The 62,792-nt window shown below is 46.2% G+C and overlaps 5 protein-coding genes, 2 long non-coding RNA genes and 2 other non-coding genes across 57 annotated transcripts; 3 read left to right on the top strand and 6 right to left on the bottom strand.

Moving 5' to 3' along the window:
- Positions 1-2,056: 2,056 nt before the first annotated feature.
- Positions 2,057-18,726, top strand: LOC118376920 (homogentisate 1,2-dioxygenase-like). Its single transcript, XM_035763731.2, has 14 exons — positions 2,057-2,343; positions 4,871-4,942; positions 5,100-5,188; positions 5,344-5,449; positions 5,528-5,587; positions 5,709-5,800; positions 5,896-5,930; positions 6,010-6,089; positions 6,957-7,056; positions 7,146-7,270; positions 17,555-17,659; positions 17,767-17,893; positions 18,085-18,266; positions 18,344-18,726. The coding sequence occupies exons 1-14, from the start codon at positions 2,329-2,331 to the stop codon at positions 18,485-18,487; spliced, it is 1,332 nt and encodes a 443-aa protein (XP_035619624.1). The 5' UTR covers positions 2,057-2,328; the 3' UTR covers positions 18,488-18,726.
- On the bottom strand, positions 8,431-16,689 carry LOC127917216 (uncharacterized). 33 transcript variants are annotated; one of them, XR_008097055.1, is made up of 7 exons: positions 16,491-16,613; positions 14,542-14,733; positions 14,336-14,511; positions 13,850-13,983; positions 12,617-13,144; positions 11,280-11,377; positions 8,431-9,495 (listed from the first exon to the last, which is right to left on the bottom strand). It is a non-coding gene; the product is annotated as an uncharacterized LOC127917216 (long non-coding RNA). The 33 variants fall into 33 exon arrangements; XR_008097059.1 differs by having other exon boundaries at positions 14,336-14,519; positions 14,594-14,733; XR_008097077.1 differs by having other exon boundaries at positions 14,336-14,519; positions 14,668-14,741; positions 16,455-16,542.
- Positions 18,727-18,795: 69 nt separating the features above from the next.
- Positions 18,796-20,795, bottom strand: LOC118376921 (NADH dehydrogenase [ubiquinone] 1 beta subcomplex subunit 4-like). The gene is made up of 3 exons (XM_035763732.2): positions 20,515-20,795; positions 20,048-20,191; positions 18,796-18,955 (listed from the first exon to the last, which is right to left on the bottom strand). The coding sequence occupies exons 1-3, from the start codon at positions 20,689-20,691 to the stop codon at positions 18,893-18,895; spliced, it is 384 nt and encodes a 127-aa protein (XP_035619625.1). The 5' UTR covers positions 20,692-20,795; the 3' UTR covers positions 18,796-18,892.
- A 2,860-nt stretch (positions 20,796-23,655) lies between these two features.
- On the bottom strand, positions 23,656-25,283 carry LOC118376924 (proteasome maturation protein-like). Its single transcript, XM_035763736.2, has 6 exons — positions 25,128-25,283; positions 24,580-24,680; positions 24,417-24,477; positions 24,167-24,268; positions 23,949-24,042; positions 23,656-23,859 (listed from the first exon to the last, which is right to left on the bottom strand). Exons 1-6 carry the CDS (start codon positions 25,128-25,130, stop codon positions 23,792-23,794), a joined length of 429 nt encoding a protein of 142 aa, XP_035619629.1. The 5' UTR covers positions 25,131-25,283; the 3' UTR covers positions 23,656-23,791.
- Positions 25,284-26,922: 1,639 nt separating this feature from the next.
- Positions 26,923-30,514, bottom strand: LOC127917106 (uncharacterized). Of its 13 annotated transcripts, none has more exons than XM_052500519.1 (3): positions 30,011-30,514; positions 29,580-29,957; positions 26,923-29,268 (listed from the first exon to the last, which is right to left on the bottom strand). In XM_052500519.1, exons 1-3 carry the CDS (start codon positions 30,155-30,157, stop codon positions 29,203-29,205), a joined length of 591 nt encoding a protein of 196 aa, XP_052356479.1. In that variant the 5' UTR covers positions 30,158-30,514; the 3' UTR covers positions 26,923-29,202. The 13 variants fall into 13 exon arrangements, with proteins under 13 accessions (XP_052356479.1, XP_052356477.1, XP_052356472.1 ...); XM_052500517.1 differs by having other exon boundaries at positions 29,553-29,957; positions 30,011-30,513; XM_052500512.1 differs by having other exon boundaries at positions 29,526-29,957; positions 30,011-30,512.
- Positions 29,354-29,429, bottom strand: trnat-ugu (transfer RNA threonine (anticodon UGU)). Its single transcript has one exon. It is a non-coding gene; the product is annotated as a tRNA-Thr (tRNA).
- Positions 30,515-30,591: 77 nt separating the features above from the next.
- On the top strand, positions 30,592-32,002 carry LOC127917164 (uncharacterized). 4 transcript variants are annotated; one of them, XR_008096982.1, is made up of 5 exons: positions 30,592-30,759; positions 30,944-31,403; positions 31,496-31,679; positions 31,772-31,863; positions 31,910-32,002. It is a non-coding gene; the product is annotated as an uncharacterized LOC127917164 (long non-coding RNA). The 4 variants fall into 4 exon arrangements; XR_008096981.1 differs by lacking the exon at positions 31,772-31,863 and having other exon boundaries at positions 31,496-31,633; XR_008096983.1 differs by having other exon boundaries at positions 30,944-31,311; positions 31,496-31,633; positions 31,818-31,910.
- A 73-nt stretch (positions 32,003-32,075) lies between these two features.
- Positions 32,076-59,851, bottom strand: c4h11orf65 (chromosome 4 C11orf65 homolog). 2 transcript variants are annotated; one of them, XR_008096946.1, is made up of 11 exons: positions 59,208-59,851; positions 58,922-58,971; positions 58,603-58,711; positions 58,439-58,531; positions 58,300-58,353; positions 57,650-57,859; positions 57,335-57,468; positions 34,645-34,815; positions 34,473-34,528; positions 34,098-34,339; positions 32,076-32,593 (listed from the first exon to the last, which is right to left on the bottom strand). XR_008096946.1 is itself a non-coding variant. In XM_052500469.1 (10 exons), the coding sequence occupies exons 1-9, from the start codon at positions 58,948-58,950 to the stop codon at positions 34,185-34,187; spliced, it is 1,011 nt and encodes a 336-aa protein (XP_052356429.1). In that variant the 5' UTR covers positions 58,951-59,164; the 3' UTR covers positions 32,076-32,593; positions 34,147-34,184. The 2 variants fall into 2 exon arrangements, 1 of the variants encoding a protein (XP_052356429.1); XM_052500469.1 differs by lacking the exon at positions 59,208-59,851 and having other exon boundaries at positions 34,147-34,339; positions 58,922-59,164.
- Positions 33,804-33,875, top strand: trnac-gca (transfer RNA cysteine (anticodon GCA)). The gene has a single exon. It is a non-coding gene; the product is annotated as a tRNA-Cys (tRNA).
- Positions 59,852-62,792: the final 2,941 nt, after the last annotated feature.

Raw genomic sequence — 62,792 nt, 5'->3', positions numbered from 1 at the left:
GTGAGTGTACTGTTCATTTTTATTGTTTATTTCACTTTTGTTTATTATCTACTTCACTTGCTTTGGCAATGTTAACATATGTTTCCCATGCCAATAAAGCCCCTTGAATTGAAATTGAATTTGAATTGAAATTTAGAGAGAGTGAGAGCTGCTGTGTGTGTGTGTGTGTGTGCGTGTGCGTGTGCGTGTGCGTGTGTGTGTGTGTGTGTGTGTGTGTGTGTGTGTGTGTGTGTGTGTGTGTGTGTGTGTGTGTGTGTGTGTGTGTGTGTGTGTGTGTGTGTGTGTTAGTGTGTGTGTGGACAATTCGTGTTGCTGGTTAATCAGTGGAGTTACCAATTATTTACCTTAGAAGATATGTGTGGATCGGTGTGTTGTGTGTGTATAGCTGTGGATGTTTTCAGCATACATATGAGGAGAGATCCTGTCTTTGGGATAGCCTACGCCAAGACCTTCTCAACACAAGTGTTTTGTTGTGATCACATTTTATATTTGACTTTGTAATTTACATTTACAGTTTCAGTTACATTTGAGTAATCTAGCATACACTTATCCAGAGCAACTTCGGCCATATAAAGGTGACGGGACAACAAGGAAATGTGTTTCATATTTTCAATGTTTCAACCGTTCAGGTTAAAACACAGACATGTCCAGACAAGCTGACACTGGGTGTGTGTTGGGTGGGTGCATTGGGGTTTGTAGCAGGTGAGTTAAGATATGCATGCCATTTCCCATTAGGCCATTGAGTCCAGTAGGCCCCTAATAACAGTCCATTTACTGCCCACTTACTCATGCATAGATACAACTGCGGATGCAATAGGCTACTTTCCTCCAATCTTCAGTCTTTCAGCCCCTCACAGAACACTACCCGGAGAGGAGACACATTTCTGCAGAATTCTATCATTAAACTCGGAGGTCATATTCAAATCTCTCATTTCTTTCTCAATCCAAGGAGCAGATCAATTTCCGTAGACCTGGTTGCGATATTTTCCGCCGTTGTGCTTTCTCGTATGCGACGCGGCACACGGCGGGGCACCCGCGGCAACTGCACGCCTCGCTGGAGAACAGTTACTTCTGTCGCGTCGAGTTTACTTGCGCCTCGCTATGAGAATTGCCATCATTTACCTTTGCCCGAACCCTCCCTAAAAGAAAATAAATACACAAGAGACGGGATTGGGATGAAGAATGAAAAAGGAAAATTCATTATCTTTGATACTGCTGGGACTTTAGCTGCGACCAGTTTGGTCCTCTCCTTTTGACAAAATGAAATGAATAAATTTGGCCTATAATGTAGATATTTTTCGTCCTGTTGTTCAGATGAAAATTCGATTGTTTAATATTAATGTATTATTCATTTAAATGATTCTGAATTTTAAAAAATAGATGTGGTTTAAAGCAGATAAAAAAAGTATCAATAATTTGTTATTCTATATCCCACAGATTGCTTGTCCCTTTTGATTCTATTGATAATGATACAGGCCTATACCTCTGATTCTTCAATTAGGTCCTATGCTAAACTTACATTGGTAACCAGTTTATAATTATCAATAAGGCACAAGGGTGTGTGGTATATGGCAAATATACCATGACCTAAGGGCTGTATCCAGGCACTCTGCATTGCATCGTGCATACTAACTGCCCTTAGTATGGTATATTGGCCATATACCACACCCCCTTGGGCCTTAATGCTTAAACATACCACATGCTCAGCAGGCCTGACTATATTGCCACTGTTGTCCTTTCCAACATGGAAATGGAGTCATCATCTCGTTGGTTTTAGTCATAGCATTAGAAAGTAGAATGGTAATTGAATAAGATCTCTATAATTCCAGTGCACTGTTGTGCATCACCATATAATTAATTATATTCATTATATTTCTACATGTATCACCATCAGCGCAGTCAGTGCATCCATACCCCGGATGTGGATGGAACGTAAAACTACACGTCTCATGGCCATTGGACCCATGTTGGATCTAAAAGGTGGTTTGGGGTTGTATTTGCTTTCCCTGTGACTTTGGTCCTTGTTTGCTCAGCCTCGCCACCCCTGTCTTTGTTTTTCTATGCATATCCACCCCTTTCTACCAGAGAGAACTCCCCATGCGTCACGGAACGTTCTGGTCTTAATTAAAGCCATATTGAGAAAAAGCATAAATCCAGCCCTCCTCTCCTGTTGTTTTCACTCTCTCCATCTCGGGACGTGGGGGTTGTGTGGCGTATTGGTTCGGTATCGTAGACTGAGGTACTGGAGAGAAATAGTTACGTTTTAACCAGCGTGTTGGACTTTAAACACGTATTTTCTTCAGGAGGACAGTTTCATTAGGAAGCGCAATGTCTGGGCTTAAGGTAAGGACTAAAGGAGGAACAACTTCCGTAAATATTACCTCCATTTATGATGAACATAAGTTCAGGTTATTTTTTTTGCAGAGGGCTGTTATTTCTCATAAATTGTTCTTAATTTAAAATAAGAAATGCTGACATATGGGAACGATAAGCATATATATCGTTTTTTTTAGCTTTCAATCGCATCAACAAATGTCCGAAATCTCATGATATGCAATGCAAGACTAAACTGTGTTTTGCATAAGTAAACTGTGTTTTATAAATCTGGAGCATACTGCCACCTTCAAGCTGTGCGCTGAAGGGGCGTCCCCTTATGTCCAATCAGCGCGCGGCGTTTAGCAGCTGCCCAGGTGCTCCGGAGCGGCTTGTGGAACTCAGAGTTCTGAGGTTGTGCCACCATTGTGCAACTCATGTTTCATTCAGCCACTGTCATTTATTGAGAATTTGAGCATCATTATTCCACACCAAGTGAACTACAATGCAAGGAATGTAATCACGTGAGCGCGCGCATAACTGCAAAAAGACGCTTGCGCTTTTGCAGACCCGCGATGACTCAGCACAATTTTTTTGTGCGTGCGCCAAGTTCCAAGCGTAGGCTACTGTGAGAGGAGAAAGAGAGAAAACGGGGTCGTGCTGCTGTGGCGTTGCATGGCTACATCAGAAAAGTCACGTAGTGTGCCAAGTATGTGCCAAAATGTACACCGTCCCCTCGCCCATACCCGGGCGCGAACCAGGGACCATCTGCACACATCAACAACAGTCACCCACGAAGCATCGTTACCCATTGCTCCACAAAAGGCACGGCCATTGGAGAGCAAGGGGAACTACTACTTCAAGGTCTCAGAGCAAGTGACGTCACCGATTGAAACGCTATTTAGCGTGAACACCGCTAACTCGCTAACCATTTCACACCCGTTACATATGCAAACAGATGACACAACTAATCTGAGCATAAAAGCTACATGTTAGGTAAAATATTGGTCCCATGTTTCATGTGCTGAAATACAAGATCCTATATAATTTCCATAAGTACAAAAAGCTTATTTCTCTCAAATTCTGTGCACAAATTTGTTTGGGTCTGTTAGTGAGCATTTCTCATTCGCCAAGATAATCCATTCACCTGACAGGTGTGGCATATCAATATGCTGATTAAACAGCAGGATCATTACACAGGTGCACTTTGTGCTGGGGACAATTAAAGGCCACTTTATAATGTGCAGTTTTGTCACAACACAATGCCACAGATGTATCAAGTTTTGAGGGAGCGTGCAATTGGCATGCTGACTGCAGGAATGTCCACCAGAGCAGTTGCCAGAGAATGTCATGTTAATTTCTCGACCATAAGCCACCTCCAACATCGTTTTAGAGAATTTGTCAGTACGTCCAACCGGCCTCACATCCGCAGACTACGTGTAACCACGCCAGCCCAAGACCTCCCATCCATCTATCTTTTTTACTTGCGGGATCATCTGAGACCAGCTACCCAGACAGCTGATGAGACTGTGGGTTTGCACAACCGAAGAATTTCTGCCCAAACTGTCAGAAACCATCTCAGGGAAGCTCATCTGCGTGCTCGTCGTCCTCGCCAGGGTCTTGACCTGACTGCAGTTCAGCGTCGTAACCCATTTCAGTGGGAAAATGTTCACCTTCGACGGCCACTGGCACGCTGGAGAAGTGAGCTCTTCATGGAGTAATCCTGGTTTTAACTGTACCAGGCAGCTGGTCGACGGCGTGTATGGCTTCGTGTGGGCGAGCGGTTTGCTTATGTCAATTTTGTGAACAGATTGCCTCATGGTGGTGGTGTGTTTATAATATGGGCAGGCATTAGCTACAGAAAACAAACACAATTGCATTTGATCCAGTTGAATGCACAGATACCATGATGAAATACCGTGACGAGGCCCATTGTCGTGCCATTAATTCACCGCCATCACATCATGTTTCAGCATGATAATGCACGGCCCCATGTCGCTAGGATCTGTACACAATTCCTGGAAGCTGAAAATGTCCCAGTTCTTCCATGGCCTGCATACTCACCAGACATGTCACCCATTGAGCATGTTTGGGATGCTCTGGATCGACCGGTATGACCGCGTGCTCCAGTTCCTGCCAATATCCAGGAACTTCACACAGCCATTGAAGAGTGGGACAACATTCAACAGGCTACAATCAACAGCCTGATCAACTCTATGCAAAGGACATGAGGCAAATGGTCACACCAGATACTGACTGGTTTTCTGAGCCACTCCCCTACTTTTTTTTTTAAAGGTATCTGTGAACAACAGATGCATATCTGTATTCCCAGATGTGCGATCCATAGATTAGAGCCTAATTATTTTATTTCAATTGACTGATTTCCTTATATGAACTGTAACTCAGTAAAATCTTTTAAATTGTTGCATTTATATTTTTGTACAGTGCATAAGGACTCAACAACATAGACATGATGATGTCATAATATAATGTAATACTGAAGGCAGATGTAAAGTATCACTGTCAACTGTAGCGTCTCTCTCTCAATCTCCTCCAGTACCTGAGTGGGTTTGGGAATGAGTTCTCCTCTGAAGACCCTCGCTGCCCAGGGTCCTTACCTGAGGGACAGGTAACATTCCACACTACACCTCACCTGTTATACAACACCACCCCTTAAAACACACCTGTATAGCCTACATTGTAGGTTCTGTAGCCCCTGCTAACACCCCTCACACCTCCGTTACCCCCTCTGGGATGTTGAACCCAGCTCTGCTGTGTCTCTCCAGAACAACCCTCAGGTGTGTCCCTATGGCCTCTATGCTGAACAACTCTCTGGCTCCGCCTTCACCTGCCCACGGCCAACCAATAAGAGGAGGTATCCAGTCATTTAATAGCGATTGGCAGGAATGTATCCTCCTTTCAATGGTCCTCAGATGATGTGTACAGCAAATACATTTTATGCACTTATTCATAGACATGCACACAGACGAACACACGGTCTTTGCTAACTTTCTTTCCTCGATTCTACAGCTGGTTGTACCGTATCCTGCCGTCCGTGCGCCACAAGCCCTACACCGCAATGCACTGTGGGAACCTAACAGAGAACTGGGACGAAGTGGAACCTGACCCTAACCAGGTACAGAGAGAAAGAGAGCGAGAGAAGATAAACAGGGGAAATTAAGACTCAACATTTAAAAATATTTCCTTTTCGTAGCTCCGATGGATGCCGTTCACCATCCCCAAATCCTCCGAGAAGAAAGTGGACTTTGTGACGGTAAAACATAATCCCTCCTTCACTCAGTCCTCTGGTTTTACTTGGTATCAAATAGCTGTTTCTGCTGAATAGCTTGCAATCTGTCCTGGGTCTGATTGGTTCTCCCATCTGTCAATCATAGGGTCTGCACACCCTATGTGGAGCAGGAGACACCAAGTCCCGCAATGGGATCGGCATCCACATGTTCACCTGCAACACCTCCATGGTTGACAGGTGTGTGGTGTGTGTGTGGTGATCATCTCTCCCATAATTGAGCTTTACAACTCTGAGCCTCATGTCAACAATTTTATGTGGTCTCTGCTTTTCAGGTGTTTCAACAATTCAGATGGAGATTTCCTTATTGGTCAGTCAAATATGCTGTTTTTTTAGTAAACATGTTGAGTTAATGAGCAATAAGTAAGTACCCCCATTCTCTCTCTCAGTGCCCCAGCAGGGGGAGATTCTGATCACTACAGAGTTTGGGAAGTTGATGGTGGAACCCAATGAGATCTGTGTCATCCAGGTGAGACTGCAGCACCAGAGAACTTAAGCCTGTCGATCTTGACAGCTCTCAACAACAAAACCATGCTTCACATGAATCCCGCCCACTGTCAACCTTCACCCTGTGATAATCACTGTCACCTGTAACTGCCAACCTTCACCTGTAACTGTCAACCTGTAACTGTCAACCTGTAACTGTCAACCTGTAATGTCAACCATCACCTGTAACTGTCAACCTGTAACTGTCAACTTGCAACGTTCAACCTGCCACTGTCAAACTTCACCTGAACTGTCAACCTGTAACTTTCAATCTTCACCTGTAACTTTCAACCCTCACCTGTAACTGCCAACCCTCACCTGTAACTGCCAACCCTCACCTGTAACTGTCAACCTACAACTGTCAACCTTCACCTGCAACCCTCACCTGTAACTGCCAACCCTCACCTGTAACTGCCAACCCTCACCTACAACTGTCAACCTACAACTGTCAACCTTCACCTGCAACCCTCACCTGTAACTGCCAACCCTCACCTGTAACTGCCAACCCTCACCTACAACTGTCAACCTTCACCTGCAACCTTCACCTGTAACTGCCAACCCTCACCTACAACTGTCAACCTACAACTGTCAACCTTCACCTGCAACCCTCACCTGTAACTGCCAACCCTCACCTGTAACTGCCAACCCTCACCTACAACTGTCAACCTTCACCTGCAACCTTCACCTGTAACTGCCAACCCTCACCTGCAACCCTCACCTGTAACTGTCAACCTGTAACTTTCAACCTGCAACTGTCAACCTTCACCTGCAACCTGTAACTTTCAACCTGTAACTGTCAAACCTTCACCTGTCCCCTCGCATATATCTGTATGTCCCTTGTGTACTGCAGCAAGGAATGCGTTTCAGTGTGAATGTGTTCGGGGAGACCAGAGGATATGTGTTGGAGGTGTACGGAGCCCACTTTGAGCTTCCCGACCTGGGACCCATAGGTGCGTGTGACACCATTCCTCCTCAACGTGACACCTTGACCCTCCCACCTTTCAACGCTATAACATTTGTGAACCTATCATCTTCCTAGGGGCCAATGGACTGGCCAATCCCAGGGACTTCCTGACTCCGGTAGCGTGGTATGAGGACCGTGAGGTGGCCACAGGCTACACCGTCATCAACAAGTATCAGGGCAAACTGTTCTCCAGCCAACAGGTGTGTACCTGTGCGTGACATGAGTATACGTGTGTCTTTGGGTTCATATATACATGTTCTGTCACAGACATTACAATACACAGCACTATAATTCATGATAGTAGCTTGTAAAATATACATGGGACACCACTAATGTTGGCGATTAGCTATCTAGCCGTCCCAACTCTGAGAATAGCTGCACGTTAACATTGAACTGCCCTCTCCGATTTATTTAATGTAAAATGCCTGACAGTTCTGATCAGCAGGCTCCCGTCTCGGCTCACTTACCAGCCTTAACCAATTATGACAGTTCTGATCAGCAGGCTCCCGTCTCGGCTCACTTACCAGCCTTAACCAATTATGACAGTTCTGATCAGCAGGCTCCCGTCTCGGCTCACTTACCTTAACTCGTCCTGGAGTTCCCGCCAGATACCTACCTGTCTTTTCAGAAGGGGAGAAAAACCTTGCCCGAGTTAACAATTAATTTCAGCATATTTTACAGTGGAATGATTTCCCACCCCGCTCTGAAAGCATCCTGTCGAGCAGGTAATTGGATCGACTCATTTTGTCTGACAGGAGGGGATTTTAAAGACTGGGAAGGGGAGGACGGAGGGTGTGTCTGCGTGTGTGTGTGTTTGTGTGTGTTAGGGAGGGAGGTAACTGTGGAAACACCTGTGTAAGAGGGGATACAGTGTATTGAGGAAGTATTCAGACCCTTTCACTTTTTCCACATTTTGTTAACTTACAGCCTTATTCTAAAATGGATTTTAAAAATGATTTTTATCAATGTACACACAATACCCCATAATGACAAAGCAAAAACAGGTTTTTGCATATGTATTATAAATAAAAAAACAAATCTAATTTACATAAATATTCAGACCCTACTTTATTGAAGCATCTTTGGCAGCGATCACATCCTCAAGTCTTCTTGGGTATGATGCTACAAGCTTTGCACACCTTTATTTGGGTATTTTCTCCCATTCTTCTCTGCAGATTCTCTCAAGGTCTGTCAGGTTGGATGGGGAGAGTCGCTGCAAAGCTACTTTCAGGTCTCTCCAGAGATGTTCGTCCTGGCTCTGGCTGGGCCACTCAAGGACATTCAGAGACTTGTCCCGAAGCCACTCCTACGTTGTCTTGGCTGTGTGCTTAATGTCATTTGTCCTGTTGGAAGGTGAACCTTCACCCCAATCTGAGGTCCAGAGTGCTCTGGAGTAGGTTTTCATCAATGATTTCTCTGTACTTTGCTCTGTTGATATTTCCCTCGATCCTGACTAGTCTCCCAGTCCCTGCCGCTGAAAATCATCCCCACAGCATGATGCTGCCACCACCATGCTTCACCGTAGGGATGGTGGCAGGCTTCCTGCAGACGGGATGCTTGGTATTCAGGCCAAAGAGTTCAATCTTGGTTTCATCAGATCAGAGAATCTTGTTTCTCATGATCTGCGAGTCCTTTAGGTGCCTTTTGGCAAACTCCAAGCGGGCTGTTTTACAGGTGGACTCCAGTCAAGTTGTAGAAACATCTCAATGATGATCAGTGTAAACGGGATGCACCCGAGTTCAATTTCGAGTCTCTAGGAAAAGGGTCTGAATTCTTATGTAAATTAGGTGTTTATTTTATATTTAATACATTTGCAAATATTTCTAAAAACAGTTTTTGCTTTGTCATTATGGGGTATTATGTGTAGATTGATGATGAAAAACATACATTTGTATCAATTTTAGAACAAGGCTGTAACAATAACAAAATGTGTAAAAAGTGATGAGATCTGAATACTTTCCGAATGCCATGTGGATGCATGGGATATACAGCGGTCCCCTCTTCCTTTCATTAACCTCTCTCTACCTCTCTCTACCTCTCTCCATCTACCTCTCTACCTCTCTCCATCTACCTCTCTACCTCTCTCTCTCTACCTCTCTCCATCTACCTCTCTACCTCTCTCCATCCACCTCTCTACCTCTCTCTCTCTACCTCTCTCCATCTACCTCTCTACCTCTCTCCATCTACCTCTCTACCTCTCTACCTCTCTCCATCTACCTCTCTACCTCTCTCCATCTACCTCTCTACCTCTCTACCTCTCTCCATCTACCTCTCTACCTCTCTCCATCTACCTCTCTACCTCTCTCCATCTACCTCTCTACCTCTCTCCATCTACCTCTCTACCTCTCTCTATCCACCTCTATACCTCTCTACCTCTCTACCTCTCTCCATATACCTCTCTACCTCTCTCTATCCACCTCTCTACCTCTCTACCTCTCTCCATCTACCTCTCTACCTCTCTACCTCTCTCCATCTACCTCTCTACCTCTCTCTATCCACCTCTCTACCTCTCTACCTCTCTACCTCTCTCCATCTACCTCTCTACCTCTCTCCATCTACCTCTATACCTCTCTCTATCCACCTCTATACCTCTCTACCTCTCTACCTCTCTCCATCTACCTCTCTACCTCTCTCCATCCACCTCTATACCTCTCTCCATCTACCTCTCTACCTCTCTCCATCCACCTCTATACCTCTCTCCATCTACCTCTCTACCTCTCTCCATCTACCTCTCTACCTCTCTCTATCCACCTCTCTACCTCTCTCCATCTACCTCTCTACCTCTCTCTATCCACCTCTCTACCTCTCTCCATCTACCTCTCTACCTCTCTACCTCTCTCCATCCACCTCTATACCTCTCTCCATCTACCTCTCTACCTCTCTCCATCTACCTCTCTACCTCTCTCCATCTACCTCTCTACCTCTCTCCATCTACCTCTCTACCTCTCTCCATCTACCTCTCTACCTCTCTCCATCTACCTCTATACCTCTCTCCATCTACCTCTCTACCTCTCTACCTCTCTACCTCTCTACCTCTCTACCTCTCTCTATCCACCTCTCTACCTCTCTCCATCTACCTCTCTACCTCTCTCTATCCACCTCTCTACCTCTCTACCTCTCTCCATCTACCTCTCTACCTCTCTCCATCTACCTCTCTACCTCTCTCCATCTACCTCTCTACCTCTCTCCATCTACCTCTCTACCTCTCTCCATCTACCTCTCTACCTCTCTCCATCTACCTCTCTACCTCTCTCCATCTACCTCTCTACCTCTCTCCATCTACCTCTCTACCTCTCTCCATCTACCTCTCTACCTCTCTCCATCTACCTCTCTACCTCTCTCCATCTACCTCTCTACCTCTCTCCATCTACCTCTCTACCTCTCTCCATCTACCTCTCTACCTCTCTCCATCTACCTCTCTACCTCTCTCTATCCACCTCTATACCTCTATACCTCTCTACCTCTCTCTATCCACCTCTCTACCTCTCTCTATCCACCTCTCTACCTCTCTCTATCTACCTCTCTACCTCTCTACCTCTCTCCATCTACCTCTCTACCTCTCTACCTCTCTCCATCTACCTCTACCTCTCTACCTCTCTCCATCTACCTCTCTACCTCTCTCCATCTACCTCTCTACCTCTCTACCTCTCTCTATCCACCTCTCTACCTCTCTCTATCCACCTCTATACCTCTCTACCTCTCTCTATCCACCTCTCTACCTCTCTCTATCCACCTCTCTACCTCTCTCTATCCACCTCTCTACCTCTCTCTATCTACCTCTCTACCTCTCTACCTCTCTACCTCTCTACCTCTCTACCTCTCTCCATCTACCTCTCTACCTCTCTCCATCTACCTCTCTACCTCTCTCCATCTACCTCTCTACCTCTCTCTATCCACCTCTATACCTCTCTACCTCTCTACCTCTCTCCATATACCTCTCTACCTCTCTCTATCCACCTCTCTACCTCTCTCTATCCACCTCTATACCTCTCTACCTCTCTCTATCCACCTCTCTACCTCTCTCTATCCACCTCTCTACCTCTCTCTATCCACCTCTCTCCATCTACCTCTCTACCTCTCTCCATCTACCTCTCTACCTCTCTACCTCTCTCCATCTACCTCTCTACCTCTCTCTATCCACCTCTATACCTCTCTACCTCTCTACCTCTCTCTATCCACCTCTCTACCTCTCTCTATCCACCTCTCTACCTCTCTCCATCCACCTCTCTACCTCTCTCCATCTACCTCTCTACCTCTCTCTATCCACCTCTATACCTCTCTACCTCTCTCCATCCACCTCTCTACCTCTCTCTATCCACCTCTATACCTCTCTACCTCTCTCCATCCACCTCTCTACCTCTCTCCATCTACCTCTCTACCTCTCTCCATCTACCTCTCTACCTCTCTCTATCCACCTCTATACCTCTCTACCTCTCTACCTCTCTCCATATACCTCTCTACCTCTCTCTATCCACCTCTCTACCTCTCTCCATCCACCTCTCTACCTCTCTCCATCTACCTCTCTACCTCTATACCTCTCTCCATCTACCTCTCTACCTCTCTACCTCTCTCCATCTACCTCTCTACCTCTCTACCTCTCTCTATCCACCTCTCTACCTCTCTCCATCTACCTCTCTACCTCTCTCTATCCACCTCTCTACCTCTCTACCTCTCTCCATCTACCTCTATACCTCTCTACCTCTCTCTATCCACCTCTATACCTCTCTACCTCTCTACCTCTCTCCATCTACCTCTCTCTATCCACCTCTATACCTCTCTACCTCTCTACCTCTCTCTATCCACCTCTATACCTCTCTACCTCTCTCCATCCACCTCTCTACCTCTCTCCATCTACCTCTCTACCTCTCTCTATCCACCTCTATACCTCTCTACCTCTCTCCATCCACCTCTCTACCTCTCTCCATCCACCTCTCTACCTCTCTCCATCCACCTCTATACCTCTCTCTATCCACCTCTATACCTCTCTCCATCCACCTCTATACCTCTCTACCTCTCTCCATCTACCTCTCTCTATCCACCTCTATACCTCTCTCTATCCACCTCTATACCTCTATACCTCTCTACCTCTCTCCATCCACCTCTCTACCTCTCTCCATCCACCTCTATACCTCTATACCTCTCTACCTCTCTCCATCCACCTCTATACCTCTCTCCATCCACCTCTATACCTCTCTCCATCCACCTCTATACCTCTCTCTATCCACCTCTCTACCTCTCTCCATCCACCTCTATACCTCTCTCTATCCACCTCTATACCTCTCTCTATCCACCTCTACCACTCTCTACCTCTCTCTATCCACCTCTATACCTCTCTCTATCCACCTCTCTACCTCTCTCCATCCACCTCTCTACCTCTCTCTATCCACCTCTATACCTCTCTCCATCCACCTCTATACCTCTACTCCATCCACCTCTATACCTCTCTCTATCCACCTCTCTACCTCTCCATCCACCTCTATACCTCTCTCTATCCACCTCTATACCTCTCTCCATCTACCTCTCTACCTCTCTATCCACCTCTATACCTCTCCATCCACCTCTCTACCTCTCTCCATCCACCTCTATACCTCTCTCTATCCACCTCTATACCTCTCTCCATCCACCTCTATACCTCTCTACCTCTCTCCATCCACCTCTCTACCTCTCTCCATCCACCTCTATACCTCTCTCCATCCACCTCTATACCTCTCTCTATCCACCTCTATACCTCTCTCTATCCACCTCTCTACCTCTCTCCATCTACCTCTCTACCTCTCTCTATCCACCTCTATACCTCTCTACCTCTCTCCATCCACCTCTCTACCTCTCTCCATCTACCTCTCTACCTCTCTCTATCCACCTCTATACCTCTCTCTATCCACCTCTATACCTCTCTACCTCTCTCCATCCACCTCTCTACCTCTCTCTATCCACCTCTATACCTCTCTACCTCTCTCCATCCACCTCTCTACCTCTCTCCATCCACCTCTATACCTCTCTCCATCCACCTCTATACCTCTCTCTATCCACCTCTATACCTCTCTCTATCCACCTCTATACCTCTCTCCATCCACCTCTCTACCTCTCTCCATCTACCTCTCTACCTCTCTCCATCCACCTCTATACCTCCTACCTCTCTCCATCCACCTCTATACCTCTCTCTATCCACCTCTATACCTCTCTCTATCCACCTCTATACCTCTCTCCATCCACCTCTATACCTCTCTCTATCCACCTCTATACCTCTCTCCATCCACCTCTCTACCTCTCTCCATCTACCTCTCTACCTCTCTCTATCCACCTCTCTACCTCTATACCTCTCTCCATCTACCTCTCTACCTCTCTACCTCTCTCCATCTACCTCTCTACCTCTCTACCTCTCTCTATCCACCTCTCTACCTCTCTCCATCTACCTCTCTACCTCTCTCTATCCACCTCTCTACCTCTCTACCTCTCTCCATCTACCTCTATACCTCTCTACCTCTCTCTATCCACCTCTATACCTCTCTACCTCTCTACCTCTCTCCATCTACCTCTCTCTATCCACCTCTATACCTCTCTACCTCTCTACCTCTCTCTATCCACCTCTATCCACCTCTCTACCTCTCTCCATCCACCTCTCTACCTCTCTCCATCTACCTCTCTACCTCTCTCTATCCACCTCTATACCTCTCTACCTCTCTCCATCCACCTCTCTACCTCTCTCCATCCACCTCTCTACCTCTCTCCATCCACCTCTATACCTCTCTCTATCCACCTCTATACCTCTCTCCATCCACCTCTATACCTCTCTACCTCTCTCCATCTACCTCTCTCTATCCACCTCTATACCTCTCTCTATCCACCTCTATACCTCTATACCTCTCTACCTCTCTCCATCCACCTCTCTACCTCTCTCCATCCACCTCTATACCTCTATACCTCTCTACCTCTCTCCATCCACCTCTATACCTCTCTCCATCCACCTCTATACCTCTCTCCATCCACCTCTATACCTCTCTCTATCCACCTCTCTACCTCTCTCCATCCACCTCTATACCTCTCTCTATCCACCTCTATACCTCTCTCCATCTACCTCTCTACCTCTCTCTATCCACCTCTATACCTCTCTCCATCCACCTCTCTACCTCTCTCCATCCACCTCTATACCTCTCTCTATCCACCTCTATACCTCTCTCCATCCACCTCTATACCTCTACCTCTCTCCATCCACCTCTCTACCTCTCTCCATCCACCTCTATACCTCTCTCCATCCACCTCTATACCTCTCTCTATCCACCTCTATACCTCTCTCTATCCACCTCTCTACCTCTCTCCATCTACCTCTCTACCTCTCTCTATCCACCTCTATACCTCTCTACCTCTCTCCATCCACCTCTCTACCTCTCTCCATCTACCTCTCTACCTCTCTCTATCCACCTCTATACCTCTCTCTATCCACCTCTATACCTCTCTCTATCCACCTCTATACCTCTCTACCTCTCTCCATCCACCTCTCTACCTCTCTCTATCCACCTCTATACCTCTCTACCTCTCTCCATCCACCTCTCTACCTCTCTCCATCTACCTCTCTACCTCTCTCTATCCACCTCTATACCTCTCTACCTCTCTCCATCCACCTCTCTACCTCTCTCCATCCACCTCTCTACCTCTCTCCATCCACCTCTATACCTCTCTCTATCCACCTCTATACCTCTCTCCATCTACCTCTCTACCTCTCTCCATCTACCTCTCTACCTCTCTCCATCTACCTCTCTACCTCTCTCTATCCACCTCTATACCTCTCTACCTCTCTACCTCTCTCCATATACCTCTCTACCTCTCTCTATCCACCTCTCTACCTCTCTACCTCTCTCCATCTACCTCTCTACCTCTCTACCTCTCTCCATCTACCTCTCTACCTCTCTCTATCCACCTCTCTACCTCTCTACCTCTCTCCATCTACCTCTCTACCTCTCTCCATCTACCTCTCTACCTCTCTCCATCTACCTCTCTACCTCTCTCCATCTACCTCTATACCTCTCTATCCACCTCTATACCTCTCTACCTCTCTACCTCTCTCCATCTACCTCTCTACCTCTCCATCCACCTCTATACCTCTCTCCATCTCCTCTCTACCTCTCTCCATCCACCTCTATACCTCTCTCCCATCTACCTCTCTACCTCTCTCCATCTACCTCTCTACCTCTCTCTATCCACCTCTCTACCTCTCTCCATCTACCTCTCTACCTCTCTCTATCCACCTCTCTACCTCTCTCCATCTACCTCTCTACCTCTACCTCTCTCATCCACCTCTATACCTCTCTCCATCTACCTCTCTCCACCTCTCTCCATCCACCTCTATACCTCTCTCCATCCACCTCTCTACCTCTCTCCATCTACCTCTCTACCTCTCTCCATCTACCTCTCTCCTCTCCATCTACCTCTATACCTCTCTCCATCTACCTCTCTCCATCCTCTCTACTCTCTCCATCTATCCACCTCTCTACCTCTCTCCACCTCTACCTCTCCATCTACCTCTCTCCATCCATCTATCCACTCTCTATCCACCCTCTACCTCTCTCCATCTACCTCTCTACCTCTCTCCATCTACCTCTCTACCTCTCTCCATCTACCTCTCTACCTCTCTCCATCTACCTCTCTACCTCTCTCCATCTACCTCTATACCTCTATCCATCTACCTCTCTACCTCTCTCCATCTACCTCTCTATCCCACTCTCTCCACCTCTCTCCATCTACCTCTCTACCTCTCTCCATCTACCTCCCTCTCTCTATCCACCTCTATACCTCTCTATCCACCTCTATACCTCCATCCACCTCTCTACCTCTCTCCATCTACCTCTCTACCTCTCTCTCTCTCTATACCTCTCCATCTACTCTATACCTCTCTCCTCTCTCCATCCACCTCTATACCTCTCTCCATCCACCTCTCTCCATCCACCTCTCTACCTCTCTCCATCTACCTCTCTACCTCTCTCCATCTACCTCTCCACCTCCTCTCTCTATCCACCTCTATACCTCTCTCTATCCACCTCTATACCTCTACTCCATCCACCTCTATACCTCTCTCCATCCACCTCTATACCTCTCTCCATCCACCTCTATACCTCTCTCCATCCACCTCTATACCTCCATCCACCTCTATACCTCTCTCCATCCACCTCTATACCTCTCTCCATCCACCTCTATACCTCTCTCCATCCACCTCTCTCCATCCACCTACTTCTCCTATCCACCTCTATACCTCTCCATCCACCTCTATACCTCCATCCACCTCTATACATCCACCTCTATACCTCTCTCCATCCACCTCTATACCTCTCTCCATCCACCTCTATACCTCTCTCCATCCACCTCTATACCTCTCTCCATCCACCTCTATACCTCTCTCCATCCACCTCTCTACCTCTCTCCATCCACCTCTCTACCTCTCTCCATCCACCTCTCTACCTCTCTCCATCCACCTCTCTACCTCTCTACCTCTCTCCATCCACCTCTCTACCTCTCTCCCTCTCTCCATCCACCTCTCTACCTCTCTCTATCCACCTCTCTTTCTCTTAGTCATCTCTGGGTTCGGACTGGGTGTTGGGGCTTGCACTTTCTCTCTCCCCCACCTAACGTGTGTGTGGAAGTGGGGGGCAGGTTCCGTCCCTGTCTCGTCCTGCTGTTTGGTCCCCCTGCAGAGAGATCAAATTGCCCAAATTAACGTATTATTTGCTTGACTGGGCCAATATGTTTGTGTTGTGTTTTTTTTTTCTCTCACTCCGTTTTTAATCGAGTCTTGCAGAGTTATCACAGGAACTGTAATGCCCAAGAGATGACCTGCCTTGGGGTACTCCGACCCCCTGGGTGCATGGTGACTGTGTGTGTTTGTACTGCATACGAGTGTGTTAGCAGTGCATTTACGGTGTATGTCTGTGGGAGAGTGCGTGTGTGCTTGCGCACGTTTGAGGGTACATGGGTCAGTCCTAAAGACGGCTTGAGCTGTAATGAATAATATTGATTTTAGAACTACCATTGAATGTCTCTTTCACAGTGACATTATCAGAACTGCTATATAAAATTGCTGTGGTTTTAACAATCAAGATGAAGAAATATCTCTACACCGTCTTCGTGTCTCTCTCTCCACCCCATCTCTCTCCGAGCCGAGGGCCCTGAAAGTTTGGGAAAGTTTGATTGCGAAACCAATTACTGCATAAATACCTGGAGCTGAAGATCACAGCGAATGGGGAGAATGAAAAGAATAGTAGAGAAGGAGAGGAGGCCCACCGTTCCAAATCAGCCCTTATCCTCAGCTTATTTTTTTCCCTTATGCTGGTCTACTTCTGTTTTTCAATTCTGAATATCAAGGTCCCTCTGTCCAGAAATGAAAATTGACTTGAGGTATGGCTATAACTCCAGGTCCAAGGTGCGGTAGGGATGCTGACGCCTGCCTCACCCCTACTGTACATTTGATTATTCTATTCCTTCTTGTGTGATTGCAGAGTTCCTCTCCCTTCAATGTGGTAGCGTGGCATGGAAACTACACTCCATACAAATACAACCTGGACAACTTCATGGTCATCAACTGTGTGGCCTTCGATCACGCGGTGAGAACCTCACACACACACACACACACACACACACACACACACACACACATAAGCATGCATAGACACACACCCCTAACCCTTCCTCTCCTCCATCTGTGCACCAGGATCCTTCCATCTTCACAGTGTTGACGGCCAAGTCCTCTCGTCCAGGAGTTGCCATGGCTGACTTTGTCATCTTCCCCCCGCGCTGGGGAGTGGCCGACCACACCTTCAGACCCCCGTACTACCACAGTACGACCACACACACACTTTAAGAACAAATAACTCAAGCACTCGCTCGTCTTCAGTTCTGATGTTACCGAGAACTTTGTCCTTTTCTGGTATAGCCATCTAGGGACTACCCCAACCTGTCCCTGGTCTCTCTGTAATGCATTTTGTAGTAGTGTGTGTCTGTGTTAGAGCTCCCCCTGTCTGTGTTCCAGGGAACTGTATGAGTGAGTTCATGGGGCTGATCAAGGGCCACTATGAGGCCAAGGAGGAGGGCTTCCAGCCAGGAGGGGGCACTCTCCACAGCACGATGACCCCTCATGGCCCTGACAGAGACTGCTTCGAGAAGAGCAGCACCGCTCTCCTCAAACCAGAGAGGGTGGCCGATGGGACCATGGTAACACACACGTGATGAAATTATAAAACTGTAAATATCAGTGAGCCATCAAGTAACATCCCCTCTCTCTCTCTCAGGCCTTCATGTTTGAGTCGTCGTTCAGCATGGCGGTTACTAAGTGGGGTCTGGAGACGTGTCAGAGGCTGGACAAGAGTTACTACCAGTGCTGGGAGCCGCTACGCAAACACTTCGACCCCAACTGGAGACCAAGCAAACAGTAGAGTAGAGAAGCAGAACAGTCATTGCTTCCCCTAGATCACTTAAGGCATGGAGCAAAGGCCCATAAAGTCAACATCCTGGTCCTCTTTAGCTTCATACCACTATACCGTGGCTCAATTCATTCTATCACTCACAGCCTAATAGTGTTTGGGTAATTGGTGTATGCTTGTTTGACTGACCAGTTCATTGATAAAACGTTATTGGACAAAAGTGAATGAATAAAGATTCCCTGGAAGATGTATTATCATGTTTTCACCACTCTGCTGCTCATGTCACTCACAGCCCATGTATGTTTAATGACAGGCAGTGATTTGCTTTTTCAACAAAAGGACATTTTATTCAGTCAACAGATACACACTGACATTAAATCTACAATACTTTACAATGGAGGTCTGCAATGAGCAAACTCAGTAGGCGAGCTTGAACTTGCGGTCGTAGGTCCCAGCTTTGATCTGCTCCTCCTTCTTGTCCTGCAGACGGGGGGTTAAATGAGGTTACGATGGCAACAGAGAGAAAGCATTGTCACCTAAGCCAGGGTTTCCCAGACTAATTTCTGCCCCTAGCACTACACAGCTGTTTTAAATAATCAAAGCTTGATAATAAGTTATTCGACTTAGCTGTGTCGTGCTTAGCTAAAACCAAAAAGACTGTTTGGGAAGCCCTGCTCTAAGCAACCTCTTGGTGGCGTGTTTATAATATGAACTAATGTCTCGTGAATAAATACAGGGTTGTTTTTCTTCCTCGCAGTGGAGAAATAGCAGAGAAATTACAGCACAGTGTGAGCCTCAGTACCCAGGTCTGTGACAGCTCTCTGATTCAGAGAGAGGCTCTTAATAACAATGGTGGTGCCATTGTAACGGATGTGAAACAGTTAGCGGTTCAATCGGTGACGTCACTTGCTCTGAGACCTTGAAGTAGTAGTTCCCCTTGCTCTGCAAGAGCCGTGGCTTTTGTGGAGCAATGGGTAACGATGCGTCGTGGGTGACTTGTTGTGTGCAGAGGGTCCCTGGTTCGCGCCCGGGTATGGGCGAGGGGACGGTCTAAAGTTATACTGTTACACCATGTAGACTGTCACAAAGAATGGTGAGTAGAAGATGAACTTAGAACACATGCTAGGCTTCTCCCGGACTTAAATATTTGGCAGAAATCTTGAAACTATTATGGAGTCAGACAAAGCTTCAAAGTGTATTTGCTTCCAATAATGCAAAAATGATTTCACCATGTCGATGAGCTAAGATGAATTTACTGGCTCTGTCTGAGGGCTCATACTCCAATCACTTCAGCATTAGACAGCAAATGTGTCTGTTCAATGGATGACCTTAGTGGGCAGTCTGGTGGCCCTGTACAAGTTTGCCTTCATAATATAGGTAGGAACACTTTCCTAATATTGAGTTGCTTACGTTTAAGTCATGTTTAAAAATTTAAAAAACCTGAGTGGTAGATTTTTTTTGTATTTTGACTCAAAGTGATCTTGACTTGGTATAAAGGCTAGGGTGGATTTGAAACAGACTCCTAATGTCAGGGAACACGTAGGATAAGGGTTGGTGTCATCTCATCCATACCCTGTCCGTCTTCAGAACGTAGTACAGGACGAAGAGGGGAACCACTCCAAAGAGCCCACCTAGCAGCGACGTCTTCTTGGTGGCTCTGAAGTGGTTGTAGGGGTTGGTGCGTGCATACACCCAGCGTGTCAAGGCAGGGTCTTCCTGTAAGCACAAAAAACAGCATGTCAATAATGATGGCCATTCTCTGAGAGTGGGTGCCAGTCTTAATGCAGTCAATTACTATCGTGGCAAAAACGGTTGAATTCAGAAACAGTCATGTTCCCCCAGAATACAATTAACTGAATAGAACAATGCATCACACATGAGTTTAAATAGCAAACTTATTCCGAAATAGTAACATCAAGGTCACATCAACAAAAGTAACATTAGTTAGCAAACACCATCAATAGCATTACCCCTGGGTGAACTGGGGGTCTGACATTCGCAAGCTAGCTAGCGTTAGCATGTTAGCTCACTCTACTTACAATAAGCTCTTTTCTGTGCGGGTTGTTTAGTTGCATCTGATATTGTCTCTTCAGCTGGGCCCTTAAACCAGCCCTCTCCTCCTCGGCACGTCTCTGGTCCAGCGAAAGGTTGAAATATTCAGCTGGGTCCAACGTTTTTGGCCGAGTGGCCAAGGGCGCTTCGCGGTAATCCGCCATGTTTGTGAGTAGAGACCAATGACCGTAGAGACAGACAACGAGATTAGATAACCACAAAGTATCGCGTTCTCTTCCAGCAGCAGAGTTTTCCTCCGTCAGTGGAGCCTTGTCTGGCAGCGAAACAATTCATTCAGCCCAATTTAATGCCTTTAAAAAAAACATAGCTGATATGGCTGACTTGCTTAAATAAATGTGGTTTCTATTGACAATTGAGATGTACAAACTATGGTATAAGGGGATGACAAGCAGATAAGACAATCCGTAACTTCGATGAAGACATTCATGAGCGAGCTAGGACGGACATAGTCAATATAACTATTTGTTTAGCACTTTTGAAATGTACAGCAGCAGAATTCAAACATGTGCCTTTCTTAGTGTTCTCCCTGTACACCAAGTCAGAACTGTAGGATAAATAAAGGGTGCATATAAGTGGACAATGAAAGCTCTTACAAAATGTGATGATTACATTTCTCTAAAACAGGTCATAGGCTACATGTATAAATATATCCCTGGCATATTACATCATTTATGCAGCAGCATACAAGTCATTTTTGGACTCACCTTGTTGTGCTGTGCTCACTTGAACAGGAAGGTGGCTTTGCAGTCCTTTTTGGGCAAATTTTGTCATCAAAGTTTGGCATTCTCTGGATTTATGGTGCTTTCAAGACAACTGTGAACTTGGGGATAAAAAACAAGGTTGAATCATATTGACGTCATTGATCTTCAGGCCGAATCTCAAATAAAGAGGCCCAAGTTCCCGACTTACAATTCCTAGATGGATGACCGTTCAAAACACATTTCCCAGTTGGAGCTAATTTTTTCTCCAGAATTGCCAGTTGTCTTGAACTCACTGAAGTCAAGTTTTTGCAGTTACGAGTTAGCAATTGTTTTGAGTGTGGCACAAATCATGCTTCATTGACAGCATGGCCAATGTTAAATGTTTACCATTTTAAACTTGTTAAAGAGACACTTAATCCCAGATTTTGGACCACACAGCCCCTCCATTGAATAGCAGGCTAGTGATTTCTTTACAATGCTTGTAGTTAGCCACTTGTCATCGATTCCTTCCAAACCACTCATTGTTGAATTTGCAACTTGTTGTGTAATGTTTATGTCCGATGAGCACCGATACATTTGATCTATAATTTCTCTTCATTATTTATCTTCATATGACAAGGATTAAAAAGGATTTGCCAGAAGATTGTAATAATATAATAATAATATATATAATAATAATATATGCCAATCAAGATTGTCACCTTGATTCATGGTGATGTCTGCTAGCTAAGATTTTGAAAGTATGATGTTGACATGATCAGTCCAATCAAAGCTACTGTAGATATAACATAACAAGCCAGGCTGAAACACCTGCATTCTGGAGCTGCCTTACTCAAGAAAGCAAAAAGAGACCATGTTTGTATGTGGCTTTAGTAACTCAATTACTATTATTATTTTTTTTTTACATTGTTTGCAAATTGATATGTGACATGTATTAATACCAAAATAACATGCAAAACAGGTAAGTCCCACCCGAAGAGGTCAATGACTTTCCACCCAACTTCCTTATCAGCATGGGCATATCCAAAACGATGAACTGCTTTCAAACGGAGTGGAATGAGATGGTGCACAAATGTCTGTTTAATGCAGAGGATGTGGGGCTAGTTCCAGATGTGTACACTCAAAACCATTTCATTACAGCGAGATGAAAAACACAGACAAACAGCCTCAGCAGCGGGACAAGCTCCAAAAAGCCTGAGATTTCCACCGTCTCCAGTACAGGTGAGTGGGTCAGGAGAAGAAAAGACTGAAGATATTAGAAAGATGAAGACACAAGGTAAGATGTGATGAATACCCTGCTCACCCTTTATGTATCAAGGCATTTTATATCCCTAATAGTAACTCAAACTACTAAATGTATGATAAAGTTACTGTTTACTTTTTTCACAATAAAACATCTCTTGGCCCACAACCTGCTTGTCAGCTACCTGGCTCTACACCCAAGCAAACTAGTGGTTGCCTCGGCTGGTGACGACCAGCTCTGGAGGCTTCCTGAAGGAGAGCTGATTTCAACAGGCCAGGGCACAGCGACGGCTCTCTGGGGCTAACTGCCACCCTGACTGGGCTAAGCTAGGGGCCACTGGTGGGACTCCAGGTTCCAGATATGGGACCTTTCTGAGGGCCGCTGTGTGCTGACCCCAGAGAGCCACTTGGGGCTGCTCCTTCCATTCCGGAGGAGACTTTGTGGCCTCCTGCTCCCTTAATGACACAGTTAAGGTTTGTTTGGAAATAAATATTTCCTGTTCTTCCACCAAACTTGGCACACACATGCTGTGTTGAGGTAATGTGTTCCATCATATTTGTAGACATGATTATCCATATTATAAAGGTGTGGGACCTGCAGAGTGAGAGGTGCCGCTACACAGCCACACTGGTTCTATCAACAGTGTAGTTCCTCCCCTAGCCTGTCCACCTCCTTGGCCAAAGACTGTCCTTGTGGGACACCCGGACCGCCACGCGCCTAGACATTCTATGGCTTCCGCAGCTCCATCAACCACATCTCACTCAGCCCCACTGGTGACCTCGTACTGCAATTCCCATGACTCTGTCATGCTGTGTGATGTCAACAGATGTGTTCACTATGGAGACTGGGATGCAGCCTAGCAACTGGATGGCTTTCTGCCCCGTCAGGCCGGATGCTGGCAGTCGTTGGGTACGAGGTGAGGGTGGTAGATTGGACGTGACCGCAAGTGGCGCGTGTGCCGAAGCACGAGGACCTGGTGCAGTGTTTTTTTGTACCACAAGGGGGGACCAACAGTCAAGGGCATCTGACAGACGTGTATTGTCATGATGGATAAGATTCATAAGAGTTTTCTTAAAAGTTGCAATGCATCTTATGCTTAAGTGTGTATTTCTATAAATTCAGTGAACAGGCAAGCATACACCAAAAACACTAGCACACACCTGTAATAGATCAACAACATGGTTGAGTTTTAGGATTTATTGGAAACAAAGGAATCCAACGATACGAAAGTCTTGAGTGCTGTTTTATATTAGGAAGTGAACAGAGGGTAAACACAAACATCCGGGGGTCTGACAGCTCTCACATCAGGCCCAGCTTATACTCCATCATGATGTGGGGCTCACCCACCATCTCACTTTGGGATGGGTCTGCAGGGAGATGGACACAAAATAGTGCTAAGTTCACATTAGTTTAACTTCTTTCTGCTGTTGTCTCGTCTGTATACAGTGTCTCTTACCGTTGAGGATGTCCTCAAAGCTGATGCTCTCATCGTTCCCTTTGAGAGTGTCCAGGGCCAGGTGTGAGCTTTGCAGGAACGGAAGGCGCTGGATCTGAGAAGGGAGAGAGAGAAGGGACAGGGAAAGTGGTAAGGGATAAGTGGGAAAGTTGCTTATTGCATTTTCACCATCACTATTCTTTGTTTTCAATGAAGATCAGAGAGACATGTGTGTCTACCTGTCTGGCTGCCCTGTACTCCATCTGCAGTTTCAGGGGAGCGTGGAGGCCCTGGATGTTTCTGAGGTTGGAGAAGTTCATCTTGTCCTGGTTCAGCTGAAACTGCAAGGGAGAGTACAAAAGTCAATGTTGGAGCTAAAGTAGCATTAGTGTTTTATTCAAGAAAAGTTGTATGAGACCTGAAGACTTGTATTAACTCCCAGAACATATACCTAGCCTTTAGCTCAGAACAGCGTATTGTGTCACTCACATTCTTTTCTGACAGCTCCAGCGCATGGCTGGGGAGCAGCTCATTTTTCACACTGCTGAACCTGAGAGAGAGTTCAACTATCAGTTATGTCTCACAAACTGTTATATAGTTAACGTTACATACTTTGAGTTGAATGAGTGTCCAGCAGAGACAGTTCTCTCACCCGCTCCTGAGTGTGTCCTGGACGCCATAAGCCCCAACCTGTTGACCCATGCCCGTCACCGGGACACTGTCCTTAAGCTGTGATCGTAGTCCACGAGTATTCTGGAGACGAACAAAATAACAACCCAGTTAGCATTATAGTAGAGGCATGATGACTAACGTTACCTACTAGCTAACACTTTAGTGCATCCCAAACAGCTGAGAACTGCTACTTAACTACCTAGCTGGCACGAAGCAAAGGATAGGCAAGATTATTAGCGCTAGTTTAGATGAATTAACCCAACAAAAACTGACACAAACAAACACAAATAGCTAGCTAGAGCTAACGTTGGACATCATCGCTACTAATAACGCGCTAACTTTATCTAGTTCACCGGCATGAGTGACTAATCAAAATCCAAACATCTCTACAAATACAGCAAGCAATACATTAATACAACCCCACGATTCATTGGTATTTCGTATAGACAACATAGCTATCTATCAACTATACATTTTACACATTTAATGTATGAATAAAACAACAAATGTTAGTAATTTGATAGCTACCATTGTCCCTGTGATGCGGCTGTTTCCACTTTTAGTACAAAACTTCCGTTCAGGGTCGCGTTAGTATGACGTCACTTATTTTTCTTCTTCTATGATGTCATGGCGGTCCGCAAACACACGTTAAAAGTGCATGCCGCCACCTACTGTGCTGGAATTTACGATCAACCATGATCTGTCCTATTATGTCCTACCATGAAAATACAATTCAAAACCAAATAAATTCCTAACTTCTACCACATCCTCCCCAACCCCATTAAACTTGATCTATATCATGCTGAAACAATCCACCCATAGGATTGTTCAGCATGTCAATAACCATTTCAACAGTAACATCTGTTAACCCCAATATCTCTTCTCCACAATAACCTTCAACCTGGCATTTCTGCTTTCCACAACCCGTACTGTCGTACTGACAACCTTACAAATAAAAGCTAGAAAGTCAACTTTATTGACTGTCGAGGTGTCCTTTGGCACTGCACATTTATGAGCGCAAGATTTCTGAACAGGCCTCGGCCATCAGAAGCACCAGCCGACAGTAGGTCCACTTACTACAGGTATGTCCATGTAAGCTCCATCAGTCCACACTGTAGTTCTACTAACCTATTTTACGGCCTCTGCATATGATACATCATGACTGATCCTATATCTCTGAGCCTCTCTCTATACCAAATGCTCAATGTGACAGATAGTGAGGTCCATAAGGGTTAGTTCACTAGAACTCAATGTAGCAGATAGTGAGGTCCATAAGGGCTAGTTCACTAGAACTCAATGTAGCAGATAGTGAGGTCCATAAGGGTTAGTTCACTAGAACTCAATGTAGCAGATTGTGAGGTCCAGAAGGGTTAGTTCACTAGAACTCAATGTAGCAGATTGTGAGGTCCAGAAGGGTTAGTTCACTAGAACTCAATGTAGCAGATTGTGAGGTCCATAAGGGTTAGTTCACTAGAACTCAATGTAGCAGATTGTGAGGTCCATAAGGGTTAGTTCACTAGAACTCAATGTAGCAGATAGTGAGGTCCATAAGGGTTAGTTCACTAGAACTCAATGTAGCAGATAGTGAGGTCCATAAGGGCTAGTTCACTAGAACTCAATGTAGCAGATAGTGAGGTCCATAAGGGTTAGTTCACTAGAACTCAATGTAGCAGATTGTGAGGTCCAGAAGGGTTAGTTCACTAGAACTCAATGTAGCAGATTGTGAGGTCCAGAAGGGTTAGTTCACTAGAACTCAATGTAGCAGATTGTGAGGTCCATAAGGGTTAGTTCACTAGAACTCAATGTAGCAGATTGTGAGGTCCATAAGGGTTAGTTCACTAGAACTCAATGTAGCAGATTGTGAGGTTCATAAGGGTTAGTTCACTAGAACTCAATGTAGCAGATAGTGAGGTCCATAAGGGTTATTTCATTAGAACTCAATGTAGCAGATTGTGAGGTCCATAAGGGTTAGTTCACTAGAACTCAATGTAGCAGATAGTGAGGTCCAGAAGGGTTAGTTCACTAGAACTCAGAACTCAATGTAGCAGATTGTGAGGTCCAGAAGGGTTAGTTCACTAGAACTCGTTAACGTACTAGGAATAGTCAGTGTCTCTACCTCGGAACTGCAGCCCGATTTCTCTCTCTCACACGCACACACACACACACACACACACACACACACACACACACACACACTGCAGAAACTTGGGTCACTCTGTTTTAATTAATATAAAATATGGGTCCATAAGTGTTGAACATCCTAAATATTTTCAGAAAATAAAGCTCAAGCACCAATGAGATAAAACAACATTTGTGTGTTACAAAAATTGCATAGTTTATTTACAAAAAAAAGTAAATTTACAAAAAAACCACACTGCAATTTGACATACCAGGCATCAAGCAGAAATGGACTTGAAAAAGAAAAATTATTTTGATGCCCATCAATATTACAAATTTACAGTATCATATTTATGCTCATATATATTATGTTAACTAATGGAGACTTATCTCCCTCACCAACTTCAAACATCTGCTATCTGAGCAGCTAACCGATCGCTGCAGCTGTAAATAGTCTATCGGTAAATAGCCCACCCATTTTTACCTACCTCATCCCCATACTGTTTTTATTTATTTACTTTTCTGCTCTTTTGCACACCAATATCTCTACCTGTACATGACCATCTGATCATGTATCACTCCAGTGTTAATCTGAAAAATTGTAATTATTCTCCTACCTCCTCATGCCTTTTGCACACAATGTTTATAGACTCTCTTTTTGTTATTGACTTGTTAATTGTTTACTCCATGTGTAACTCTGTGTTGTCTGTTCACACTGCTATGCTTTATCTTGGCCAGGTCGCAGTTGCAAATGAGAACTTGTTCTCAACGAGCCTACCTGGTTAAATAAAAGGTGAAATAAAAAAAATAAAAAAATAAAATAGCAAAGAAAAGTTTTGGAATTGGCCTCATCAAGACCACATTAAACCTGTTTGACATGATACCCTTTTAGATTTATAATTTTAGAATGTCAGTGTACTAGGTAGTACACAGTGCAGGTTTGAATCATGACCAGAGGGACCGTCTAAGCACCAAATTATCCTAGATAGATTTTAAACAACAATATTCTGCAGTTCTGGTGAGAACTGGCTAAATGTTTCACAACCTCATCCATGTTGAGAGAGTCTGTCCTCCTTCACTCAACACTGAGGATTCAGAGGTGACTTAACCTGTCGTCAACCATGGTTGTCCTCAGGTGGGTTTTAATCCGTTTTAAGGCTGATAAGCTCCTCCCACAAGAAGCACTGCTGATTGGTGTAACAACAGAAATCTTACAAAGTGGAAATAGGAAGACATCTTTATAAGGTTCTAGAAACACAACAAAGTCAAGGAGAGTAGACGGTCTGTCCCTTCCACTGTTCTCTCTCCTATCAAGAAGCCGCCTGGTTTGATGAACCTCATGTTTGAGGTCCTCTAAATCTGACTCAAAGGTCTGAGTGAAGGCAAACAGAGGCTCCTCATTAAGGAATGTTGTACTGTTTGGGTTGAGAGACTGGACCCCTTATCTCGCATTTATTCTTTGAAAAACGCCTCAGCAGCTCAGCTGTGAGACCGTCAAGCACCCGATAAAAGATAGCTCTTTGGAAGCTCTCACCATCCCGTTGGTCACTATTTTTCTGTCCCCCAGTGCTCATCATCAATGAGTTGTGAAATCTTGTTTTAAAAAAAGCTTGTTTTAGGCTGTCTTTTACACACTTTTTGTACACTTATTTCACAGAGCTCTGCCATCTCTTCAACCTCTTTCCATAGTAACCCTCACTTCTGTAGTCCTGTAATGTGTCTGTAAGGGCACCTACGAGAGCCACAGCCCTTGCTAGGTCAAGAGAGCTTGATTGGAGCATGTCAGAGAGACATTTGGCATCACCAAGCACTTTACAAAAGGTAACTAAAAGCCCTATGAGATGTAAATCTATCTGAGAAAGAAGGCCCCTTGTCTCCACTGATCTATCACCACTATTTTCAAGTGTGATGTCCTGTAGCACTCTCAGAACTGCTGGTAGCCTGTCCTTCACATTACGGCATGCCATGTATCTGCCTGCCCACCGTAAGTCTCCGTACTTCCCTGGGCTGCTGCTGTGGATACAGCTCTTTCTGAACTGCAAGCCACTTGAGATGAACGTACGAGCCAGATACAAAGTTAGAAAGCTTCTGCAGGAGAGCAGAAAAAGTGAACTGCCTCAGGCACTGATTTTACAGCCTCGACAAAAAAACTAAATTCAAACAATGTGCATTACGGTGCACGTAAAATGCAAATCTTGCACTGTTTTCAATCCGTGCAGACACACCAGAATGTTTTCTGCTCATGACGGATGCAGTGTCATAGCCTTGCCGCACAAGATTATTTCTGTAGTCCAGAACATGTTTTTCAAGGCAATCGATTATAATTTGTGTGAGACCTGCTGCATCTAAGCTTTCAGCTGACTGAAAGTGTAAAAAACATTTCGTGGATGGCCTCGTTGTAATAGTACCTCAACTAAAAGACATTTGTTATTTTTTCTTTAAATCTTTGGTTTCATCTCAATTAGACTAAAAACTTCCCTTTCTTTTACTTTCTGACCTCTCTGCTCATCAGACTCCCGATGACCTCTCTGCTCATCAGACTCCCGATGACCTAATATAATAATATAATATATGCCATTTAGCAGACGCTTTTATCCAAAGCGACTTACAGTCATGTGTGCATACATTCTATGTATGGGTGGTCCTGGGGATCGAACCCACTACCCTGGCGTTACAAGCACCATGCTCTACCAACTGAGCTACAGGACCACCCAGACTCCCGATGACCTCTCTGCTCATCAGACTCCCGATGACCTCTCTGCTCATCAGACTCCCGATGACCTCTCTGCTCATCAGACTCCCGATGACCTCTCTGCTCATCAGACTCCCGATGACCTCTCTGCTCATCAGACTCCCGATGACCTCTCTGCTCATCAGACTCCCGATGACCTCTCTGCTCATCAGACTCCCGATGACCTCTCTGCTCATCAGACTCCCGATGACCTCTCTGCTCATCAGACTCCCGATGACCTCTCTGCTCATCAGACTCCCGATGACCTCTCTGCTCATCAGACTCCCGATGACCTCTCTGCTCATCAGACTCCCGATGACCTCTCTGCTCATCAGACTCCCGATGACCTCTCTGCTCATCAGACTCCCGATGACCTCTCTGCTCATCAGACTCCCGATGACCTCTCTGCTCATCAGACTCCCGATGACCTCTCTGCTCATCAGACTCCCGATGACCTCTCTGCTCATCAGACTCCCGATGACCTCTCTGCTCATCAGACTCCCGATGACCTCTCTGCTCATCAGACTCCGATGACCTCTCTGCTCATCAGACTCCCGATGACCTCTCTGCTCATCAGACTTCCGATGACCTCTCTGCTCATCAGACTCCCGATGACCTCTCTGCTCATCAGACTCCCGATGACCTCTCTGCTCATCAGACTCCCGATGACCTCTCTGCTCATCAGACTCCCGATGACCTCTCTGCTCATCAGACTCCCGATGACCTCTCTGCACAATATTTTGAGTGGCAGTTAATAGGAGAACAACTGTTATAATGTAATATACAGTTTTCCTCCACTTTCTTTTTCCGCTCGCCATTTCTGACATCTAACATTGATGAGTTGCTGTCAATAGCCCTTTAATGCTGATTCCAAGCATACATAGCATTGATATGATGCTCTGCCTTTGAATGGAGCTTAAACCCAGAATCTTTAAACCGTGCCCTTTTCCAGTTACAAAACCCTGACTGTGATGTGAAGGCAGATTCAGGTGTATTAGGCAGAGAAACATGACTGTGATGTGAAGGCAGATTCAGGTGTATTAGGCAGAGAAACATGACTGTGATGTGAAGGCAGATTCAGGTGTATTAGGCAGAGAAACATAACTGTGATGTGAAGGCAGATGCAGGTGTATTAGGCAGAGAAACATGACTGTGATGTGAAGGCAGATTCAGGTGTATTAGGCAGAGAAACATGACTGTGATGTGAAGGCAGATTCAGGTGTATTAGGCAGAGAAACATGACTGTGATGTGAAGGCAGATTCAGGTGTATTAGGCAGAGAAACATGACTGTGATGTGAAGGCAGATTCAGGTGTATTGGACAGAGAAACATGACTGTGATGTGAAGGCAGATTCAGGTGTATTAGGCAGAGAAACATGACTGTGATGTGAAGGCAGATTCAGGTGTATTAGGCAGAGAAACATGACTGTGATGTGAAGGCAGATTCAGATGTATTAGGCAGAGAAACATGACTGTGATGTGAAGGCAGATTCAGGTGTATTAGGCAGAGAAACATGACTGTGATGTGAAGGCAGATTCAGGTGTATTAGGCAGAGAAACATGACTGTGATGTGAAGGCAGATTCAGGTGTATTGAACAGAGAAACATGACTGTGATGTGAAGGCAGATTCAGGTGTATTAGGCAGAGAAACATGACTGTGATGTGAAGGCAGATTCAGGTGTATTGAACAGAGAAACATGACTGTGATGTGAAGGCAGATTCAGGTGTATTAGGCAGAGAAACATGACTGTGATGTGAAGGCAGATTCAGGTGTATTGAACAGAGAAACATGACTGTGATGTGAAGGCAGATTCAGGTGTATTAGGCAGAGAAACATGACTGTGATGTGAAGGCAGATTCAGGTGTATTGAACAGAGAAACATGACTGTGATGTGAAGGCAGATTCAGGTGTATTAGGCAGAGAAACATGACTGTGATGTGAAGGCAGATTCAGGTGTATTGAACAGAGAAACATGACTGTGATGTGAAGGCAGATTCAGGTGTATTAGGCAGAGAAACCTGACTGTGATGTGAAGGCAGATTCAGGTGTATTGGGCAGAGAAACATGACTGTGATGTGAAGGCAGATTCAGGTGTATTGAACAGAGAAACATGACTGTGATGTGAAGGCAGATTCAGGTGTATTGAACAGAGAAACATGACTGTGATGTGAAGGCAGATTCAGGTGTACTGGGCAGAGAAACATGACTGTGATGTGAAGGCAGATTCAGGTGTACTGGACAGAGAAACATGACTGTGATGTGAAGGCATATTCAGGTGTATTGAACAGAGAAACATGACTGTGATGTGAAGGCAGATTCAGGTGTATTAGGCAGAGAAACATGACTGTGATGTGAAGGCAGATTCAGGTGTATTGAACAGAGAAACATGACTGTGATGTGAAGGCAGATTCAGGTGTATTAGGCAGAGAAACATGACTGTGATGTGAAGGCAGATTCAGGTGTATTGAACAGAGAAACATGACTGTGATGTGAAGGCAGATTCAGGTGTATTAGGCAGAGAAACATGACTGTGATGTGAAGGCAGATTCAGGTGTATTGAACAGAGAAACATGACTGTGATGTGAAGGCAGATTACGGTGTATTGGGCAGAGAAACATGACTGTGATGTGAAGGCAGATTCAGGTGTATTAGGCAGAGAAACATGACTGTGATGTGAAGGCAGATTACGGTGTATTGGGCAGAGAAACATGACTGTGATGTGAAGGCAGATTCAGGTGTATTAGGCAGAGAAACATGACTGTGATGTGAAGGCAGATTCAGGTGTATTGGGCAGAGAAACATGACTGTGATGTGAAGGCAGATTCAGGTGTATTAGGCAGAGAAACATGACTGTGATGTGAAGGCAGATTCAGGTGTATTAGGCAGAGAAACATGACTGTGATGTGAAGGCAGATTCAGGTGTATTAGGCAGAGAAACATGACTGTGATGTGAAGGCAGATTCAGGTGTATTGGGCAGAGAAACATGAATACAGGTGAAACAATAAGTTGAATCTTGACTTACAGAATATTCAAGCCATGAATTGTCCTTATACCAGGAGCTGTTGAAAGCCTTGTTCCTGGTACCATGCTGAGTTCTGGGAAACGCGGCTGTACAGGACCCTCTTCTCTGATCTTGAAATGTCTGAAATGCACGTTAAATAATGTGTCATATCTCTATGGAAATGTATAATTCAGGGATCCACAATATTAGTTTAAAGTATAGGCCTGGCCTACCATTGGGTCCTTAAGGAACAGAAGTCTGATTTGAAAAAATGCACTGCTGTTGAAAATAAATTATTCTTTCAACAAGAGGTGAAATGAGATGTCAATCAGCATCAAACTGACAGTAGCGAATAACATTTTGGGGTGGCACGTGGGGCGGCCAATCAGATGTCAGGGGTGTCCAGAGCCACCTTGGACACTCCTCTGGCTCCATGTCCCATTCTTTGTCATTTGCTACACTGCAGTGCATATGGGGCAAATTCTCTAACATTGTAACTGAGGAATCCTATCTGTACTTTTCCCAGCATCACTGATAGACTTTCACTTTGACCCTCTTTCCTACTGAACAACCTATTGGCCTCCCTTCACATTGTCTTTATTATAATCTGTGGATATATATTTGGGACCCTATGACTCCCCTCAATCTATCATATGCACCAGGGACATGGTTTTAATCTTCTTCGCATTAAGCGGTTTCCATTTTCAGAATATTCTCTTGCTGAGCCTGGCTACCACCCAATATTAACAATCTACCATGTCCAATGAAACAAAGTCATTTCACTTCACCTACCTCTTTCTCTACGGCATTAGTTAGTCGTAAGTGAGGCCCTGTGTTGTCATCGAACACTATTACCACTTTCCACTACAACACATCACCACTCTTTCTTGCTACTTTGGCCATATTTATGCTTCCGGGGTGCAGTGCACCCGATCGGGTGGCTTTATTTACTAGACGCCCCACTGCTTTCTGTATCGTAATCTATTCTGTTCCTATGTCTTCCCACTGTCGACCTCTGACCCCCGATCCTCCCGCTGCATACAATCAGAACGGACACCAATATTGTTCGCATTCCAGCACAGCGGTTTCTTCACCAACTTCTCCATTACGTCCGCCCTACCCACCGACCTCTGACCCTCATCCACCGTTTGACCACACTTCCCAATCAGATGATAGAAATACAAGCGGGCAGATAGACGTAAATAAAAAGTAAAGTAGGATGAATGCTGCTTTTGGAACTACCGTGTTGTTTATGTCTCTATATATGGTTTATCATACTGATATTATATGTACAACATCCACAAATGGATTAAAATTTATATCAAAATTATTTTTCACTTGTTATGAGTACGGGGGTATAGCTCAGTGGTAGAGCATTTGACTGCAGATCAAGAGGTCCCCGGTTCAAATCCGGGTGCCCCCTCATTTTGTTTGATACTTTTGCTCATACTTGAACCTCAGTAAGTATAATCTTTAGCAGTGCATTGTACCAGCCTACATCTGGTGTGAGTATGTCCATTACAGGTTCAAGAACAGTGGAGTAGAAAACAAACACTGTTACCCTAGCAACAACAACCTATAATGTATTATCATAGTTACATTCAACACTTTGCTTTACATCTCATCACATTTAATTTAATCTCACTGTATAGTGTCATAGTAGTAGTGTCTGATGGTTGCTAATTGCAATTTACTGGTCTGGTCAGCAATACAATGCCAGCCAGCCAGTCAGTCAGTCAAAGAGATTGGCCTTGGAGTGTTCTGACTTGATGAGGCTGGAGACCAGGGGGTGGAGGACACTGCTGTAGGTATCCACCTGGCTGTCCTCCTGCCCCAGCCCTGAGAACTCAACACAAGGCTCCAGGTTGGAAGGAACCAGCCTCTTGTCTTGGGAGAAAGAGAAACAGAAAGAGAGCAAAATAACCTTTTTACTCCCTTTGACCAGAGGGGGGTGCTATAATCCCATGTAAATTGTTGGTGTCGTTATTATGTGCCCCAGGTCAAGGAATAAAAAAATTACCTTTCCAAGACTCAGAGGAATTACTGGTACCCACAACCCCCCAGTCATTAATATACCTGTAGAAATATGAAAAATATGTTGCTTTGGGTAACACTGTATTGCAAATGTCTCAATGGGATCACCTGTTATAATGAAGGATGATAAAAAAAAGGTACATATGGAGGTTATTTACTCGTCAAAGTTGAGAGCGTTGGTCCACTCCAGTAGTTCATCAACTTCCCACTCTACGATGTGGTTGGGTCCCAGCTGCTCCACGGCGTCCATCATGCCCTGGGCTGACCGCTCCACCAGCATGGCTGTCTCACTATGCTCTGTACGTGCATGCAGACAGCCACGGTCATACCTGCGGACAGGTGAGATTGAGGGGGACAGATGAGGCTGAGGGGAACAGGTAGAGGGACAGGTGTGGGTGGGGGGGACAGGTGGGGCTGAGGGGAACAGGTAGAGGAACAGGTAAAGGGACAGGCGAGGGGATCAGGTAGAAGGACATGTAAGGGTAACAGGTAGAAGGACAGGTGAGGGGAACAGGTAGAGGGACAAGTGTGGGTGAGGGGAACAGGTAGAGAGACAGGTGAGGCTGAGGGGGACAGGTAGAGGGACAGGAAAGGCTGAGGGGGACAGGTAGAAGGACATGTAAGGGTAACAGGTAGAAGGACAGGTGAGGGGAACAGGTAGAAGGACAGGTAAGGGGAACAGGTAGAAGGACAGGTAAGGGGAACATGTAGAAGGACAGGTAAGGGGATCAGGTAGAAGGACAGATGAGGGTAACAGGTAGAGGGACATGTGAGGGGAACAGGTAGAGGGACAGGTTAGGGGAACAGGTAGAGGGACAGGTGAGTGGAACAGGTAGAGGGGAATAGGTAGAGGGACAGGTAAAGGGACAGGTAAGGGGAACAGGTAGGGGGAACAGGTAGAGGGACAGGTGAGGGGAACAGGTAGAGGGACAGGTTAGGGGAACAGGTAGAGGGACAGGTGAGTGGAACAGGTAGAGGGGAACAGGTAGAGGAACAGGTAAAGGGACAGGTGAGGGGAACAGGTAGAGGGACAGGTGAGGGGAACAGGTAGAGGGAGAGGTGAGTGGAACAGGTAGAGGGGAACAGGTAGAGGAACAGGTAAAGGGACAGGCGAGGGGATCAGGTAGAAGGACAGGTGAGGGTAACAGGTAGAGGGACAGGTGAGTGGAACAGGTAGAGGGGAACAGGTAGAGGAACAGGTAAAGGGACAGGCGAGGGGATCAGGTAGAAGGACAGGTGAGGGTAACAGGTAGAGGGACATGTGAGGGGATCAGGTAGAGGGACAGGTGAGTGGAACAGGTAGAGGGGAACAGGTGAGTGGAACAGGTAGAGGGGAACAGGTAGAGGAACAGGTAAAGGAACAGGTGAGGGGAACAGGTAGAGGGACAGGTGAGTGGAACAGGTAGAGGGGAACAGGTAGAGGGACATGTAAAGGGAACAGGTAGAGGGGAACAGGTAGAGGGACAGGTGTGGGTAACAGGTAGAGGGACAGGTGGGGGTAACAGGTAGAGGGGAACAGGTAGAGGGACATGTAAAGGGAACAGGTAGAGGAACAGGTAGAGGGACAGGTGGGGGTAACAGGTAGAGGGACAGGTGGGGGTAACAGGTAGAGGGACATGTGAGGGTAACAGGTAGAAGGACAGGTGAGTGGAACAGGTAGAGGGACAGGTGAGGGTAACAGGTAGAGGGACATGTGCGGGTAACAGTTAGAAGGACAGGTGAGGGTGACAAGTAGAGAGACAGGCGAGGCTGAGGGGGACAGGTAGAAGGACACGTGAGGGTAACAGGTAGAAGGACAGGTGGAGGGAACAGGTAAAAAGACAGGTGGGGTGAGGGGAACAGGTAGAGGGACAGGTGAGGGTAACAGGTAGAGGGACAGGTATGGTGAGGGGAGCAGGTAGAAGGACAGGTGAGGCTGAGGGAGACAGGTATAGAGACAGGTAGAAGGACAGGTGAAGGTAACAGGTAGAAGGACAGGTAGGGTGAGGGGAACAGGTAGAGGGACAGATGAGGCTGAGGGAGACAGGTAGAGGGACAGGTAAGGCTGAGGGAGACAGGTAGAGGGACAGGTGAGTGAACAGGTGAGTAGTGCTGTTGAATACAGGTGAGTAGTGCTGTTGAATACAGGTGAGTGAACAGGTGAGTAGTGCTGTTGAATACAGGTGAGTAGTGCTGTTGAATACAGGTGAGTGAACAGGTGCGTAGTGCTGTTGAATACAGGTGAGTAGTGCTGTTGAATACAGGTGAGTGAACAGGTGAGTAGTGCTGTTGAATACAGGTGAGTGAACAGGTGAGTAGTGCTGTTGAATACAGGTGAGTAGTGCTGTTGAATACAGGTGAGTAGTGCTGTTGAATACAGGTGCGTAGTGCTGTTGAATACAGGTGAGTAGTGCTGTTGAATACAGGTGCGTAGTGCTGTTGAATACAGGTGCGTAGTGCTGTTGAATACAGGTGAGTAGTGCTGTTGAATACAGGTGCGTAGTGCTGTTGAATACAGGTGAGTAGTGCTGTTGAATACAGGTGAGTAGTGCTGTTGAATACAGGTGAGTAGTGCTGTTGAATACAGGTGCGTAGTGCTGTTGAATACAGGTGAGTAGTGCTGTTGAATACAGGTGAGTAGTGCTGTTGAATACAGGTGAGTAGTGCTGTTGAATACAGGTGAGTAGTGCTGTTGAATACAGGTGAGTGAACAGGTGAGTAGTGCTGTTGAGTACAGGTGAGTGAACAGGTGAGTAGTGCTGTTGAATACAGGTGAGTGAACAGGTGAGTAGTGCTGTTGAATACAGGTGAGTGAACAGGTGAGTAGTGCTGTTGAGTACAGGTGAGTGAACAGGTGAGTAGTGCTGTTGAATACAGGTGAGTGAACAGGTGAGTAGTGCTGTTGAGTACAGGTGAGTGAACAGGTGAGTAGTGCTGTTGAATACAGGTGAGTGAACAGGTGAGTAGTGCTGTTGAATACAGGTGAGTGAACAGGTGAGTAGTGCTGTTGAATACAGGTGAGTGAACAGGTGAGTAGTGCTGTTGAGTACAGGTGAGTGAACAGGTGAGTAGTGCTGTTGAATACAGGTGAGTGAACAGGTGAGTAGTGCTGTTGAGTACAGGTGAGTGTACAGGTGAGTAGTGCTGTTGAATACAGGTGAGTGAACAGGTGAGTAGTGCTGTTGAGTACAGGTGAGTGAACAGGTGAGTAGTGCTGTTGAATACAGGTGAGTGAACAGGTGAGTAGTGCTGTTGAGTACAGGTGAGTAGTGCTGTTGAATACAGGTGAGTGAACAGGTGAGTAGTGCTGTTGAGTACAGGTGAGTAGTGCTGTTGAATACAGGTGAGTAGTGCTGTTGAATACAGGTGAGTGAACAGGTGAGTAGTGCTGTTGAATACAGGTGAGTGAACAGGTGAGTAGTGCTGTTGAGTACAGGTGAGTAGTGCTGTTGAATACAGGTGAGTAGTGCTGTTGAGTACAGGTGAGTAGTGCTGTTGAATACAGGTGAGTGAACAGGTGAGTAGTGCTGTTGAATACAGGTGAGTGAACAGGTGAGTAGTGCTGTTGAGTACAGGTGAGTAGTGCTGTTGAATACAGGTGAGTAGTGCTGTTGAATACAGGTGAGTAGTGCTGTTGAATACAGGTGAGTGAACAGGTGAGTAGTGCTGTTGAATACAGGTGAGTGAACAGGTGCGTAGTGCTGTTGAATACAGGTGAGTAGTGCTGTTGAATACAGGTGAGTAGTGCTGTTGAATACAGGTGAGTGAACAGGTGAGTAGTGCTGTTGAATACAGGTGAGTAGTGCTGTTGAATACAGGTGAGTGAACAGGTGAGTAGTGCTGTTGAATACAGGTGAGTGAACAGGTGAGTAGTGCTGTTGAATATAGGTGAGTGAACAGGTGAGTAGTGCTGTTGAATATAGGTGAGTGAACAGGTGAGTAGTGCTGTTGAATACAGGTGAGTGAACAGGTGCGTAGTGCTGTTGAATACAGGTGAGTAGTGCTGTTGAATACAGGTGAGTGAACAGGTGAGTAGTGCTGTTGAATACAGGTGAGTGAACAGGTGAGTAGTGCTGTTGAGTACAGGTGAGTGAACAGGTGAGCAGTGCTGTTGAATACAGGTGAGTGAACAGGTGAGTAGTGCTGTTGAATACAGGTGAGTGAACAGGTGAGTAGTGCTGTTGAGTACAGGTGAGTGAACAGGTGAGCAGTGCTGTTGAATACAGGTGAGTGAACAGGTGAGTAGTGCTGTTGAATATAGGTGAGTGAACAGGTGAGTAGTGCTGTTGAATATAGGTGAGTGAACAGGTGAGTAGTGCTGTTGAATACAGGTGAGTGAACAGGTGCGTAGTGCTGTTGAATACAGGTGAGTAGTGCTGTTGAATACAGGTGAGTGAACAGGTGAGTAGTGCTGTTGAATACAGGTGAGTGAACAGGTGAGTAGTGCTGTTGAATATAGGTGAGTGAACAGGTGAGTAGTGCTGTTGAATATAGGTGAGTGAACAGGTGAGTAGTGCTGTTGAATACAGGTGAGTGAACAGGTGAGTAGTGCTGTTGAGTACAGGTGAGTGAACAGGTGAGTAGTGCTGTTGAGTACAGGTGAGTGAACAGGTGAGTAGTGCTGTTGAATACAGGTGAGTGAACAGGTGAGTAGTGCTGTTGAATACAGGTGAGTAGTGCTGTTGAGTACAGGTGAGTGAACAGGTGAGTAGTGCTGTTGAATACAGGTGAGTGAACAGGTGCGTAGTGCTGTTGAATACAGGTGAGTAGTGCTGTTGAATACAGGTGAATGAACAGGTGAGTAGTGCTGTTGAATACAGGTGAGTGAACAGGTGAGTAGTGCTGTTGAATACAGGTGAGTGAACAGGTGAGTAGTGCTGTTGAATACAGGTGAGTGAACAGGTGAGTAGTGCTGTTGAATATAGGTGAGTGAACAGGTGAGTAGTGCTGTTGAATATAGGTGAGTGAACAGGTGAGTAGTGCTGTTGAATACAGGTGAGTGAACAGGTGAGTAGTGCTGTTGAGTACAGGTGAGTGAACAGGTGAGTAGTGCTGTTGAGTACAGGTGAGTGAACAGGTGAGTAGTGCTGTTGAATACAGGTGAGTGAACAGGTGCGTAGTGCTGTTGAATACAGGTGAGTAGTGCTGTTGAATACAGGTGAATGAACAGGTGAGTAGTGCTGTTGAATACAGGTGAGTGAACAGGTGAGTAGTGCTGTTGAATACAGGTGAGTGAACAGGTGCGTAGTGCTGTTGAATACAGGTGAGTAGTGCTGTTGAATACAGGTGAGTAGTGCTGTTGAATACAGGTGAGTAGTGCTGTTGAATACAGGTGAGTAGTGCTGTTGAATACAGGTGAGTGAACAGGTGCGTAGTGCTGTTGAATACAGGTGAGTAGTGCTGTTGAATACAGGTGAGTGAACAGGTGCGTAGTGCTGTTGAATACAGGTGAGTAGTGCTGTTGAATACAGGTGAGTGAACAGGTGCGTAGTGCTGTTGAATACAGGTGAGTAGTGCTGTTGAATACAGGTGAGTGAACAGGTGAGTAGTGCTGTTGAATACAGGTGAGTAGTGCTGTTGAATACAGGTGAGTGAACAGGTGCGTAGTGCTGTTGAATACAGGTGAGTAGTGCTGTTGAATACAGGTGAGTGAACAGGTGAGTAGTGCTGTTGAATACAGGTGAGTGAACAGGTGAGTAGTGCTGTTGAGTACAGGTGAGTGAACAGGTGAGTAGTGCTGTTGAATACAGGTGAGTGAACAGGTGAGTAGTGCTGTTGAATACAGGTGAGTGAACAGGTGAGTAGTGCTGTTGAATACAGGTGAGTGAACAGGTGAGTAGTGCTGTTGAATACAGGTGAGTGAACAGGTGAGTAGTGCTGTTGAGTACAGGTGAGTGAACAGGTGAGTAGTGCTGTTGAATACAGGTGAGTGAACAGGTGAGTAGTGCTGTTGAGTACAGGTGAGTGAACAGGTGAGTAGTGCTGTTGAATACAGGTGAGTGAACAGGTGAGTAGTGCTGTTGAATACAGGTGAGTGAACAGGTGAGTAGTGCTGTTGAGTACAGGTGAGTGAACAGGTGAGTAGTGCTGTTGAATACAGGTGAGTGAACAGGTGCGTAGTGCTGTTGAATACAGGTGAGTAGTGCTGTTGAATACAGGTGAATGAACAGGTGAGTAGTGCTGTTGAATACAGGTGAGTGAACAGGTGAGTAGTGCTGTTGAATACAGGTGAGTGAACAGGTGCGTAGTGCTGTTGAATACAGGTGAGTAGTGCTGTTGAATACAGGTGAGTAGTGCTGTTGAATACAGGTGAGTAGTGCTGTTGAATACAGGTGAGTGAACAGGTGCGTAGTGCTGTTGAATACAGGTGAGTAGTGCTGTTGAATACAGGTGAGTGAACAGGTGCGTAGTGCTGTTGAATACAGGTGAGTAGTGCTGTTGAATACAGGTGAGTGAACAGGTGCGTAGTGCTGTTGAATACAGGTGAGTAGTGCTGTTGAATACAGGTGAGTGAACAGGTGAGTAGTGCTGTTGAATACAGGTGAGTAGTGCTGTTGAATACAGGTGAGTGAACAGGTGAGTAGTGCTGTTGAGTACAGGTGAGTGAACAGGTGAGTAGTGCTGTTGAATATAGGTGAGTGAACAGGTGAGTAGTGCTGTTGAATATAGGTGAGTGAACAGGTGAGTAGTGCTGTTGAATACAGGTGAGTGAACAGGTGAGTAGTGCTGTTGAATACAGGTGAGTGAACAGGTGAGTAGTGCTGTTGAATACAGGTGAGTAGTGCTGTTGAATACAGGTGAGTGAACAGGTGAGTAGTGCTGTTGAATATAGGTGAGTGAACAGGTGAGTAGTGCTGTTGAATACAGGTGAGTGAACAGGTGAGTAGTGCTGTTGAATATAGGTGAGTGAACAGGTGAGTAGTGCTGTTGAGTACAGGTGAGTGAACAGGTGAGTAGTGCTGTTGAGTACAGGTGAGTGAACAGGTGAGTAGTGCTGTTGAGTACAGGTGAGTGAACAGGTGAGTAGTGCTGTTGAATACAGGTGAGTGAACAGGTGAGTAGTGCTGTTGAATACAGGTGAGTGAACAGGTGAGTAGTGCTGTTGAGTACAGGTGAGTGAACAGGTGAGTAGTGCTGTTGAATACAGGTGAGTGAACAGGTGCGTAGTGCTGTTGAATACAGGTGAGTGAACAGGTGAGTAGTGCTGTTGAATACAGGTGAGTAGTGCTGTTGAGTACAGGTGAGTGTACAGGTGAGTAGTGCTGTTGAGTACAGGTGAGTGAACAGGTGAGTAGTGCTGTTGAGTACAGGTGAGTGAACAGGTGCGTAGTGCTGTTGAATACAGGTGAGTGAACAGGTGCGTAGTGCTGTTGAATACAGGTGAGTGAACAGGTGCGTAGTGCTGTTGAATACAGGTGAGTGAACAGGTGAGTAGTGCTGTTGAATACAGGTGAGTAGTGCTGTTGAGTACAGGTGAGTGTACAGGTGAGTAGTGCTGTTGAATACAGGTGAGTAGTGCTGTTGAATACAGGTGAGTGAACAGGTGCGTAGTGCTGTTGAATACAGGTGAGTAGTGCTGTTGAATACAGGTGAGTGAACAGGTGCGTAGTGCTGTTGAATACAGGTGAGTGAACAGGTGAGTAGTGCTGTTGAGTACAGGTGAGTGTACAGGTGAGTAGTGCTGTTGAGTACAGGTGAGTGAACAGGTGAGTAGTGCTGTTGAGTACAGGTGAGTGAACAGGTGCGTAGTGCTGTTGAATACAGGTGAGTGAACAGGTGAGTAGTGCTGTTGAATATAGGTGAGTGAACAGGTGAGTAGTGCTGTTGAGTACAGGTGAGTGAACAGGTGAGTAGTGCTGTTGAGTACAGGTGAGTGAACAGGTGAGTAGTGCTGTTGAGTACAGGTGAGTGAACAGGTGAGTAGTGCTGTTGAATACAGGTGAGTGAACAGGTGAGTAGTGCTGTTGAGTACAGGTGAGTGAACAGGTGAGTAGTGCTGTTGAGTACAGGTGAGTGAACAGGTGAGTAGTGCTGTTGAATACAGGTGAGTGAACAGGTGAGTAGTGCTGTTGAATATAGGTGAGTGAACAGGTGAGTAGTGCTGTTGAGTACAGGTGAGTGAACAGGTGAGTAGTGCTGTTGAGTACAGGTGAGTGAACAGGTGAGTAGTGCTGTTGAATACAGGTGAGTGAACAGGTGAGTAGTGCTGTTGAATACAGGTGAGTGAACAGGTGAGTAGTGCTGTTGAGTACAGGTGAGTGAACAGGTGAGTAGTGCTGTTGAATACAGGTGAGTGAACAGGTGAGTAGTGCTGTTGAGTACAGGTGAGTGAACAGGTGAGTAGTGCTGTTGAATACAGGTGAGTAGTGCTGTTGAATACAGGTGAGTAGTGCTGTTGAATACAGGTGAGTAGTGCTGTTGAATACAGGTGAGTAGTGCTGTTGAATACAGGTGAGTGAACAGGTGCGTAGTGCTGTTGAATACAGGTGAGTAGTGCTGTTGAATACAGGTGAGTGAACAGGTGCGTAGTGCTGTTGAATACAGGTGAGTAGTGCTGTTGAATACAGGTGAGTGAACAGGTGCGTAGTGCTGTTGAATACAGGTGAGTAGTGCTGTTGAATACAGGTGAGTGAACAGGTGAGTAGTGCTGTTGAATACAGGTGAGTAGTGCTGTTGAATACAGGTGAGTGAACAGGTGAGTAGTGCTGTTGAATACAGGTGAGTAGTGCTGTTGAGTACAGGTGAGTGAACAGGTGAGTAGTGCTGTTGAATACAGGTGAGTAGTGCTGTTGAGTACAGGTGAGTGAACAGGTGAGTAGTGCTGTTGAGTACAGGTGAGTGAACAGGTGAGTAGTGCTGTTGAGTACAGGTGAGTGAACAGGTGAGTAGTGCTGTTGAGTACAGGTGAGTGAACAGGTGCGTAGTGCTGTTGAATACAGGTGAGTGAACAGGTGAGTAGTGCTGTTGAATACAGGTGAGTGAACAGGTGCGTAGTGCTGTTGAATACAGGTGAGTGAACAGGTGCGTAGTGCTGTTGAATACAGGTGAGTGAACAGGTGAGTAGTGCTGTTGAGTACAGGTGAGTGTACAGGTGAGTAGTGCTGTTGAGTACAGGTGAGTGAACAGGTGAGTAGTGCTGTTGAGTACAGGTGAGTGAACAGGTGCGTAGTGCTGTTGAATACAGGTGAGTGAACAGGTGAGTAGTGCTGTTGAATACAGGTGAGTAGTGCTGTTGAGTACAGGTGAGTGTACAGGTGAGTAGTGCTGTTGAGTACAGGTGAGTGAACAGGTGAGTAGTGCTGTTGAGTACAGGTGAGTGAACAGGTGCGTAGTGCTGTTGAATACAGGTGAGTGAACAGGTGCGTAGTGCTGTTGAATACAGGTGAGTGAACAGGTGCGTAGTGCTGTTGAATACAGGTGAGTGAACAGGTGAGTAGTGCTGTTGAGTACAGGTGAGTGTACAGGTGAGTAGTGCTGTTGAGTACAGGTGAGTGAACAGGTGAGTAGTGCTGTTGAGTACAGGTGAGTGAACAGGTGCGTAGTGCTGTTGAATACAGGTGAGTGAACAGGTGAGTAGTGCTGTTGAATATAGGTGAGTGAACAGGTGAGTAGTGCTGTTGAGTACAGGTGAGTGAACAGGTGAGTAGTGCTGTTGAATACAGGTGAGTGAACAGGTGAGTAGTGCTGTTGAGTACAGGTGAGTGAACAGGTGAGTAGTGCTGTTGAGTACAGGTGAGTGAACAGGTGAGTAGTGCTGTTGAATACAGGTGAGTGAACAGGTGAGTAGTGCTGTTGAGTACAGGTGAGTGAACAGGTGAGTAGTGCTGTTGAGTACAGGTGAGTGAACAGGTGAGTAGTGCTGTTGAATACAGGTGAGTGAACAGGTGAGTAGTGCTGTTGAATATAGGTGAGTGAACAGGTGAGTAGTGCTGTTGAGTACAGGTGAGTGAACAGGTGAGTAGTGCTGTTGAGTACAGGTGAGTGAACAGGTGAGTAGTGCTGTTGAATACAGGTGAGTGAACAGGTGAGTAGTGCTGTTGAATACAGGTGAGTGAACAGGTGAGTAGTGCTGTTGAGTACAGGTGAGTGAACAGGTGAGTAGTGCTGTTGAATACAGGTGAGTGAACAGGTGAGTAGTGCTGTTGAATACAGGTGAGTGAACAGGTGAGTAGTGCTGTTGAGTACAGGTGAGTGAACAGGTGAGTAGTGCTGTTGAATACAGGTGAGTAGTGCTGTTGAATACAGGTGAGTAGTGCTGTTGAATACAGGTGAGTAGTGCTGTTGAATACAGGTGAGTAGTGCTGTTGAATACAGGTGAGTGAACAGGTGCGTAGTGCTGTTGAATACAGGTGAGTAGTGCTGTTGAATACAGGTGAGTGAACAGGTGCGTAGTGCTGTTGAATACAGGTGAGTAGTGCTGTTGAATACAGGTGAGTGAACAGGTGCGTAGTGCTGTTGAATACAGGTGAGTAGTGCTGTTGAATACAGGTGAGTGAACAGGTGAGTAGTGCTGTTGAATACAGGTGAGTAGTGCTGTTGAATACAGGTGAGTGAACAGGTGAGTAGTGCTGTTGAATACAGGTGAGTAGTGCTGTTGAGTACAGGTGAGTGAACAGGTGAGTAGTGCTGTTGAATACAGGTGAGTAGTGCTGTTGAGTACAGGTGAGTGAACAGGTGCGTAGTGCTGTTGCATACAGGTGAGTGAACAGGTGAGTAGTGCTGTTGAATATAGGTGAGTGAACAGGTGAGTAGTGCTGTTGAGTACAGGTGAGTGAACAGGTGAGTAGTGCTGTTGAGTACAGGTGAGTGAACAGGTGAGTAGTGCTGTTGAGTACAGGTGAGTGAACAGGTGAGTAGTGCTGTTGAGTACAGGTGAGTGAACAGGTGAGTAGTGCTGTTGAATACAGGTGAGTGAACAGGTGAGTAGTGCTGTTGAATACAGGTGAGTGAACAGGTGAGTAGTGCTGTTGAATACAGGTGAGTGAACAGGTGAGTAGTGCTGTTGAATACAGGTGAGTGAACAGGTGAGTAGTGCTGTTGAATACAGGTGAGTGAACAGGTGAGTAGTGCTGTTGAATACAGGTGAGTGAACAGGTGAGTAGTGCTGTTGAATACAGGTGAGTAGTGCTGTTGAATACAGGTGAGTGAACAGGTGAGTAGTGCTGTTGAATATAGGTGAGTGAACAGGTGAGCAGTGCTGTTGAGTACAGGTGAGTGAACAGGTGAGTAGTGCTGTTGAATATAGGTGAGTGAACAGGTGAGTAGTGCTGTTGAATACAGGTGAGTGAACAGGTGCGTAGTGCTGTTGAATACAGGTGAGTAGTGCTGTTGAATACAGGTGAGTGAACAGGTGAGTAGTGCTGTTGAATACAGGTGAGTGAACAGGTGAGTAGTGCTGTTGAATATAGGTGAGTGAACAGGTGAGTAGTGCTGTTGAATATAGGTGAGTGAACAGGTGAGTAGTGCTGTTGAATACAGGTGAGTGAACAGGTGAGTAGTGCTGTTGAATACAGGTGAGTGAACAGGTGAGTAGTGCTGTTGAATACAGGTGAGTGAACAGGTGAGTAGTGCTGTTGAGTACAGGTGAGTGAACAGGTGAGTAGTGCTGTTGAATACAGGTGAGTGAACAGGTGCGTAGTGCTGTTGAATACAGGTGAGTAGTGCTGTTGAATACAGGTGAATGAACAGGTGAGTAGTGCTGTTGAATACAGGTGAGTGAACAGGTGAGTAGTGCTGTTGAATACAGGTGAGTGAACAGGTGCGTAGTGCTGTTGAATACAGGTGAGTAGTGCTGTTGAATACAGGTGAGTAGTGCTGTTGAATACAGGTGAGTAGTGCTGTTGAATACAGGTGAGTAGTGCTGTTGAATACAGGTAGTGAACAGGTGCGTAGTGCTGTTGAATACAGGTGAGTAGTGCTGTTGAATACAGGTGAGTGAACAGGTGCGTAGTGCTGTTGAATACAGGTGAGTAGTGCTGTTGAATACAGGTGAGTGAACAGGTGCGTAGTGCTGTTGAATACAGGTGAGTAGTGCTGTTGAATACAGGTGAGTGAACAGGTGAGTAGTGCTGTTGAATACAGGTGAGTAGTGCTGTTGAATACAGGTGAGTGAACAGGTGCGTAGTGCTGTTGAATACAGGTGAGTAGTGCTGTTGAATACAGGTGAGTGAACAGGTGAGTAGTGCTGTTGAATACAGGTGAGTGAACAGGTGAGTAGTGCTGTTGAGTACAGGTGAGTGAACAGGTGAGTAGTGCTGTTGAATACAGGTGAGTGAACAGGTGAGTAGTGCTGTTGAATACAGGTGAGTGAACAGGTGAGTAGTGCTGTTGAATACAGGTGAGTGAACAGGTGAGTAGTGCTGTTGAGTACAGGTGAGTGAACAGGTGAGTAGTGCTGTTGAATATAGGTGAGTGAACAGGTGAGTAGTGCTGTTGAATATAGGTGAGTGAACAGGTGAGTAGTGCTGTTGAATACAGGTGAGTGAACAGGTGAGTAGTGCTGTTGAATACAGGTGAGTGAACAGGTGAGTAGTGCTGTTGAATACAGGTGAGTAGTGCTGTTGAATACAGGTGAGTGAACAGGTGAGTAGTGCTGTTGAATATAGGTGAGTGAACAGGTGAGTAGTGCTGTTGAATACAGGTGAGTGAACAGGTGAGTAGTGCTGTTGAATATAGGTGAGTGAACAGGTGAGTAGTGCTGTTGAGTACAGGTGAGTGAACAGGTGAGTAGTGCTGTTGAGTACAGGTGAGTGAACAGGTGAGTAGTGCTGTTGAGTACAGGTGAGTGAACAGGTGAGTAGTGCTGTTGAATACAGGTGAGTGAACAGGTGAGTAGTGCTGTTGAATACAGGTGAGTGAACAGGTGAGTAGTGCTGTTGAGTACAGGTGAGTGAACAGGTGAGTAGTGCTGTTGAATACAGGTGAGTGAACAGGTGCGTAGTGCTGTTGAATACAGGTGAGTGAACAGGTGAGTAGTGCTGTTGAATACAGGTGAGTAGTGCTGTTGAGTACAGGTGAGTGTACAGGTGAGTAGTGCTGTTGAGTACAGGTGAGTGAACAGGTGAGTAGTGCTGTTGAGTACAGGTGAGTGAACAGGTGCGTAGTGCTGTTGAATACAGGTGAGTGAACAGGTGCGTAGTGCTGTTGAATACAGGTGAGTGAACAGGTGCGTAGTGCTGTTGAATACAGGTGAGTGAACAGGTGAGTAGTGCTGTTGAATACAGGTGAGTGAACAGGTGCGTAGTGCTGTTGAATACAGGTGAGTGAACAGGTGCGTAGTGCTGTTGAATACAGGTGAGTGAACAGGTGAGTAGTGCTGTTGAATACAGGTGAGTGAACAGGTGCGTAGTGCTGTTGAATACAGGTGAGTGAACAGGTGCGTAGTGCTGTTGAATACAGGTGAGTGAACAGGTGAGTAGTGCTGTTGAGTACAGGTGAGTGTACAGGTGAGTAGTGCTGTTGAGTACAGGTGAGTGAACAGGTGCGTAGTGCTGTTGAGTACAGGTGAGTGAACAGGTGCGTAGTGCTGTTGAGTACAGGTGAGTGAACAGGTGAGTAGTGCTGTTGAGTACAGGTGAGTGAACAGGTGAGTAGTGCTGTTGAGTACAGGTGAGTGAACAGGTGCGTAGTGCTGTTGAGTACAGGTGAGTGAACAGGTGCGTAGTGCTGTTGAATACAGGTGAGTGAACAGGTGAGTAGTGCTGTTGAGTACAGGTGAGTGTACAGGTGAGTAGTGCTGTTGAGTACAGGTGAGTGAACAGGTGCGTAGTGCTGTTGAGTACAGGTGAGTGAACAGGTGCGTAGTGCTGTTGAGTACAGGTGAGTGAACAGGTGAGTAGTGCTGTTGAGTACAGGTGAGTGAACAGGTGAGTAGTGCTGTTGAGTACAGGTGAGTGAACAGGTGCGTAGTGCTGTTGAGTACAGGTGAGTGAACAGGTGCGTAGTGCTGTTGAGTACAGGTGAGTGAACAGGTGAGTAGTGCTGTTGAGTACAGGTGAGTGTACAGGTGAGTAGTGCTGTTGAGTACAGGTGAGTGAACAGGTGCGTAGTGCTGTTGAATACAGGTGAGTGAACAGGTGAGTAGTGCTGTTGAATACAGGTGAGTGAACAGGTGCGTAGTGCTGTTGAATACAGGTGAGTGAACAGGTGCGTAGTGCTGTTGAATACAGGTGAGTGAACAGGTGAGTAGTGCTGTTGAGTACAGGTGAGTGTACAGGTGAGTAGTGCTGTTGAGTACAGGTGAGTGAACAGGTGAGTAGTGCTGTTGAGTACAGGTGAGTGAACAGGTGCGTAGTGCTGTTGAATACAGGTGAGTGAACAGGTGAGTAGTGCTGTTGAATACAGGTGAGTAGTGCTGTTGAGTACAGGTGAGTGTACAGGTGAGTAGTGCTGTTGAATACAGGTGAGTGAACAGGTGCGTAGTGCTGTTGAATACAGGTGAGTGAACAGGTGCGTAGTGCTGTTGAATACAGGTGAGTGAACAGGTGAGTAGTGCTGTTGAGTACAGGTGAGTGTACAGGTGAGTAGTGCTGTTGAGTACAGGTGAGTGAACAGGTGAGTAGTGCTGTTGAGTACAGGTGAGTGAACAGGTGCGTAGTGCTGTTGAATACAGGTGAGTGAACAGGTGAGTAGTGCTGTTGAATATAGGTGAGTGAACAGGTGAGTAGTGCTGTTGAGTACAGGTGAGTGAACAGGTGAGTAGTGCTGTTGAGTACAGGTGAGTGAACAGGTGAGTAGTGCTGTTGAGTACAGGTGAGTGAACAGGTGAGTAGTGCTGTTGAATACAGGTGAGTGAACAGGTGAGTAGTGCTGTTGAATACAGGTGAGTGAACAGGTGCGTAGTGCTGTTGAATACAGGTGAGTGAACAGGTGAGTAGTGCTGTTGAGTACAGGTGAGTGTACAGGTGAGTAGTGCTGTTGAGTACAGGTGAGTGAACAGGTGAGTAGTGCTGTTGAGTACAGGTGAGTGAACAGGTGCGTAGTGCTGTTGAATACAGGTGAGTGAACAGGTGAGTAGTGCTGTTGAATATAGGTGAGTGAACAGGTGAGTAGTGCTGTTGAGTACAGGTGAGTGAACAGGTGAGTAGTGCTGTTGAGTACAGGTGAGTAGTGCTGTTGAGTACAGGTGAGTGAACAGGTGAGTAGTGCTGTTGAATACAGGTGAGTGAACAGGTGAGTAGTGCTGTTGAATATAGGTGAGTGAACAGGTGAGTAGTGCTGTTGAGTACAGGTGAGTGAACAGGTGAGTAGTGCTGTTGAGTACAGGTGAGTGAACAGGTGAGTAGTGCTGTTGAATACAGGTGAGTGAACAGGTGAGTAGTGCTGTTGAATACAGGTGAGTGAACAGGTGAGTAGTGCTGTTGAGTACAGGTGAGTGAACAGGTGAGTAGTGCTGTTGAATACAGGTGAGTGAACAGGTGAGTAGTGCTGTTGAATACAGGTGAGTGAACAGGTGAGTAGTGCTGTTGAGTACAGGTGAGTGAACAGGTGAGTAGTGCTGTTGAATACAGGTGAGTAGTGCTGTTGAATACAGGTGAGTAGTGCTGTTGAATACAGGTGAGTAGTGCTGTTGAATACAGGTGAGTAGTGCTGTTGAATACAGGTGAGTGAACAGGTGCGTAGTGCTGTTGAATACAGGTGAGTAGTGCTGTTGAATACAGGTGAGTGAACAGGTGCGTAGTGCTGTTGAATACAGGTGAGTAGTGCTGTTGAATACAGGTGAGTGAACAGGTGCGTAGTGCTGTTGAATACAGGTGAGTAGTGCTGTTGAATACAGGTGAGTGAACAGGTGAGTAGTGCTGTTGAATACAGGTGAGTAGTGCTGTTGAATACAGGTGAGTGAACAGGTGAGTAGTGCTGTTGAATACAGGTGAGTAGTGCTGTTGAGTACAGGTGAGTGAACAGGTGAGTAGTGCTGTTGAATACAGGTGAGTAGTGCTGTTGAGTACAGGTGAGTGAACAGGTGCGTAGTGCTGTTGCATACAGGTGAGTGAACAGGTGAGTAGTGCTGTTGAATACAGGTGAGTGAACAGGTGAGTAGTGCTGTTGAATATAGGTGAGTGAACAGGTGAGTAGTGCTGTTGAGTACAGGTGAGTGAACAGGTGAGTAGTGCTGTTGAGTACAGGTGAGTGAACAGGTGAGTAGTGCTGTTGAGTACAGGTGAGTGAACAGGTGAGTAGTGCTGTTGAGTACAGGTGAGTGAACAGGTGAGTAGTGCTGTTGAATACAGGTGAGTGAACAGGTGAGTAGTGCTGTTGAATACAGGTGAGTGAACAGGTGAGTAGTGCTGTTGAATACAGGTGAGTGAACAGGTGAGTAGTGCTGTTGAATACAGGTGAGTGAACAGGTGAGTAGTGCTGTTGAATACAGGTGAGTGAACAGGTGAGTAGTGCTGTTGAGTACAGGTGAGTGAACAGGTGAGTAGTGCTGTTGAGTACAGGTGAGTGAACAGGTGAGTAGTGCTGTTGAATACAGGTGAGTGTACAGGTGAGTAGTGCTGTTGAGTACAGGTGAGTGAACAGGTGAGTAGTGCTGTTGAGTACAGGTGAGTGAACAGGTGAGTAGTGCTGTTGAGTACAGGTGAGTGAACAGGTGAGTAGTGCTGTTGAGTACAGGTGAGTGAACAGGTGAGTAGTGCTGTTGAATACAGGTGAGTGTACAGGTGAGTAGTGCTGTTGAGTACAGGTGAGTGAACAGGTGAGTAGTGCTGTTGAATACAGGTGAGTGAACAGGTGAGTAGTGCTGTTGAATACAGGTGAGTGAACAGGTGAGTAGTGCTGTTGAGTACAGGTGAGTGAACAGGTGAGTAGTGCTGTTGAGTACAGGTGAGTGAACAGGTGAGTAGTGCTGTTGAATACAGGTGAGTGTACAGGTGAGTAGTGCTGTTGAGTACAGGTGAGTGAACAGGTGAGTAGTGCTGTTGAGTACAGGTGAGTGAACAGGTGAGTAGTGCTGTTGAGTACAGGTGAGTGAACAGGTGAGTAGTGCTGTTGAGTACAGGTGAGTGAACAGGTGAGTAGTGCTGTTGAATACAGGTGAGTGTACAGGTGAGTAGTGCTGTTGAGTACAGGTGAGTGAACAGGTGAGTAGTGCTGTTGAGTACAGGTGAGTGAACAGGTGAGTAGTGCTGTTGAGTACAGGTGAGTGAACAGGTGAGTAGTGCTGTTGAGTACAGGTGAGTGAACAGGTGAGTAGTGCTGTTGAGTACAGGTGAGTGAACAGGTGAGTAGTGCTGTTGAATACAGGTGAGTGAACAGGTGAGTAGTGCTGTTGAATACAGGTGAGTGAACAGGTGAGTAGTGCTGTTGAATACAGGTGAGTGAACAGGTGAGTAGTGCTGTTGAATACAGGTGAGTGAACAGGTGAGTAGTGCTGTTGAATACAGGTGAGTGAACAGGTGAGTAGTGCTGTTGAATACAGGTGAGTGTACAGGTGAGTAGTGCTGTTGAATACAGGTGAGTGAACAGGTGAGTAGTGCTGTTGAATACAGGTGAGTGAACAGGTGAGTAGTGCTGTTGAATACAGGTGAGTGAACAGGTGAGTAGTGCTGTTGAATACAGGTGAGTGAACAGGTGAGTAGTGCTGTTGAATACAGGTGAGTGAACAGGTGAGTAGTGCTGTTGAATACAGGTGAGTAGTGCTGTTGAATACAGGTGAGTGAACAGGTGAGTAGTGCTGTTGAATACAGGTGAGTGAACAGGTGAGTAGTGCTGTTGAATACAGGTGAGTAGTGCTGTTGAATACAGGTGAGTGAACAGGTGAGTAGTGCTGTTGAATACAGGTGAGTGAACAGGTGAGTAGTGCTGTTGAATACAGGTGAGTGAACAGGTGAGTAGTGCTGTTGAGTACAGGTGAGTGTACAGGTGAGTAGTGCTGTTGAGTACAGGTGAGTGAACAGGTGAGTAGTGCTGTTGAGTACAGGTGAGTGAACAGGTGCGTAGTGCTGTTGAATACAGGTGAGTGAACAGGTGCGTAGTGCTGTTGAATACAGGTGAGTGAACAGGTGCGTAGTGCTGTTGAATACAGGTGAGTGAACAGGTGAGTAGTGCTGTTGAATACAGGTGAGTGAACAGGTGCGTAGTGCTGTTGAATACAGGTGAGTGAACAGGTGCGTAGTGCTGTTGAATACAGGTGAGTGAACAGGTGAGTAGTGCTGTTGAATACAGGTGAGTGAACAGGTGCGTAGTGCTGTTGAATACAGGTGAGTGAACAGGTGCGTAGTGCTGTTGAATACAGGTGAGTGAACAGGTGAGTAGTGCTGTTGAGTACAGGTGAGTGTACAGGTGAGTAGTGCTGTTGAGTACAGGTGAGTGAACAGGTGCGTAGTGCTGTTGAGTACAGGTGAGTGAACAGGTGCGTAGTGCTGTTGAGTACAGGTGAGTGAACAGGTGAGTAGTGCTGTTGAGTACAGGTGAGTGAACAGGTGAGTAGTGCTGTTGAGTACAGGTGAGTGAACAGGTGCGTAGTGCTGTTGAGTACAGGTGAGTGAACAGGTGCGTAGTGCTGTTGAATACAGGTGAGTGAACAGGTGAGTAGTGCTGTTGAGTACAGGTGAGTGTACAGGTGAGTAGTGCTGTTGAGTACAGGTGAGTGAACAGGTGCGTAGTGCTGTTGAGTACAGGTGAGTGAACAGGTGCGTAGTGCTGTTGAGTACAGGTGAGTGAACAGGTGAGTAGTGCTGTTGAGTACAGGTGAGTGAACAGGTGAGTAGTGCTGTTGAGTACAGGTGAGTGAACAGGTGCGTAGTGCTGTTGAGTACAGGTGAGTGAACAGGTGCGTAGTGCTGTTGAGTACAGGTGAGTGAACAGGTGAGTAGTGCTGTTGAGTACAGGTGAGTGTACAGGTGAGTAGTGCTGTTGAGTACAGGTGAGTGAACAGGTGCGTAGTGCTGTTGAATACAGGTGAGTGAACAGGTGAGTAGTGCTGTTGAATACAGGTGAGTGAACAGGTGCGTAGTGCTGTTGAATACAGGTGAGTGAACAGGTGCGTAGTGCTGTTGAATACAGGTGAGTGAACAGGTGAGTAGTGCTGTTGAGTACAGGTGAGTGTACAGGTGAGTAGTGCTGTTGAGTACAGGTGAGTGAACAGGTGAGTAGTGCTGTTGAGTACAGGTGAGTGAACAGGTGCGTAGTGCTGTTGAATACAGGTGAGTGAACAGGTGAGTAGTGCTGTTGAATACAGGTGAGTAGTGCTGTTGAGTACAGGTGAGTGTACAGGTGAGTAGTGCTGTTGAATACAGGTGAGTGAACAGGTGCGTAGTGCTGTTGAATACAGGTGAGTGAACAGGTGCGTAGTGCTGTTGAATACAGGTGAGTGAACAGGTGAGTAGTGCTGTTGAGTACAGGTGAGTGTACAGGTGAGTAGTGCTGTTGAGTACAGGTGAGTGAACAGGTGAGTAGTGCTGTTGAGTACAGGTGAGTGAACAGGTGCGTAGTGCTGTTGAATACAGGTGAGTGAACAGGTGAGTAGTGCTGTTGAATATAGGTGAGTGAACAGGTGAGTAGTGCTGTTGAGTACAGGTGAGTGAACAGGTGAGTAGTGCTGTTGAGTACAGGTGAGTGAACAGGTGAGTAGTGCTGTTGAGTACAGGTGAGTGAACAGGTGAGTAGTGCTGTTGAATACAGGTGAGTGAACAGGTGAGTAGTGCTGTTGAATACAGGTGAGTGAACAGGTGCGTAGTGCTGTTGAATACAGGTGAGTGAACAGGTGAGTAGTGCTGTTGAGTACAGGTGAGTGTACAGGTGAGTAGTGCTGTTGAGTACAGGTGAGTGAACAGGTGAGTAGTGCTGTTGAGTACAGGTGAGTGAACAGGTGCGTAGTGCTGTTGAATACAGGTGAGTGAACAGGTGAGTAGTGCTGTTGAATATAGGTGAGTGAACAGGTGAGTAGTGCTGTTGAGTACAGGTGAGTGAACAGGTGAGTAGTGCTGTTGAGTACAGGTGAGTGAACAGGTGAGTAGTGCTGTTGAGTACAGGTGAGTGAACAGGTGAGTAGTGCTGTTGAATACAGGTGAGTGAACAGGTGAGTAGTGCTGTTGAATATAGGTGAGTGAACAGGTGAGTAGTGCTGTTGAGTACAGGTGAGTGAACAGGTGAGTAGTGCTGTTGAGTACAGGTGAGTGAACAGGTGAGTAGTGCTGTTGAATACAGGTGAGTGAACAGGTGAGTAGTGCTGTTGAATACAGGTGAGTGAACAGGTGAGTAGTGCTGTTGAGTACAGGTGAGTGAACAGGTGAGTAGTGCTGTTGAATACAGGTGAGTGAACAGGTGAGTAGTGCTGTTGAATACAGGTGAGTGAACAGGTGAGTAGTGCTGTTGAGTACAGGTGAGTGAACAGGTGAGTAGTGCTGTTGAATACAGGTGAGTAGTGCTGTTGAATACAGGTGAGTAGTGCTGTTGAATACAGGTGAGTAGTGCTGTTGAATACAGGTGAGTAGTGCTGTTGAATACAGGTGAGTGAACAGGTGCGTAGTGCTGTTGAATACAGGTGAGTAGTGCTGTTGAATACAGGTGAGTGAACAGGTGCGTAGTGCTGTTGAATACAGGTGAGTAGTGCTGTTGAATACAGGTGAGTGAACAGGTGCGTAGTGCTGTTGAATACAGGTGAGTAGTGCTGTTGAATACAGGTGAGTGAACAGGTGAGTAGTGCTGTTGAATACAGGTGAGTAGTGCTGTTGAATACAGGTGAGTGAACAGGTGAGTAGTGCTGTTGAATACAGGTGAGTAGTGCTGTTGAGTACAGGTGAGTGAACAGGTGAGTAGTGCTGTTGAATACAGGTGAGTAGTGCTGTTGAGTACAGGTGAGTGAACAGGTGCGTAGTGCTGTTGCATACAGGTGAGTGAACAGGTGAGTAGTGCTGTTGAATACAGGTGAGTGAACAGGTGAGTAGTGCTGTTGAATATAGGTGAGTGAACAGGTGAGTAGTGCTGTTGAGTACAGGTGAGTGAACAGGTGAGTAGTGCTGTTGAGTACAGGTGAGTGAACAGGTGAGTAGTGCTGTTGAGTACAGGTGAGTGAACAGGTGAGTAGTGCTGTTGAGTACAGGTGAGTGAACAGGTGAGTAGTGCTGTTGAATACAGGTGAGTGAACAGGTGAGTAGTGCTGTTGAATACAGGTGAGTGAACAGGTGAGTAGTGCTGTTGAATACAGGTGAGTGAACAGGTGAGTAGTGCTGTTGAATACAGGTGAGTGAACAGGTGAGTAGTGCTGTTGAATACAGGTGAGTGAACAGGTGAGTAGTGCTGTTGAATACAGGTGAGTAGTGCTGTTGAATACAGGTGAGTGAACAGGTGAGTAGTGCTGTTGAATACAGGTGAGTGAACAGGTGAGTAGTGCTGTTGAATACAGGTGAGTGAACAGGTGAGTAGTGCTGTTGAGTACAGGTGAGTGAACAGGTGAGTAGTGCTGTTGAGTACAGGTGAGTGAACAGGTGAGTAGTGCTGTTGAATACAGGTGAGTGTACAGGTGAGTAGTGCTGTTGAGTACAGGTGAGTGAACAGGTGAGTAGTGCTGTTGAGTACAGGTGAGTGAACAGGTGAGTAGTGCTGTTGAGTACAGGTGAGTGAACAGGTGAGTAGTGCTGTTGAGTACAGGTGAGTGAACAGGTGAGTAGTGCTGTTGAATACAGGTGAGTGTACAGGTGAGTAGTGCTGTTGAGTACAGGTGAGTGAACAGGTGAGTAGTGCTGTTGAATACAGGTGAGTGAACAGGTGAGTAGTGCTGTTGAATACAGGTGAGTGAACAGGTGAGTAGTGCTGTTGAGTACAGGTGAGTGAACAGGTGAGTAGTGCTGTTGAGTACAGGTGAGTGAACAGGTGAGTAGTGCTGTTGAATACAGGTGAGTGAACAGGTGAGTAGTGCTGTTGAGTACAGGTGAGTGAACAGGTGAGTAGTGCTGTTGAATACAGGTGAGTGAACAGGTGAGTAGTGCTGTTGAGTACAGGTGAGTGAACAGGTGAGTAGTGCTGTTGAGTACAGGTGAGTGAACAGGTGAGTAGTGCTGTTGAGTACAGGTGAGTGAACAGGTGAGTAGTGCTGTTGAGTACAGGTGAGTGAACAGGTGAGTAGTGCTGTTGAATACAGGTGAGTGAACAGGTGAGTAGTGCTGTTGAATACAGGTGAGTGAACAGGTGAGTAGTGCTGTTGAATACAGGTGAGTGAACAGGTGAGTAGTGCTGTTGAATACAGGTGAGTGAACAGGTGAGTAGTGCTGTTGAATACAGGTGAGTGAACAGGTGAGTAGTGCTGTTGAATACAGGTGAGTGTACAGGTGAGTAGTGCTGTTGAATACAGGTGAGTGAACAGGTGAGTAGTGCTGTTGAATACAGGTGAGTGAACAGGTGAGTAGTGCTGTTGAATACAGGTGAGTGAACAGGTGAGTAGTGCTGTTGAATACAGGTGAGTGAACAGGTGAGTAGTGCTGTTGAATACAGGTGAGTGAACAGGTGAGTAGTGCTGTTGAATACAGGTGAGTAGTGCTGTTGAATACAGGTGAGTGAACAGGTGAGTAGTGCTGTTGAATACAGGTGAGTGAACAGGTGAGTAGTGCTGTTGAATACAGGTGAGTAGTGCTGTTGAATACAGGTGAGTGAACAGGTGAGTAGTGCTGTTGAATACAGGTGAGTGAACAGGTGAGTAGTGCTGTTGAATACAGGTGAGTGAACAGGTGAGTAGTGCTGTTGAATACAGGTGAGTGAACAGGTGAGTAGTGCTGTTGAATACAGGTGAGTGAACAGGTGAGTAGTGCTGTTGAATACAGGTGAGTGAACAGGTGAGTAGTGCTGTTGAATACAGGTGAGTAGTGCTGTTGAATACAGGTGAGTGAACAGGTGAGTAGTGCTGATGCAGGTAAGGATGCACACTTAACTCACATCTGCTTCAACCATTCAATCTTCCTCCTCTTCTTCCTCCTGTCCACGTCCTGACGACGCTGCAGTTTGGAATGGTGAAACTCCACCTTCCTGCCATTGGTCTCCAACGTGATGATGTCACCTAACAGAGCAGCCTGAACCAATACAGAGAGAGTACACAGCGCTTCTCAAATGATTCTTCTTTCACAGAGTAGCTGAGTACTGCACTGAAACAATGAAGGCAAACAAAGTATCTCTGTTGGCGGTTCCAACCATATCATACTGAACCCACATCTGATACAGTGTGATATCATGGAATCAGAACTGCTGCACCACCTTCCCAGAGAGCAGTCTCCAGCCGTTGTTCTCCACGCGGTGGTACCAGCCAGCATGGTCGTCCTGCACCTGGGTCTTCCCGTTGTGTATCTGCCTGGGGACGGACCTCTTCTGTCTAGGGTGGGTGTAGTCCTTGGGGCTGTTGGCACACATGTCCACGATGGGTCGATGGGTGTAGATCTTATAGTAGATGCTCGGTGGAAAGGTGGTCTGTGAGGGGAGAGAAAAACTCATCTCACATTAGCATGCACACATCTAATTGTATTGCTTAAATCATCGCAGATAGATTTAGAAATAAATTCAGGTATTAGTATTGCGAGTGATGGGTGTTTATCTAAGCAATAAGGCCCAGAGATGTGTGGTATATTGGCCACATACCACTAACCCCTGAGGTGCCTTATTGCTATTGAAAACTGGTTACCAACATAATTACAGCAGTAATACATGTTTTGTCATACCAGGGTCTGAAGAAGACAGCTTGTCTGTCCAAACGTTGGTTATTAAATTATTGCATCTGAGCTCCTAGAGTGTGAGGCTCTCCTTTTCTTTCTCATATGATCTGATATAACACAGCTGTCAGCCAATCAGCATTCGGGGCTTGAACCACCCAGATTATAATGTGCATTTTAGCACTGACAAAATGAACTTACCCCTCCCAGTCTGAATCTGATGTGGACTCCTGCAGCAGCATCCAGAATATTTGCCTGCAACAACCATAGTAACATTCATAATGTGTCTGTCTGTCTGTGTGTGTCTGTCTGCATGTGTGTGTATATCTGGTGTCTGTACCTCTCTGGGGTTGACATTTTTTAGCAGGAGTCGAGGGTCTCCCTGGTTACGGAACCTCACAAGGTTCTTGAAGTACTGGAACACGCGTGTATCCTATACATAGGATATAGAGAGGTTACACGGTCTGTGCGTGTTAGTGTGTGTTGTATTGTGGTTCCACCCACCACATGTCTCCTCCATGTCCTCTGTATCATCCTGGCAGCCCTGTGGTAGACTCTCTGCTGCCTGCCGTCCAGCTCCATCATCTCCTCCACTGGGGGGGGCGAAGGGGCACTGGGAGGGGATTAAAGGGGTAACTATGGTGGGCTGAGATCTGTGTTTGAAGTGGGGTGGTGTGACTGGTACTAAGAACCTTCACTTTTGCTGCTTGAGTTGTGGCACATCATCTTATACCTGCTCTAAAATACTGAGGCATGGTAACTTTAGGTGTTAGGTGGTGGAGGCGTATCCATTTAATGTTGAGTTGGAATAACTTCTACTAACCTTTCTATTGCGTAATTGTTCTTCTCCATGCTTATGAACTGGACCTGTGCCTGTGACCGAAATGGGTAATTACAAAGTGCATTATTAAAGAACTGCTGTTATGCAACGGCCACAATGGACAGAGAACCAATGCAGCAAAACAGGACACAGGAACGCGTCGAATACACACTGGCAAAAGACAGACAGACAAGTGACTCGCCCAGCATCTGCGTCAGAAAACGGAACCGTCTACATTCGTCGCACTATGATGATCCAACCACCTATTCCAATTGCGCACAGAACTTACCCTAAATGTGTCTGTTCAAAACAGAAAGCTTGAACCTTTGAAATATATAGATAACAAGTTAGTTAATCCATGTCATCGTTTGTTTTCGTTACATATATTTGCAAAACATGCCCTAAACGCAGGGTTTGTATGTTCGGGATTTCAGCTGTTTGAGCAAACGCCATTTGGTTACCAAGCAACATGCAGCGCGTGTCACGAGCTACATTTCCATCCAATTGGGGACGTCTTGTCACGCGAATATGCCACAATTCGCATACAAACAAAATGCTATATTCCTACCACAATTGTGTTTCCATCAAGTATATTTTGTTTGGAATAAAAGTATATGTGTGATGATGTAGTGAACATACACATTTTTGCAGTTACACGAGTTTCCATCGCATTTACCGTGGCCTTTTTTATTGCATTTACCTTACTTATCTCACGTAATTTGCTCACATTGTATATATACTAATTTTTCTACTGTATTATTGACTGTATGTTTGTTTTACTCCACGTGTAACTCTCTGTTGTTGTATGTGTCGAAAAGTTTTGCTTTATCTTGGCCAGGTCGCAGTTGTAAATTAGAACTTGTTCTCAACTTGCCTACCTGGTTAAATAAAGGGGGAAAAATCAACTCTATTGATCGTTTTCTAACCATTTTTTTTGTTGCGTTTTATATGGAGTTTGCCGACGTGCGCTCTACACAACAGCCAGTCGATATAGCGCGGGTATAGCCTACATGATGAGATTATTATGGACAAAAGAGCAATATTGATTTTGTTTGTCAAACAAATAAGAATAAGACCCGTTAATATTTATTGGAAATGAGCATCAAGCTCATCACCTTGCACTGTCACCCCCCCCACACACACACACACACATGAGATCTCTGCTGTTGCAGCAGCTCCATGTCTATGGATGTTACCTGTGGGAAGTGGTCTATCTGCTGCAGCAGCTCTGTGTCTATGGATGTTACCTATAGGAAGTGGTCTATCTGCTGCAGCAGCTCTGTGTCTATGGATGTTACCTATAGGAAGTGGTCTATCTGCTGCAGCAGCTCTGTGTCTATGAATGTTTCCTGTAGGAAGTGGTCTATCTGCTGCAGCAGCTCTGTGTCTATGGATGTTACCTGTAGGAAGTGGTCTATCTGCTGCAGCAGCTCTGTGTCTATGGATGTTACCTATAGGAAGTGGTCTATCTGCTGCAACAGCTCTGTGTCTATGGATGTTACCTATAGGAAGTGGTCTATCTGCTGCAACAGCTCTGTGTCTATGGATGTTACCTGTAGGAAGTGGTCTATCTGCTGCAGCAGCTCTGTGTCTATGGATGTTACCTATAGGAAGTGGTCTATCTGCTGCAACAGCTCTGTGTCTATGGATGTTACCTATAGGAAGTGGTCTATCTGCTGCAACAGCTCTGTGTCTATGGATGTTACCTATAGGAAGTGGTCTATCTGCTGCAGCAGCTCTGTGTCTATGGATGTTACCTATAGGAAGTGGTCTATCTGCTGCAGCAGCTCTGTGTCTATGGATGTTACCTGTAGGAAGTGGTCTATCTGCTGCAGCAGCTCTGTGTCTATGGATGTTACCTATAGGAAGTGGTCTATCTGCTGCAACAGCTCTGTGTCTATGGATGTTACCTATAGGAAGTGGTCTATCTGCTGCAACAGCTCTGTGTCTATGGATGTTACCTGTAGGAAGTGGTCTATCTGCTGCAGCAGCTCTGTGTCTATGGATGTTACCTATAGGAAGTGATCTATCTGCTGCAACAGCTCTGTGTCTATGGATGTTACCTATAGGAAGTGATCTATCTGCTGCAACAGCTCTGTGTCTATGGATGTTACCTATAGGAAGTGATCTATCTGCTGCAATAGCTCTGTGTCTATGGATGTTACCTATAGGAAGTGATCTATCTGCTGCAGCAGCTCTGTGTCTATGGATGTTACCTATAGGAAGTGGTCTATCTGCTACAGCAGCTCTGTGTCTATGGATGTTACCTATAGGAAGTGATCTATCTGCTGCAACAGCTCTGTGTCTATGGATGTTACCTATAGGAAGTGATCTATCTGCTGCAACAGCTCCGTGTCTATGGATGTTCTTTTCTACTTAACGTTTAGGATGTGAGGAATTGCAAGGGACTGAAACTCTTCATCCAGCGTCTCTATACAAATACAAAATCAATTTAGTTAATCACACATTACACACTGTCCCTCTAGAAAAAGAGGGAAATACTGTACGTCAGTATACTCTAGTTTACACAGAGCAGCGCATAAAAGGCAACAAGGCAGTTGAGGACAGCTTCAATCTCACCCAGTGGTGCAGGTATAGGGGTGGCCATGCATACGCCCACCTACTTCTGGGCCAGCCCAGCCTCACATTCGATTTGCGCATATATGTACAAAATGTATTTGCAGCCTGTCTGGGCATACACCCAGAGAGAGAGGGAAAGAGAGAAAGAGAGAGAAACCTTGCCAGGGTGTGAGGTAGATGGATAGAAGAGGGGATGATGGGAAGGGAGAAGGGAGAAGGAGAAGGGAAGGGAGAAGGGAGAAGGGAGAAGGGGGAAGGGGGAAGGGAGAAGGGAAGGGAGAAGGGAGAAGGGAGAAGGGAAGGGAGAAAGAAAGGGAGAAGGGAGAAGGAAAGGGAGAAGGGAGAAGGGAAGGGAGAAGGAAAGGGAGAAGGGAGAAGGAAAGGGAGAAGGGAGAAGGAAAGGAGAAGGAGAAGAAAAGGAGAAGGAAGGAGAAGGAGAAGGAAAGGAGAAGGGAGAAGGGAAGGGAGAAGGGAAGGAGAAGGGAAGGGAGAAGGGAGAAGGGAAGGGAGAAGGAGAAGGGAGAAGGAAGGAGAAGGGAGAAGGGGGAAGGGAGAAGGGAAGGGAGAAGGAGAATGGAAGGGAGAAGGAAAGGGAGAAGGGAGAAGGAAAGGGGGAAGGGAGAAGGAAAGGGAGAAGGGAGAAGGAAGGAGAAGGAGAAGGGGGAAGGGAGGGAAGGGAAGGGAGAAGGGAAGGCAGAAGGGAGAAGGGAAGGGAAGGGAGAAGGGAAGGGGGAAGGGAAGGGAGAAGGGAAGGGAGAAGGGAAGGGGGAAGGGAAGGGAGAAGGGAGAAGGGAGAAGGGAAGGAGAAGGGAAGGGAGAAGGAACGGAGAAGGAACGGAGAAGGAGAAGGGGAAGAAGGGAAGGAGAAGGGAGAAGGGAAGGGAGAAGGGAAGGGAGAAGGGAGAAGGGAGAAGGGAAGGGAGAAGGGAGAAGGGAGAAGGGAAGGGAAGGGAGAAGGGAGAAGGGAGAAGGGAAGGGAAGGGAAGGGAAGGGAGGGAAGGGAGAAGGGAGAAGGGAAGGGGGAAGGGAAGGGAGAAGGGAGAAGGGAGAAGGGAAGGAGAAGGAGAAGGGAGAAGGGAAGGAGAGAAGGGAAGGAAGGGAGAAGGGAAGGGAGAAGGGTGAAGGGAAGGGAAGGGAAGGGAAGGGAAAAGGGAAGGGAGAAGGGAAGGGAGAAGGGAAGGGAAGGGAGAAGGGAAGGGAAGGGAGAAGGGAGAAGGGAAGGAAGGGAGAAGGGAGAAGGGAAGGAAGGGAGAAGGAAGGGAGAAGGGAGAGGAGAAGGAGAAGGGAAGGGAGA

The sequence above is a fragment of the Oncorhynchus keta genome, chromosome 4 (assembly GCF_023373465.1).
Source record: "Oncorhynchus keta strain PuntledgeMale-10-30-2019 chromosome 4, Oket_V2, whole genome shotgun sequence".
NCBI classification, from domain to species: Eukaryota; Metazoa; Chordata; class Actinopteri; order Salmoniformes; family Salmonidae; genus Oncorhynchus; species Oncorhynchus keta.
Note: the sequence above shows the minus strand (reverse complement) of the source record. Positions and strands in the feature narration are given on the sequence as shown.

Excerpts from the sequence above, each read along its gene's own strand:
- LOC118376921 (XM_035763732.2), bottom strand. The coding sequence starts at position 20,691 with ATGGCGGATTACCGCGAAGCGCCCTTGGCCACTCGGCCAAAAACGTTG. Across the intron at positions 20,192-20,514 it reads CGCACAGAAAAGAGCTTATT|GAAGACCCTGCCTTGACACG; the intron begins GTAAGTAGAGTG and ends TTGTGCTTACAG. Across the intron at positions 18,956-20,047 it reads ACGTTCTGAAGACGGACAGG|GACAAGAAGGAGGAGCAGAT; the intron begins GTATGGATGAGA and ends CCCCGTCTGCAG.
- c4h11orf65 (XM_052500469.1), bottom strand. The coding sequence starts at position 58,950 with ATGGAGAAGAACAATTACGCAATAGAAAG. Across the intron at positions 58,712-58,921 it reads AACAATTACGCAATAGAAAG|TGCCCCTTCGCCCCCCCCAG; the intron begins GTTAGTAGAAGT and ends ATCCCCTCCCAG. Across the intron at positions 34,816-57,334 it reads ATTGAATGGTTGAAGCAGAT|GTATGACCGTGGCTGTCTGC; the intron begins GTGAGTTAAGTG and ends ACCTGTCCGCAG.
- LOC118376920 (XM_035763731.2), top strand. Across the intron at positions 4,943-5,099 it reads GGTCCTTACCTGAGGGACAG|AACAACCCTCAGGTGTGTCC; the intron begins GTAACATTCCAC and ends GTGTCTCTCCAG. Across the intron at positions 5,931-6,009 it reads AGATGGAGATTTCCTTATTG|TGCCCCAGCAGGGGGAGATT; the intron begins GTCAGTCAAATA and ends TCTCTCTCTCAG.
- LOC118376924 (XM_035763736.2), bottom strand. Across the intron at positions 24,269-24,416 it reads TGGAGCTGTCAGAAAAGAAT|TTTCAGCTGAACCAGGACAA; the intron begins GTGAGTGACACA and ends TCTCCCTTGCAG. Across the intron at positions 23,860-23,948 it reads CTTTGAGGACATCCTCAACG|ACCCATCCCAAAGTGAGATG; the intron begins GTAAGAGACACT and ends ATCTCCCTGCAG.
- LOC127917106 (XM_052500472.1), bottom strand. The coding sequence starts at position 30,157 with ATGAGCAGAGAGGTCATCGGGAGTCTGATGAGCAGAGAGGTCATCGGG. Across the intron at positions 29,958-30,010 it reads GAAGTCTGATGAGCAGAGAG|GTCATCGGGAGTCTGATGAG; the intron begins GTCATCGGGAGT and ends ATGAGCAGAGAG. Across the intron at positions 29,269-29,444 it reads GGAGTCTGATGAGCAGAGAG|GTCATCGGGAGTCTGATGAG; the intron begins GTCATCGGGAGT and ends TTATTATATTAG.